At 42.9% G+C, this 60,000-nt stretch overlaps 4 protein-coding genes across 7 annotated transcripts; 2 read left to right on the top strand and 2 right to left on the bottom strand.

Annotated features, from left to right (window-relative positions):
• Positions 1-9,341: 9,341 nt before the first annotated feature.
• On the bottom strand, positions 9,342-11,565 carry LOC134062348 (dnaJ homolog subfamily B member 9-like). Its single transcript, XM_062518328.1, has 3 exons — positions 11,508-11,565; positions 10,842-11,073; positions 9,342-10,329 (listed from the first exon to the last, which is right to left on the bottom strand). The coding sequence occupies exons 2-3, from the start codon at positions 11,056-11,058 to the stop codon at positions 9,851-9,853; spliced, it is 696 nt and encodes a 231-aa protein (XP_062374312.1). The 5' UTR covers positions 11,059-11,073; positions 11,508-11,565; the 3' UTR covers positions 9,342-9,850.
• A 152-nt stretch (positions 11,566-11,717) lies between these two features.
• Positions 11,718-19,491, top strand: LOC134062346 (THAP domain-containing protein 5-like). Its single transcript, XM_062518327.1, has 3 exons — positions 11,718-11,861; positions 12,216-12,402; positions 17,188-19,491. Exons 1-3 carry the CDS (start codon positions 11,779-11,781, stop codon positions 18,166-18,168), a joined length of 1,251 nt encoding a protein of 416 aa, XP_062374311.1. The 5' UTR covers positions 11,718-11,778; the 3' UTR covers positions 18,169-19,491.
• A 3,212-nt stretch (positions 19,492-22,703) lies between these two features.
• On the bottom strand, positions 22,704-23,891 carry LOC134061693 (arg8-vasotocin receptor-like). The gene is made up of 2 exons (XM_062517453.1): positions 23,039-23,891; positions 22,704-22,783 (listed from the first exon to the last, which is right to left on the bottom strand). Exons 1-2 carry the CDS (start codon positions 23,889-23,891, stop codon positions 22,704-22,706), a joined length of 933 nt encoding a protein of 310 aa, XP_062373437.1.
• Positions 23,892-29,844: 5,953 nt separating this feature from the next.
• On the top strand, positions 29,845-55,059 carry LOC134062345 (calcium-independent phospholipase A2-gamma-like). 4 transcript variants are annotated; one of them, XM_062518323.1, is made up of 10 exons: positions 29,845-30,057; positions 31,810-33,035; positions 33,238-33,387; positions 33,748-33,899; positions 34,572-34,666; positions 34,955-35,126; positions 35,455-35,512; positions 36,703-36,897; positions 51,157-51,352; positions 53,538-55,059. In XM_062518323.1, exons 2-10 carry the CDS (start codon positions 32,079-32,081, stop codon positions 53,810-53,812), a joined length of 2,250 nt encoding a protein of 749 aa, XP_062374307.1. In that variant the 5' UTR covers positions 29,845-30,057; positions 31,810-32,078; the 3' UTR covers positions 53,813-55,059. The 4 variants fall into 4 exon arrangements, with proteins under 4 accessions (XP_062374307.1, XP_062374308.1, XP_062374310.1 ...); XM_062518324.1 differs by having other exon boundaries at positions 29,845-30,097; XM_062518325.1 differs by lacking the exon at positions 29,845-30,057 and adding an exon at positions 30,962-31,150.
• The last annotated feature ends 4,941 nt before the right edge of the window (positions 55,060-60,000 follow it).

Raw genomic sequence — 60,000 nt, 5'->3', positions numbered from 1 at the left:
CAATGAATCTGGAACCAGAAAATAGTTGATACATTTTCAATGCCTTCAGAAAGTATATTGTATTCTTGCAAAGTAGAGAAACACACTCCAAGATTTTAGATTGCATTACCAGATTCCTGCACTCAAATCAATAAAGTTATATCTTCTGAAGGCTTACCACTGTAAAAGAAAGAAATTCAATGAATGGCCATGCAAAACAAAGTAGTCTCTTGCTTTATGGTATTGTAAGATGATACAGGACTCTTTTCAATGGCATATTTTCCAATGGACTAACATTAAAGCGTAATACTTGTGCTAAACTTAAAATGAGCACAAAGCCTACTTATCAACACATCCCTTTTCTAAACAATATGGAAAAATATATAATTACTGATGGTGAACAGAACTAAATACAAAATAGGAAAAGACTAAATAAATAAATAAATATACAAATATTTTATCCATCAGACAAAAGACAAACTGCATCAAAGAAGCTCAGCATTTGAACATGCAGGGAACTTTGCCCCTCATTTTAGCAGGTGCCTACTGCCTTCAAAGGGAAAATTAAATCTATAGCACATCCTGATACTCCCGTAGCTGAGAATTGAATATTATTGCACTACCGTTCTTTCAAAGTGTAGTATAAGTATATAGATTTTTTTGATCCTGTGAGGGAAATCTCTGCATTTATCCGAATTGCTGAATTAGTGAACACACACAGCACACAGTGAATACACAGTGAGGTGAAGCACACACTAACCAGGAGCAGTGAGCTGCCTGCTCAACAGTGGCGCTCGGGGAGCTGTGAGGGGTTAGGTGCCTTGCTCAAGGGCACTTCAGCCATGGACTGGTCGGAGAATGAACTGGCAACCCTCCGGTTACAAGCTCGAAGAACTAACCAGCTGCCCCAAGTCAAAGTAAATTTTTAGGTTAACTGTGTGTGAAATTATTAATTTATGGAGAAATGCTGTTTGACTTATACTGTAAATGACGCATTGTAATTTGTCACATTAAGAGTATTTGTATTATCTTTGTATGTTCTCATAATGTTCCTTTGCCAGCTCTTGTTTACAAGCCTTGTTTGTTTAAGTCACATTGTTGATAGCACAATAGGCCCATTAACGATAATATGCACAATATTAAGTTGTTATGAGTAGCCTTCATGTTAAATGCTTGGATAACGTGATTGACGACTCACCAATTCCATTCTTACAGATTGGTGAGAGGGCTCTGTAACTTAGGCTGCAATCAATGTGATATGGAATATGTCATAATATAAAATAGTGTACTACTTTGCCTCATGTAGAAGATAGATAGATAGAAGTATCTATCTATCTATCGATCTATCTATCTATCTATCTTCTACATGAGGCAAAGTAGTACACTATTTATATTATGACATATTCCACATCACATTGATTGCAGCCTATGTTACAGAGCCCTCTCACCAATCTGTAAAAACGGTCACTATGGGAACCGGACAACCACGCAACCTCCCCGGTCTTTGTTGCCTTCATGATTGCCTTTTAATTTTTTTTTTTATATTAAAAAGGACACACACAAACAAGCCAGTTGGAATCTGCTACTCATTTGTCTCTCACCTGCGTGCAGAACAGATGTGCTAACCTGTGTTAATTGGAGTAGGTTAGATCTGTATGGAGAGACTTTTGTCTCAATATTATTTAAATATACATAAAAGGATATTTATACATATACATACATTTATAAATATAAAAAAAACAAAATACAAATATAAAAATGTGACATACAAATAAATAAACTAATTTATATAAATAAACCTTTTGTAAATATATTTTCGAGATTTGAAAATAAATATGCTTGACTTTGTATGTGAAATCTTCATTTGTGGATCTCCATTTTGCTTTTCTCTCGATTACGTCATTTTGAGACATTCCTCCCGCACACCAAGATCCACAAATAAACTGACCTGACTCTCGTCAGATCCTTGTAGTTCGCTGGGCTTCACACAAGGATCTGGGACTTCTCGATACGAGATGTATTTCTGAAGGCGGGGCCTTGTAAAAAAAATGATTGGGTCATTATTTTTTGCTCCCTGGAAGGAGTTTGCATTGCCCTCGAGCCCAGACCCTTGTGTGGAGCTCAGCGAAACGCCTCTGGTGGAGCATGGCGGAACTACAAGGGTCTGGCGAGAGTCATGCTACAAATAAATACCTCTGAATTTGAATGCGAATACACCATCCACTGAACAACCAACAGATGGTCACTCACATGAGCAACTGTATTTGCTTAACCCTTAGATGCATAAGTGGGGTCAAAAATGACCCCAGAGGTTGTTTTCTTGCAGTATCTTCTTCATTTTATTTTTTTTTAATTTAACCTTCTATGTATTCCTCAAATAGGTTGTCTTTGACATGAGGCCATTTGGATTTGTGTCTAACTGTTATATTTTTAAAGTAATTTAATGTTTTGTATCAGTACCACCGATCCGCATAGGTGGGGTCAAAAATGACCCCAAGCATTTTCTATGGAATTTCAAAAGTTAACCCAAGGATCTTTTGATTTTTATCAACTGTGGCAGTCAGGTATACATTTACTGTTGATTATCACATCTCATGTCAGCAGTTTCACCATCCTGAAGGCTATTTTTACACAACAACATAAATCTAAGTATCATCATATAATGTGGCGGCCAAGCGTTCATAGCGACGTCGCTTTTTGATCCTTCGATGTCCGCTCTTCCTATAATTGTGAAGCAGAATTCACCAAGCGATATTTACAGAGGGATTTGTTGATGTAGCGTTCTTGGCCTGATTTGTATGACTCTTTATGCCTAAAAATAGGGCAAAAATCCATTTTTTTAAGCCAATTGGCAGTACCTTCTGATTTACTGGATAACAAAAGAAGATATTCATAATCACCTCTGTAAATGTTTTTTTTATTTGATATATTAACACTACAAAAAAAAAAAATTCAACCTGGCTTTTTCCAATGGTCAGATTCTTTGCATCAAAACATATATGCAAATTAGCGCATATTTAATTAGACACGACCTAATTAGCATATTTAAACATAAATACAGAAAACTTGCAATACGTTTTTTTCTCCTATTTATGTGAGTATTCAACTGGTAAAGTTTCATGAAGATATCTCTAAGTTAAAAAATGTACCCTATTCACCTATGTTGAGATAATTTTAGGATGTTTACCTTTTTTTGCCTATCTAAAAGCTGTTTTGTAATAAAATGTTAATTAAAGTGATGCATCAATATGTCCAACATGAAATAAAAACATTTTAGACAAATATATAATAAAAATCATCATCTTTAACCAAAATGAGAGACATTATTTGAGATTACAGCAAAAAACGCATGCATTCTAATTGGGGTCATTTTTGACCCCACTCATGGAAGAGTGTAGGTATTGGTAGCCTATGCATCTAAGGGTTAAAAATATTTAGTGTAAGACTCTTGTGAAAGAAGGATATGCAGTTTTCAAGTGAAATTCCCAAATTCATATTGAAACTACATGAAAGGCCACGAACTACAGTACAACGTGACGACAAAACTGACAAGCCCGTTAGCAATACCAAGTCCAGTTGCCCACCTCTTATTCTTGTTTTTCTTGCAGTGCATTTGGTGTGAATTCCCATATAGGCCTGGCCTGGCTAACGCCTACCACTTCTCAAATGAGACGTGGTCTGGCAACCAGACGTTCATTTTCTCGTATTTGAAAAAATGCCCAGATCCGTTCATTGGGCGCCACGGATGTCTATCAAATGCGCATAGCTCACCCAACTCGTTCGTATGCAACGCTAAGGGCTGCCATTGACATCAGTGTAAATCCTTTGGCGTCGAATGTAGACGCAAGAAGGCAACGGAAACTTCTCGGATGTTCTGTGATTGGTTCGCCAACATCAGGCGAACATTTGGGCGTTAGTTTCCAGACTGGCTTAGCAGCGGGATTTAAATCACTGCGCAAGGCAGTATGGGAACACCCAGGCTAATATAGGCCTATGATTGCTGTGAAATCCAAACACCTTTTAAGTGAATTACCGTGTGTGCTTCTATTTTTTATACTGGATCACTGTCTCTGGATAATCCATCAAAGAATCTGAGTGCCTTATAACCTTAAAATAACTAATTATTTGGATGCAAGTCCCATCCTGTCTGCTAACTGTCTGGACCTAAGCCCAGTTAGTTGTATTCCACCTGCCACACCTATAATAATATTAAAGGATTGTAAAAATCCCATCCAAAACAGGAGTCATCCACCTAACAAGTACCGATCTGTCTGTGGCTTGTGGCTTCTAGTCTAGTACCTATTACACATGTCTTTGGCAAGTAGCTACAGACACAAGTAAAGAACAGTCAGCCTCAGCCAGTTCTAACACAACCAGATATATAGGCCAGCTTCAAAAGTTATCAACCCCCAACCCTAGCGAATATAGCCTATAGATGTGAATGTTATTGACATGCAATTCTTTCCCCAAAAACTATATGGTAAACTCTCTAGACATCCAAAATGGTGGTGGGTGATTGTATTGGGAGCACTGGGGTATCAGGTAGGACTGTAAAAGGGAAAAAAAAGTTTACATTTTGACCCACAGACTTCAGGTAGGAGGGCCTCTAGCAGGATTTCGCTTAAGGCCCCATGGAGATCTGAACGGGCACTGTGCCCTGCTGCTATAGGCAGTGCAATTTAGCCGGGGTGCGGCTGCCAGTTGGCTACATCGGTGCCGAACATCTGCTGCTTTGCCTATACACTTGCCATGCTATACGTTTTGCCTGCGGGTTTCTCCGTTGTGCCCAGCTGCTCTTTCCCACGGTGACGGGACCCATGATTACCGGAACCTGCGGCTAGCTCAATTTAGCAGGTGGCTAGCTTGTTACAGGTTGCTTGCCCAAGTCGTTGGAGTTGTTGGTTGTTGGATTTCTTACAGCCTACCTGTCCTTGTTGTGAATAAGGTAAGGTAAGGTAAGGTAAGGAAACTTGTATTGTACCCAAGGGTAGATTTGGTTGCAGATAGATAATGTTAGTTATAGATCAGTGGGAACGAGCCTGGAGGACTGAGGATCGAGGAGAGAGGTTGAGAAGGGGCCCAGGGTTGTCCAATTTGGGTTCATGGCCACCTTTGGCCCACATTCCGGTTTATTTGGTCTGCCTCGTTAGCATGGATGTAGTGGTAAAATAAAGAGGTGGGTATAAACTATATTCTGTGATCACAAATTTATTTTTGAAGGCATTCAGAGCATGTTTTGTGGTGGTGGAGGTTTAGTTGCAGGGGCCTGTACTACGAAGCGGGGTTACTGGCTTAGCTGGGTAACTTCGAGAGTAAGTTGATCACGTGTGGCGTAACTTCCCGGTTAACCCGTACTACGAAAGGTGGATAGGTTTTAGCCGAGGTATGCTGCCATGGCAATTTACGCTACATCTCAAACCTGCTCCGAGCAGGTTATGTTCTTGGTTAACCCGAGGTTTGCGGTTAACCACACCCTTTATAGGCAAAGTACCATCCCACAATGTCGACGTAGGCTACCTGGAAGATCCATTATTGGAGCGCAAATTGTAAGCGGCTCTCTTCGCAAGGCGAGGGTTTAAAGACCGCCAGAATCTTTCTCTATAGAATATTCTCTATGAAAGATAGCCTATACATTCTCAGCCAAGGGAATTCGTTGCATTTGTCAGCTGATCGAGGCAAAGTGGAGGCTATAAGCATAGGCACTATGCTATAACATATTTTCATAATTAAGAAATATTAATGCAAGCTATAACTAGGCCTATATAGCCTATAAACCTTCTGAGTGTTTTTGAGTTTAATTTTCACCTGCTGCCAGCGGCACTGCCGTTGCATCTAAAATGTTCACAGGATAGGATTACACTAAATCAGTCAATGGGGCTAAACATTCAATTATCCTTATTAATCTACATGGCATGAATTGTGTTGCATCTGTAGGACTCTTATAAATTCAAAATGTATTTATTTCAACACATTTCACACATTCCGCAATATATTAATCCTCCGTAACACACAGGCTATTTAAGGAACATGAGATAAAACTTTACTTTCATATATCCGATCTGCAATACGTTGCCAACAGCATTGTCTTGCTTTGTTTGCTGCCGACGTATTTGATTTGTGTCGTAGAGTGGGTTTCAATTCCTCGCAACTTTTTATAATCATTGCGCATTCCTTATCGGTAAAATAACGTGATCGCGTGGTGGCTTTGCGCTGCAACCCGCCCATTTTATGTGAACGCGCACCAACTCCGATGAGGTTAACCCTAGTTCAACAAACCAACTTCTTACTCCGCGTCGTAGTACCGATTAACACCAATGAAGATAACCAGGTTTTGTCAACCCCGGTTTAGCAAAGTAACCCTGGGTTACATTTGGGTAGGTTGAGCTCCCTTCGTAGTACAGGCCCCAGGTAAAGAATGTGTGTTTGAGTGTAGAGTGTATTGATGGACTGTCACCACATTATTAGTTATTTTCAAATGCATACTTCTCCCCTTGAGATGTCATGGCCTGTTGATCTCTGCTGGTATGAGCTCCACAGCGCCCCCCCCCCATTACCCAGTGTAAAACTGTGGCCAGACAATGAACTGAAGAAATTCCCAGCAGCTGACAAGCAGGCCTATCGTGGAGTCTAAATGCAAGTAAACACAGTTCATCCACCCCTGAAATCTCCTCCTCTTTTTAGATTGTATCCACGTCTCAAAACAGTTTACTCACCAATTGCAACTTTTAACATTCAAAACTCTCACTGTAGCCTAATTATCCACATTCATACAGTATACACTCATCAACACTCCAGGGACCATTGAATGCCACTGGTATTGTTATAAACATTGGACAGTAACCTCCACCACCACCAAACATGTTCTGAATGCCTTCAAAAATACATTTGTGATCACAGAATATAGTAATAATAATATAATATAATATAATAACATAATATAGGGCCCCAGCGGTGGCGCGACTGGCTGGGGCACCTGCACCGTACGCCGGCGACCCGGGTTCGATTCAGCCCTGTGGTCCTTTCCGGATCCCACCCCTGCTCTCTCCCATTCACTTCCTGTCGATTCTCCACTGTCTCTATCATTAAAGGCATAAAAAGCCCCAAAAATATACTTAAAAAAAAATAACATAATATAGGCAGGCCAAATAAACCGGAATGTGGCCCAAAGGTGGCAATGAACCCAATATTGGACAACCCTGGGCCCCTTCTCAACCTCTCTCCTCGATCCTCAGTCCCGATCCTCAGTCCGGCCTCAGTCCCACTGATCTATAACTAACATTGAATAGATTATCCCATTGTTGCCGCTCTTTATCTAGATCAGTGGAAACGAGGACAGAGGAAGTAAGGGAGGATACATAAAAAGACGAATGAGAGGCACCCATAGTCTAAGTGGAAGGTCCCTACAGCAAGTACGATGGGGAAGTGTGTACATTCATACCTGGCCTGAGCACGTTCCAGGTGAGAACAGCACCTGAAGGCCACAGCATGCCCGTGTGTTGCTTAAAATTCCACAAATATCACAGAGCTTTAGTTGTTCTGCTCGTCATTGGATACACACCCATGGCAGTATGGAAAATACAGTTATAACATCACCTGTTATGGTTAGGTCATTGCATTCACTATTTGAGATCAAGATCAAGTGGTTGAGAATGGGGCCACAGGGTTAAATTACATACCGGTACATGGGAGCAAACATATGGCTAAAATTTAATTGGACATGTATGGGACATGGGATAGAGAACTGTAACATCATTTTTTACACTTAGACAGATGAAAAGGTTTTAGCTGCAGTCAGAGTGCAACTGAATTATTTTTCACATCTGAATAACCTAGCCATATCCCTAAACGGAATTATTCTGGCGCCATCTTGTAATTATATTATAATTAAATTACTATAATTATATCATATCAATTATAATCTAGGTGTGAAACCATGTCTCTAAACAGCTATATTGTAGAGCTACTGTTCTCGTAACTTGCATCAGCCGTCGTTATCAGGGATGAGGTGCTTACGTCAGGTCTGCTCTCCAGTCCTCTTGTCTCATCTTATCACCTGTGCTGTAACCTGTGGCCTACTTCGTCTGACTCGTATCTACTGTATGTAAAGCATATGTTACATCAGCACACCTGCGCCAAGGAGTATCAATGGAGTGTCATGATGTAACATTACGACATACACTAGACTTCCTTTACAAAAAAAGAGCTCTTATAGCTGGAAAGGAAGGGGTGGTGGGGGCTACATACTGTATCACTAACTATGGATTAGAAATGGGATGCCATTGATGCTCCTGTAGGTTTAATGGTGGGCTTTTGTAGTTATACTGTATTTTGTCTAAACAGACAGCACTGCTTATTACAGCAACACAAAACACAAAGAGACGGTGAATGAAATGCCAAACTTGTTTAATCTTGCATTTCAGATAAATCCCTTCCTTACGTTCTAAACCAAAAAAAAAAAAAAAAAAAAAATCGTATTGTGGAATTTTAAAATCACCAAATGATGGAAGCACAAAAGGTGCAAGGTTCACATAGTTCAAAACAGGCAGCAAACAATAACAGGCAATAACATAATAACAGAACAAAACAAGAACACAAGAACATAATGAGAACACATCGTCAAAGTGCTAGCGACAAATATTGCACATGATTGTCGAGCTGAGGCCAGCTCTGGTGAGCTTGGTATGAGGTAACAGTTGGTGATGTTGTAGGGTCGAGTTGAAACACAAGCTCAAGGAGGAAACCATGGCATGGTTGTAAAATTGAACCCGAGCGCTCACTTGCTAAACATAATTAGTAACGATTACAAAAGATGATGTTTCTTCTATTGCTTTGTACCGTGCGTTTCAATGGACGTTGAATGTCTAAAGAGATTTAAGAGGAGGTGAAAACTATTCTGGAATATTTGGGATTGCCTAGTCACCAAAACAACAAGTTAAAGGCTCACCAGAAAAACTACATTTGATGAGATCAAATAGAAACTGGTTTGATGACATTCAACTGCGAAATAAATGTGTCTTGCTAAATTAAGATGGGCTCGTTTTTTTTAGTACTCCAAATTTGAAAATATTCACCGGCCTATAAAAAAAATGCTATGAAAGCATGTGATAAGTTATTGCACAGCACTGGAATTTCACTTCAATGGAGGCAAAAGAGGAGGATGCATTTTGTGTGCGTGTTTGGGATGACATTCAGCGACATTAATGCGGAGACAAATGCTACTTTTTCCCCCTTGAGGATCAACACTGGTGGTGTACATGGCCATAAAGTGCAAGCACGTGCCATGCTGCTATTATGCCTCTTCCTTGTGCAAGTTTTAAAGGCCTCCCAAACCTTTGGCAAAATAATGAGTTAAAAAAAAAAAAAAAAAAAGCCAAGAACACATCAATCAAACTCTAATATGGTGCTGAACTGGATGCAATTATTCTGTGAATAGCACAAAGTTGCTGTTACAGTCCATTTCCAATTGCTGTTTGGTTCTAAAGCAAATTACCTGAATGCAAAGTTCTGGCGTACAGAAGACAATGCAATTCTCTCATGTGGTGACATCCAACATTGGCTCGACATACATTTGTCCTCAACGAACAGTAATATTTTAATCTGAAAACTGAATAATTAAATTACGATACAAACAGAGATAGCTTTATGAAGGCTTAGAGCTGGCACACACTCTCACACTCACTCTCACACACTCACACACTCACACACACACTCACACACACACACACACACACACACACACACACTCACACACACTCACACACACTCGTGTGCCATTACATAAGGTACAAGATGGCAAAAGATCCCAGACCAGACCTGACAGGGTCAGAACCTTCAGAACTAGAACCGGAACCTTTAACAGTCACAAGAGGCCTTAGGAGCAGTCTGTGTAGGTGGTCACCATGTTACCTCTCCTCTGAGTTACAGTTCTGCAGTGCTGCTTTGTGGACCGGTGGAACCCGCCATCAGCCCTGGGCATGTCGAACGAGAACATCCTCTCCATGTTCTCAAAGACATCGTCAAAGAGTCCTCCTCCATCTCCTCCTCCAGCACCTCCGAAGGAGTTCTGGAAGTGACGCCTGTGCCGGTTCTGCTGGGCCTCCCTCTGCTGGCTCTGGAAGTGCTTCTCGAAATGGTTCTCGAAGTGGTTCCTCTTCTGGTGGGAGTGCTGATGTTGATGAAAGTGCTGGTGCTGGCCGAACACGTCAAAGTCTCTGAACAAGTCGTCGAAGTCGAACGGCTGGTGGGCGTGCTGGCCGCGTCCTCCTCTGCCCCTCGTGCCCTCAAACGTCGCTTGCCGCCCCATCAGATTGTACTCCTGCCTCCGCTGCTCATCAGATAGCGTTTCATATGCTGAGGAGAGACGAGAGAGAGAGCAATGGCCAAAAAAGGTGTTAGTTGTTTAGATTTCTCCAAAACGTTCTATAGACTCAAGAGTCCAGATAAAAAGTGCATGCATTAACGCATACAAGCATACTAAAGTGACCAGATGTCAGAGACCAGAACCGGGGACCAATCCCAAAAATGTGAAGAAAAAAAAAAAACAGGGACATTTCAGTTTGACTATCAATCTGTATCAAGTTTTATCTTCAAAAAACGGGGACAAAGGTAGTTTTTTTCTGTATCTTCACGGGGACAGGGAATCAAAAAAGTGGACTGTCCCCTGAAACCGGGGACGTTTGGTCACCCTAAAGCATACACTTCATATTTTCACACATAGGCTAAAATGTAAATGTTCACAGTGATTGGAATAAGAGGCTTATGCATTCTCCAAAGTCAGCATCACTGTAGCCTACTATAGGCTAGGTTTATTGAGATTTAGACCAAATCTGTAATGCTGATAACAAGTCGTGTCACTGACGCACCTTCTGCTATTTCTCTGAACTTTGCTTCGGCGTTGGGACTCTTGTTCCTGTCTGGGTGGAACTTCATGGCGAGCTTGTGGAATGCCTTTTTTATCTGCCGCTCAGTAGCGTCCTTTGGCACACCCAGAATGTCATAGTAGTCCTCTTCAGCAAGGATCAACTCTGTGATCATCAAGATGCACACCGCAAGTGTGAACACCGTCTGGGCCGTTGCCATGGCTGTGAACAAAACCTGTAAAAAAAAAAAAAAAAAACGGAAGTTATATGAGCAATTTAAGTAACAATTGTCAGCTGTCAACAAACGTCAGCAAAAGCAGCTACCTAGGCTACAGTAGGCCTACCAGATGTGACCTGCGTTCACTCAAAAAAATCACCCTGTAGCCTATAGCCTACTGTAGGCTACCCCACTGAATAACCTTCAAAACGAGGTCCCTGCTAAATACTTTTTAAACACTCAGTTGGTAAAAAGTGAATTCTAACATGCCATCCAGGCCTACAGTAAAGAAGAACATGCTATCACAAAAACAACCACCTATCACGACGTTTACAGGCAAGAAAAGTATCTGTTTAGGTCTAAACAAGTAATTCTATGATTAATTTAAAGTTGCTGTAGAATAGCCTTCAGTGTTTTACAAATTAAAAGTGAAACAAATGCTGATAACTTACCGAGCGTTCAGGGCAATTCCTCGCAACCAGCAAGTGCGAAAAACAGCTGATCGTCTTCTGTTACCCCTATCTTACTTAACCCCACGAATCTCAACGCTATTGGCCAACTCCTGGTAGAAATGACTAAACGCATTTTGATTGGTCCAGGTTGCAAACACATGTAGAGGTTTAATACGTCACATCCCGTTTCGTCATCCGGAACGTCGCTTTCGTTTCAGCCAGCACAATGTTCCTGGCTTTGTTTACAAAAAAAATAGCTAAGTAGCTCAAAATGCCCCGGTATTGTGCAGTGAAACTCTGCAAAAACCGTGGAGGGGTACTTTCAAAAGACAACAAAAGGATTAGCTTTTATCCGTAAGTTTGCATTGTGCAGCTCCTCATACATTTTGTGAAACTGGTTTCAACTCTAATGCAATGCAAGGTGGCTGCAATCCTCAAGTGTCATTTCTGTAACCGTTAACGATTGCACTCAAATTATGCGTAATTTAATCACATAGTGTTCATGTTAAACATTAATCTCACGTTGCATGTAGTATACCTCGCCGAATGTGCCTTTGCGTTGGGTGCGTTGAGAGCAATGACTCATTTAGCAAATTGCCAACTTCTTCTGTGTCTCCATAGCTTCTCCCTCCTCCGCTGCTGCGGCTGCTGCTGCTGCTGTCAGTCATAGATTGTTTAACGTTTTAGCGTACTTGTGTCCTCCCAAAGGTTCCCATTACAAGATCAGGCCAGGCTTCAGAAATGGGTTGATAACATGAAACGCCAGGAGTGGACACCCAGTCGGCACCAGTACTTGTGTAGTGAGCATTTCACAGAAGACTCGTTTGATCTTCGCTGGGGAATTCGGTACCTCAAGCACACAGCAATCCCGACAATCTTCCCTTATATATGTGATGTAAGTTGTCATCCTTATTTAAATGTATTTTATGAGTTTATCTATGCAATGTAGAAACTACTTTCCAGCCATGCGTGCTGGTTTGAGCATCTATTGTTTCCTCCAATGGTAGCCAAATTGTTGAAAACAAGATAAAATATGGCTCTATTTGTGATTTCAGGTGAGCAATAATCTACTACTAATCAACCCAATGAGCATGTTTGATAGGTTTGAAAATGTTGTGTTTTGTTTGTTTGATTCATTCAGATGCAAAAAAAGTGTGTCTCTCCGGTCACATTGGTAATGACCAATAATGACACATTGCACTTAGCCTACTTACTTACGCCTGTTTCCCTGCCTGGAGCATAGGCCACCGATAACATTGCACAGTCTGATTATAATCTCAATTATAAATAGATTGATGGATACAGATAGACAGATTATGTTATTCATTCCCATACTGAAAGTATGATGTTACAGCAGCAATTCATGGTATTAACATAGGCATAGCACACACTAGCACACACATACACACAAATACACACAAACAAGTCATGAATAAGTGAAACAAATGTCTGTACAATTGAATGTAAACTGTGCATGGTCTCTTAGAATATGACTATCCTCTCCCTGCACTTTGAGGAGGCACTGTCAATTGTTATAGCAGTGGACAGGAATTATTTTAAGATATTGAATCCCACAAGTGGGAAATTTACTTGTCACAACAGCCCGATAGCACAATGAATAAAAGTAAAAGTAAAAAAGACCAATTTACTGGAACAGTCCTTATTACAGCGATATTGAAGCAGCCTCCAGCAGAAAACACCCTGTAGTCTGCCAGTAGCTCATGTAGAGGATGTCTGATAGTGTCCATAATGGTAGTTATTTCATTCTTTACTATTATTTAATTCGACATTCTTCTCTCAACAAGTAACTGTAGGGGCTCAGTGTGGTGTATTTCCAAATACAAAATCAGTTATTTTAGTCAAGTAGTTCAGTTTTTTTGGTGTTATTGGCTCTGATGCTGCTGGCCCAAGAAAATTGCGCTAGAAAACAGCAGGCTGGTAAAACATATTGAATATTCTGCTGCACACATCGGGGGCAGCCGTGGTGTACTGGTTAGCGCATCGGGCTTGTAACCGGAGGGTTGCCGGTTCGATCCCCGACCAGTCCACCACGGCTGAAGTGCCCTTGAGCAAGGCACCTAACCCCTCACTGCTCCCCGAGCGCCGCTGGTTGGGCAGGCAGCTCACTGCTCTGTGTGGTGTGATTCACCTCACTGTGTGTTCACTGTGTGCTGTGTGTTCACTAATTCGGTTAAATTGGGTTAAATGCAGAGAACTGAATTTCCCTCACGGGATCAAAAAAGTATATATTCTATTCTATTCTATTCACATTAAACATAAGCTTTCTCAAGAAGTCTAGCATGTGCTGTCCCTTCCTGTACACAGCATCGATGTTGCACTTCCATGAGTGGTGGGGGAAAAAATCGATTCTGTTCAGTATCGCAGTATTTTGTGCATGCAATTATGTCGATACTAGCTCAAAGCATAGCAATACTTAATGATATAATTTAATTATCTATTTTACTTTAATATGAGTCGAGTTTACTCAGTAATTACTCAGATAACATTATGCCTACAAGGTGGCAGTTGTTGTGGCGTTTTGTTGTGCATCTAAAGGCAATTTAAAATATAAAAGGCTTCACAATGCACAGCGCTCCGTCGTCTTTTACACTTTTCCGAAAGTTTGGGTGTATTTCAGCTTTCGAAAAAAAGCAAATAGTAAGGACCTTAATATGCATCATGCCATGACAAAGTGATTTGAACAGTGTTATGTACCTTTGAATAATATGGGAGACGTGAATTGCAATCTATCGCAGAATCGAATTGCAATACTTGATGTATCGCAATGTATATTAAGAATCGTAATAATATCGTATCGTGACCCACATATCGCAATAATATTGAATCGTCACTTTTATTTGCCAATTCCAACCCCTAACTTCCAGTCCAGTTTGTTATCAGGCTGTACAACCTGGTATCTACAGTGGAGGAGGGTGCAAGAGGCAATTGTTTCTCACATCATGCTACAAAGCTGTGTGCATCAGTTCTCTATACTCGGTCTCCTCCCCTACCGTAACACACACTGTAAAAAATAAATGTGATATGTCAGGATTTTACTGTGTTTTTTTACAGATTTTGTCTGGAATAAATTATTTTTGGAAATGCCATTTATTTTACAAAAATAGACTGTGATTTCACATGTCAAATTTGAAACAACAAGAAATCACTGTAACAGTGAAAAACACTATATTCATGTTCTTTTACAAAAAAACCCATCAGAAATGCATATATTTCTAATTGAAAAACGTTAAAAAAAATCTTTCGTAATTTCATATGGTTTGAAACATTGAAACTATGTTGAAGCCTAATGTTTAAGTGATATTGAAAGTGTCCCCTCTGTTTTACGTTGAATCAACATTAGATTTTCAACTATACTGACACATGTGATCTTGTGAAGTGCTGTCCCAATCTCAAATACCTATCTGAGCCCATAGACCTCTGAAGTTCGCCTTAATAGGATCCAATGCTGCCAAATTTGCCCATATTTGGAGTTCCGGGTGTTAATTGAAGCTAACTGCCTATGGCAAGTTGCATAGACCTCTGAAGTTCGCCTACAAAAAGGATCCAAAGCTGCCATCTTTGCCCATATAAGGAGATCCGGGAGTTAATTGAAGCTAACTGCCTATGGCAAGTTGCATGGTAAGTTAGCTCTGGGGTAGCAAAGATCAAAGTGTGCCGTCTTCACCTACCGAAGATCACAGTATCCACTAGACGGCAGTGGACAAAACTGTGTAGTGAAAAACGTCTGCATTTCCAATGTCATCATCCCCGCCAGAGTTCAACAGGTGCGATAATTGAAAATCCCCATGTTATTTTCCCATAGAAGAAATCTGATACCGGATCTCCTTATTTGGGCAAAGATGGTGGCTTTTTTGTAGGCGAACTTCAGAGGTCTATGAGGCCTCACACACTTAGCACCTGAGATCAATTAAGTCTTTAGTCCTTAGTCCTTAAGGCCCGATCACATTATAGACGGCATGCGCTGCGCTCACCGCTAGGTTGCTCTTGGTTGAGATAACGTTCTACGATTTTTGTTGTTGTTACCGCTCCTATTTCTATGGTTACTGCTGGGCTCCGCGCAAAAGTCCATTCACTTACAGCGCGCCGCGGTCAAAGTTGAACATGTTTCAACTTTGACCGCGGCAAGCGCAACAGCGGCAAAGCGGCAAAATGCCGCCGGCAGAGCCGCTTTTGTGCTCTCAACCCATTGAAATGAATGGGTTTCATAGCGCATGCCGCCTGTAATCTGATCGGGCCTTTAGGGCTCACATTGGCTGAATCCCAGTAGCCTACAGCAGTTAGGGATTATGGGTAAGTGTTAGTTTCTTGTTTATAATGTTTAATTTTTCCTCATTACTCTTTATTGTGGCTTTTTGGGATGTGCACTGTATGTCATAGAACAACTGATTGAACATTCCACAGAAAATGACTGTGTAAGGGATTTGTCAGGATAACCACTATAGAGAGGACCATGACTAAAATACATGGACATTTTGGAGTATATGTATGTTTCTTCTTGGGTGCAATGCGAAATTGAATACTTTTTCAATAGCATTCCTCTACCCCCTTGGCAGTGTCACAAAGTTGGGCACTCAATGCTTACTTGCATTATGTGTCTGCAGAGGCACTGCTGGAGAAACCCGGGCCCTACAATAATGTTAGTATTATTGCGGAAGGGTTTCTAACATATGGTGTTATTGGGGAGGGAGCTCTAAATATGCATTTGATGGGATTAAATGGAAATTAAAATTAAAATTAACAGTAAATTATTGCAATAGTAAACCCAATATCATGTTTTTCCACATTTTTGCGACATGTTTTGAACGATGAATCACATTATTTTGTGTGTCATATACTGTTATATCACATAAAATATACATGTAAATTATAATACAACCAATATCCATGAAAACCAACTAATAACAGCACATTTCTGTAAATGTAAGCATTATTATCCGTAATACAACATTTATTAACCATATTTGTAGGTAATTTCATTGTTTTGAAATGTGAAAATGTTTCTAATTAAACATTAAAAACATGAAAATGAGGCAATATCCTTTTAAAATTACAACTACAAACTGTATGTTAATTATGGAAAATAACCGTATTTTTACGAGAAAGTAATTTTCTGTTACTTCACAGTATTTTTTTGGTACCGCACAGTATTTTTTTGGCGCCCCAGCTGCCGGAAATTTACTGTTTTTTGAAGAGGTTTTTTTTTACAGTGCACCCCACAACTATCGAGCCATTAGAGTATTTCTGCAGATGACTGGTTGCATATTTGTGCTGGAAGTAACAACAGGGGTGTCATTATGCTTATGGTTATGATTATGGTACTTGGCACTGACACTGGTACTTGGCATTGTAAAGCACTTGGAGCTTTGCCTATAAAATCCGCTATACAAATAAAACTGCTTTGTCTTGCCATGCTTTGGCAGACATTTTTTTCGAAAGCGATTTGCAGTATATAAAGACAACATTAAGTAAATTATTACCTTAGTTAATTATTGTTTCAAATAAAATTGAAAATATATATATACATGAAGCATAGTAGTAATAGTGATAATAGCAACAATATCCACAACAATATAATATTTTCAAATTAGTCTGAGCAGTGGGGTCAGAGTAAATATGTCTGTTTATGTCATGTGCTTGTGTTTCTGTGTCTGTTCCGTAGGATGAAAACAGTAGAATTCAGAGCAAGAAGAACTCCAGGGTCAAAGGAAGAGTATGCAGCACCAACGTCCAGCTCATCAGGTCCTTGTCCCCGCCAAAGAAGAAACCTCTCATCCTCAACGACTTCCACATCAACAACAACAACAACAACAACGACAACAACCACAGCAACACCGATGACGATGAGAGCGGCAGCATCGTCACCGGCCAGACGACGGAAGTGAGCGCGGCAGACGGACAAGTCTTCTCCGTGCTCCTCGTGGGACACCTGAAGCTGGAGACGACTCTTTGTCCGCAGGAGGAAGGGAAGTTGCCGGTCGGGCCCCACCTCACAAACACTGGCGTCCCCTCACCTGCGCGTGTGTCTGTCTGCGAGCACCCAGGTGTGCTGCCGGCGAACTCGAACGGCCAGGTGAAGAGCGAGACGGAGGCGCCCTTCTGCGTTCGCTCGCCCGTGACGGCGTCGTTGCCCTGCGATACGGTCGCTCCCTTCCCAGACTCCGCTTCCGGAGCGGCTGGCCAGGGGGCGGCCGATTTGCTACAAACTGGACTCGATCAGAGCGTCGCGATCGGCCCAATGATGTGTCTGAAGGCGGACCAGGACGAGCAAGCGGGAGCTGGAGTAGTCGTTTTCTCGGAAGCGCACACAGAGACAGAGGGCGAGGGGGGACCGGACAAGGACGAGGCCGCGGAAGCACAGGCGGAGGGCGAGGCGGAGGTCGAGGGCGAGGTCGATGGCGACGGCGAGCACGCCAGCCTGTGCGAACACTCGTACTCGCGGCAGGACCTGGACCAGGAGCAGCTGTGGGGGCGCATCGCCGCGCTCCACGCCAAGATCACCGAGCTGGATCAGCGCGAGGAGGAGACGCTGGCCAAGATCCAGGCGGCCGAGGACACGGCGGCCCGGCTCCGCAAGCAGAACGTTGTGTGCGAGGAGAAGCAGAAAGCGCTGGAGGAGTATTTCGCCGCCTTCCTGCGGTAGTCCGAACGCTGTCATTTTTTTTGTATGTTTTGTTTTGTCTTGTGCAGAGTTCAGAGTTTGAATGTGATTTTTTTTTTTATTCTTTTTTTTTAATCTTTTATCTTGTTGGCTCACCTGTCACCAGCTCCCCCGGGCTATGGCTTTGGTACTATTAGCCGTTTACAGACAACATGCACTTAAAGTCCAGTTTCAGAGGTATCTATTGGTATCTAATCATTGTGTTCTGGTTTTGAGGTTGAAAAATTCTCCACATTGACATGGAACGGAAACATAGCACAGAACAGACATCATAAAATATTGTCTACGTATACAAAAAACAAAACAAAAACATTTTGTAATGCAAAATACCAAAACATGTACTGTATTTGCAGCCGAGGCAGACCAATTATTTATTTACTATTGCTATTTATCTTGTATAGACAGTTTAGAATGTTTTCTACTGCAGCTACTTCTAGCAATTATGTTACTTCATAATGAGGTCTGGCAACGTAAACAAGACATACAGAGCACACCCACAACCCCCCCCCCCCAGAACAAAATGAAATATATCATGATTCATTTGTGTTTGTGAAGTACTGTTTACAGTTAGAGAGAAGCACCCCCAGTTCAGATTCATTCAGGTATTAAACAACACTAAATTTATGGGAAAATGCAAGAATCCAACTCTACCTTTTCACTGTAAGATATGATGAGGGTAGCATCAGAAAGCACAGGCACACTCTGACAGAAATAGCTCTCGCTAGAGGACTTGATACTTGATATTTTAAGACAATCTTTCAGTCCTACACTAAAGAACACAAGCCTTAATTGTCCAATGGGTGGTCATTCTATGAGAATGAGTAAACCCAACTCAAATAAGAAAACATGAATTGTATAGCTGAAAGATGCTTTTTTTTAAATTCCTGAATCCCTTGAAATGTTCCTTAAAGTGGCCTAACCACAGTGACCAACAATGACAATCTAATTCACCATGACTCTCTATGTGAATGTATTTCGCAATCAGACTGATGATCTCTAAAAGCCCAAATGAGCTAAATAAATACATATCCTACCTGATCATTGTAAAAGTGAATAATCAGCTTTTACCACAAACAATTGCAATGAGTGCTTTATTAGCATGTTTTAATCTTGGGTTTTGTTTGATATCAGTGTAGATAATCCATGTTAATAGCATTTGGCACTTCCGAGCACAGCGTTTTGTGACACTGTAAAACGTGATTACTGAAACACATCCTCACATTTCTGGTCTGCCTTGTGACAAGCCCATCCGGCCAACCATGCCCTCTGGCAGAACTCTGCTCTGACCCATGTGTGTGTCATTTTAGCCATGTCATATTTTAAAGAAAAGATAATAAATCTGATATATTTTGATACATATCGTGCGTCTGTCTGGGATTTTGTATGGATGATTAATTTATTGCACGTGCATCATGTTATAAAGAAGCTCGTAAATGATGCTGTGATGGTTTTTTTTTACTTTTTCTTCCTGGCACCCCGGATTTGGCATGTATACGGCAGGCCTGAGGTCGTTGCCGGGATGCTGCTCTCCTAGTCTCCCTGAATGAGAGTTTGTTTAATCCTATTTCGCCGCCATATCTTGTGCTGCAGCTGCCCCAGGCTTAGGGCTTTGGACTGTGGTGGTACAAGTCAGCTCAGACTCGGGGAGAAAAGGGGTTTTCAGTGTCATTAAGGGGCTGGCTTCTGCTGGTTTTACAGTTCCTTTCGTATGCAAGAATTATCTGTCTCACAGTGCTGCGAGTGTGTGTTGTACTGTGTGACGGTGTGTGCATCTCTCTCTCTCTCTTGCGCTCTCATTCTCTCCTCCTCTGTCCAACTGGATAAGATAATTTGGGACAGCTATGGTTTACAACAAGAAATAAGAGCACAGTGCTCTGAATGGAAAACCACTTATCAACTGGTGTGTGTGTGTGTGTGTGTGTGTGCGCGTGTGATGAAAGGTCAAATTCTCCTCTGGTAAACCGCCAGAGCTGTTTGAGGCTAATTACATAGCTGGCTCATTATTGTGTTTTTCTTGGACCACGAGAAGAAAACAGAATTTAATGTCTTGGAATTTAAAAGCTTGCTTAAACAGCGGCTAATTGCTAAATGGACTTCTGGCTCAGAGGAGAGAGACCGAAAACAAGGGCAAGTGTATGGTGCCGGGGACGGAGAGTGAATTGAGGAGGCGTTAGCTTACAGAAGCAGAGTTATAGTCAGACAGGCTGTACTCTAGTGGTGATTGCCTTGCCAGCTCTGCCTTTCATTCATTTGCATTCTGGACTGTGTGGAACTCGCCGCCTAAGTTGAGTCATCCCTGCCCCACTGGTAGTCTGTGCTGGTGATGATGTTTGGGGGGATGTTGGGCTCTGGTCGTCAAAGAATCTCAGTTTGTATTCATCTTTGAAATCAGCACCTTAATGCTCCGTTTCACAGTTCACAGACTGACATGTATATTATGACATGCATATTGATTGTGTCAATTGTGACTGTTCTTTCTTGCTTTTAGTGCTACGTCCATGTTTTAAGTTTTAATTTTGTGGAATGCATCAGGTTAGAAAGATAAAGATAAGCAAGGCAATGCAGGGAGAGGCAGAAAGCCCAACAGGCTTATTTGGAACCTCCACAATTAACAACAACATTTCGTAGCATATGTTAAAAATCATATTCATAATATGACTAGACCTTACGTGAGTGATAGCAAACCAATATTCACAAAAATTACAAAACAGCAGTTAAATTATATTTGAAACATCTTGTATAGCTTGTATGAGGAACATTTTTGTCAGATGAGATGGAAAATGCTGTTGGCACCTCCAAATCTTGTGCTTTTGGAAGATGAAGAGCAGCAGAACTCAAAATTGACTAAGAATGAATCTGTGAAGTAGAAATAGCTTCGACTGCCCTTATGGTTCATATGCTTGAGTAAAAGGGTGAACAAAAAATGAATGGTCCACAAACCATTCCGCGATCTCTATGGAAACCTCACCCATTCTATGTGGGCACACAGAACATAATAGCATGAAGTACCTTCCCCTGAAAAGCCAAATCAACAAGCTTCAATTTTGCTGCTACGCTACTTGAAGGTAATGACTGTGATTACTGTGCAGGCTAGTAGCCGAAGAAAATGTAAATCTTCACCATCTTAGGGGAAATGCAGCTGGGATGAACATTTGTGGATATTGGTCACCTCTTTTTGGAGATGAGATTAACCGTTAAATACAGCATTGGATGTCTAGGCCTACTGTTGCATTTGCAGAGATTGTGGAGTTCTAGAACCTCCAGCTCCATCTTTAGTTACATCTCCACCATCACTCAAGGACCTAATGCAGTAGCACAGGTGTCAGGACATGGCCTTTAATGGGGTAGGGGGAGATACATTTTTCTCATTATCTCATAATAGCCTGGTCTCTTTTGCAATAATAGGGTCGGCACATTTGGATTTGAATCACCCGAGGAACTGGCCTCCTTGTAGAGAGAGCACAGCTGTGAGGATGCATTACTGATCAAGTGGGGCTTATGCAGAAACCCCAACCCTGGAATGTCACAACAAATTTATAAAATTAATAGTGTTGCATTATGGAAGCGTATGTACGTTCATAATTGTATTTATAATGTTTTTGAGCCTTTGAAGTATGTGTTGTGTGATGCTTGGAAATTGTGTTTATACTCAATTGAGAGTTTTCAATAAGACGTATGTAAGAATCATTTAAACTTGTTTTGATCTCTGGTAATAGATTTTAAACTTTTATTTACAGTCCAAAGTATACAGCTCTACAGTGGCATTAACAATGGTAATAGTAACACCAATAACTGCTTAATACCAAAACCTTTTTTACAAGCATGTTAAAAAGATATGGTTAAAAAGGCCATAATCAGAATGAAGTATAGAACAAACAGACAGGTTACCTCTACTGTACTCCATTCTAACATACAAGGTGCACACAATAATCAATCATAATAATAATACTAATATATATTTAAAGTCTATTTATTTTACAGCACATTTCTGTCAAGAGCCTTATGTTCTTGACCAAAAGACATGAAGACACATTAAATATGTAATATATAATATAATAATATAAGTGCATATATACAATATGATGTATGTACTGTAATATAAATATAAATGTGTTCAAAAATGCAAAACTCAAGTCACACTCCACTGCTGGGTTTATTTTCCGCTTCACTGCACCCCTCTGCTTCTGTGATGCTGAAGGTTTCTGAAGAGCAGAGGACAGACACGTCCAAGCCAGAGAAGCTTACATGTGCATGGTGTTTACCACAGTACCTCACACATTAAGATTGACAGAATACATGAATCACAGTCATCACATACATTAACATGCTTAAAACATGGCATCAAGCTGGGGCAGAACATACAGTATGTCCTTATGTGAGTATTAGAACCGCAGCACCCTGTTTGACCACCATGAAGACCATGATTGCAATCAGTTCAAACCTGAATATCAAGTAGAAGTACTCTCCTGCATAACATTCCGAGGGACCTCCGAGCCCCTAATATTGTCCCAGTCTATTTAGCTGTAGTACTGGTAGATCCAAGGGTTGGTGCAGCTGTTGAGGCTGGCCAGCAGCATGATAATGACAAATACTGGACCTGTAATTGCAAAAGAGACAATACAGATCAATTTATGTCAATTAATGGTGGGTATACATACGGGATGGGGGAAATTAGATAGCCTGTTGACAAATAAATCAATATTATCAAGAATCAAGATGATCAAGAATTTATATTTCACAAGAGTACAATTTAAGATTTGAATTGTGATTGTGAAATTGCAGGTCTATAGCCTACTACGTGCAGTGTTTTTGAAGCTACAGTGAAAGCATCAGGTATAGTCTCAGTACCAACCATGAGTGGGTGCGCTTGGGCTCCAAGCTGACCACAACTGGACCACGAAGAATGGTGTCCAGCATATCGAGTATGCTAGGATGATAACAAATGTCATTTTGATGGTCTTCAGCATTGCGCTGGAAACCCCTCTGGGATAGGAGCGTCCATCCCCAGTCGCACCCTGTAAGGTCTTCCTCTTCATGTTGAAATAAATTCCCGTGCATATCCTTAATTGACAGTACAATAGGATAATCGCAGGCAAAAGAAACACCGACAGAGTGATCCAGGTGATGTATATTCTTTGTCCCCATGGCTCAATGAAGGTTGCCCAACAGTCGTATAAGTTTTCATCCAGCCTTTCAAGGGAGAATATGAAGAGTTGCGGAGTGCTGAATATCAGTGAAATTAACCACGCTGCTCCGATTGCCACATACCTTCGAAACGAGCCTTTGAAAAACGACACCATGGGTTTACACACGGCGTGGTACCTATCTATCGTCATAGCAACTATCATATATGTCGAAGCGAACATACCTACAACTTGGAGATATTTAACAATTCTGCATAAAGAGTCGGAGCCTTTAAATCCGTGCGTAATCTCCATGGATAGCTGGGGAAGAACTTGGAAAAAGGCGACCATCAGGTCAGCGAGACAAAGGTGGAAAAGAAACAGTTGTGTCCTGGTGTTTCTTTTGCGCTTCTTCCAAAGCATGAATAGCAGAAAGAAATTTCCACAAGCTGCAAGCACAAAAATCGCTCCCAAAATCCCAGCTTTTACAAGCGCAAAACGCCCTCCGCTTTCATCCGCTTCTCCAAACTGTTCCGGTGAGGACGAATTGCGGTTGAAAGTGAGATTAAATGTATTAGACATTATCACGGCAGAGAAACGCTGCTTCTTGCTTGTGTTTGTTATGTCCTAGTACAGTAAGCTATCTTTGTGATGAGGTGGATAACATTCCAACTCCGTGGTGGGGACTTGCGATTGCGCACATACACATCGGTGAAATCCTTGACTTCACTCACCGCAGACACATGTTTGGGTGTGTTACTACTGTAGATTGCTCTGACACTTTGGGGGTTTAACCGCTCTGCTAATGTGATATCTTTCCATGTTTCCATGCAATTTATTCAGTTTCCATCCAATATCTCAATGAAATCTCTAGACCATTCCTATTTCCTATTTGTAAGCATCACTGATATCTCTTATCACAACCAATTTTTTTTTTTTTTTGTATTATTCCAATATTTTAGACTGCTTGGAAGTCTCATAATAACATACAATATCAAAGTAGATATTAACCCTTATGTTGTCCTTGGGGTCAATTTGACCCCAAGCAGTGTTTAACATCATAAAATATATGGTTCACTTTTTCTGTTTTGCTTCAAGTTTCATGACTTTTCCTTATTTGAAGGGTACAACAGAGTAAACATGAAATTTGCACAAAAATATGTTTCCAATGTCCTGTAAAAAAAATAGTTACGTTGGTGGTATTGGGGTCAATTTGACCCCATTTTTATGAAACATGATGAAAATGAATATTTGACAAATTATGGATATTATTATTGTAATAGTATGAGAACATGTAGCTATTATCATTATTTCATATACAAGTACATATTACATATAAGTTATTTTGGCAGGTCTGAAAAAGTCCAAAAAGTCAGCCTTTGGGCTGTTGACACTGGATTGGCCATATTGCCAGTCAGGGTTCCAGGGTTCATAAAGGGGTGTGGGGGGGTGGGATTGTTTTGTAGGGCTTTTGATAGTGGTTATTACACTCTTGTTAAGTACCTACCACAAAAAAAAATTGGGTAAAAAAAATAATTTTAATCATTTTTGAGAGTTTTTTGTAGCTGGGGTCAAATTGACCCCAAGGACAACGAACGTCGTAAGATTTTAGGACAACATGAGGGTTAACAACAAATAACCATAAGTAGTCTATGATCATGTCTGCTCTATTAATGTTAAACTAATCACACTGCACATTCACTGATCGCAAAGTGGCACTGTAAAAACATAACGATTTGTAACATCTATTAGAGTCCAACATCTCTGTCCATATCCACCATCTTTACGTCTGACACAATCCAACATCTCTACTCAACATTCCTATAAACACTCTAAAAAGTCCAACATCTCTACTTTTGTTGCAATCCAATATCTATACATACAGTCAAACTAACATCTTTACTTTCGAGTCACAATTCATCATTACAGCCCAACCTCTCTGTTTATGTGATAGTCCAACACCAACCACCTCTCACTCTCCATGGGTGCTTAGGCAGTCAGAGGTACACTGTGGCGATGGGCTCAATTAAGCATCAAAGGATCACATAAGCATAGGCCCACATCTTATCTCAGTATGTAGTATGTGAACCATTCATCCGCGCTCAACTTCAGCTCACACACAGCTTGCTGATACGAGTTGAAAGGTTAGGTACATGGAAATCGAGAGGAGGAGGAGATCTCAGATGATATCACAATCTCATGTGTACCCATACTGTATGTGCACAGGTGTCATCTGCAGATGCCAAGTTATGCAAGTTAAGATGGTCTCAATAAAACAGTCTTTTGACATTTTGAATTCCATCCATATGGTTCTAATACATAATCAGAGTATATCCATAAAGAATTCTCACAGATCAAATTTCACAGAGAATAGTAAAGATCGACACATCACACTATATGTGCTTCTTGCAGGCTTATGAGCATCTTTGAGTCTGCATGCGTGTGTATGTAAAGGCATTTTCACATTGACAGCCTTTGGTGCGTTTTAATTGAACTAGGTCTAATAACATCCTCCGTGTAGGTGTTTGTTTGACCTTTTTCCCTTTTTTCTAGTGTCAACACTCTGTGGTGACCTCCGTATCTAGGATACGCATGCTGTGGTACCCCCTCTGTGTTTGTTTATGTCTCCATATGCCAGAATGTTCTCATAGTGAGCTTCAAGTTTTCACTTTGATGTCTGGGTATGCAACATGGTGCAGCAGGCATTCTCATATTCGAGTGTGCACACTGCACAGTCTTTCTGCATGTATTATGGCAGCTGTGAACCTCTTGTTGCTTTACCACCAACACATTTCCATTTAACCTTCATCACATCGTCAATTTAATGGGTTGTAGGCACATACTGTACATCATACACACACACACACACACACACACACACACACACACACACACAGACACACACACACACACACACACACACACACACACACACACACACACACACACACACACACAGACACACAGACACACAGACACAGACACACACACACACACACACACACACACACACATACAGTATAACCCACTTGTGACATTTAATTAAAACTAAATGTGTATTTTTCTCTAATGCTCTAAAGGTTTTGAACTTGCATATGCCATGTCCATAGAGTCTTTTAGGTCATTTTGTATGGTCAGGTCTAAAGAAAAAAAGCAAACATGTTAATGCTAACCTTGAACGTACACCTTGACACAAAGCAGATGACGGAAGCACACAATGACAGATGATGCAGGTCCAATAAAAGCACTTCTGCTGCTGGAGACGTGTATGAAGGGATTGAGAAGCTATGAAAGGATACCTGAGTAGGATGGCAACCAGGCGGCAGCCTTTCATTACACATGGTAATACCCCGCAGTGGAGCACAGGGAGTACAGAGATGTGAGACAATGAGGCTTGCACGCTTGCATAACGCCATGCCATAAAGACGGCAAGTAACACCATCCACTGTAACGGTCTATAGGCTGGATGAACCATGCCTTGAATTTCCCCTTGGGGATCAAGAAAGTATCTACTGTATCTATCTATCTATCTATCTATCTATCTATCTATCTATCTATCTATCTATCTAACTTTATCTATACCTGACCTGCCGGCAAACTAATGTTCAATCCTTAAAGATTGATTTTATGGTGATAGCCAGACTAACGGTCTACCTCAATTGATTCTAAATTTATCCTTGACTCTCCTTATCTTTAGTTCTCACTCTTTCTGTGTTATGTTTTTTTTTTGGCTGTAAGTAAGTAAGTCTCATTTGTATATCATATTTTACCAAAGTGCTTCACAGGTTAAAAAAAAAAGAAAAGACAAAGATTAAAAGATAATTCAACCATCAACAACAGATTACACCCCCAGACAACAACCAGCAACAAAGAAAGACATAGCATCGTATAGAATACATGTGGCATCAATATCCACTTATTACACAGGAACTCTGTTTGTCTCTCTGCACCTGCAGTTCCAGTCTGATTGCAGATAGTCATGGGAATGTGCACAGCGTGTTCAAGCATATTTCATATGATAATATTCACTGCCTTTAGAATCTTCACACATGCAAAAGGTGGCCAAGGTCACACAGGTCCCTAGTGTACATGTCAACTGAGCAGCAGTGTGATAGAGAGAAGGTAAACTCAGGCATCAAAAAGGCTGCACGCAAGGCAAGGCAACGTCTTGACTGGTTCAATTGATGACACCATGCAGCACTTGAATCACAGCGCCTTGTTTCGATCAGTCAGCTTTTAGACTATTATCCATGAAAGGTCACACTTTTAACATCAAGTCACTTGGGGCCCTCAAAGGGCTGCCCGGTATGGAACCTTCACACAAATCTTTAAGTTTGAAAGAGCCTTCACAATAGCATAGCAGGGATTGAGGGGCAATTCACTCTGTCAATCACCTCAAAGGAGTCTGGCTGTGTTAAAAAAAAAAAAAAAAACAGAGTGTGATTTTAATCTACGGCAATTTTGTTCATTTAAAACATCTGAATAGGCCTGGAGGTTTTCACAAAAAAAATATTTCATGCCCGGCTGTCTGCTTTCAGACAAGTGCTATAAAGCATAATTGATTCGAAATGGCAATGCTAAATTTAGAGGCAGACTCACAATGCATGGAATCATACATTTTAATAATCCTTGATTGGTCTCAGACACAACATTTGCATTGATGAAAACAATAAATGACTCTCTGTCTTTCTCAACAGGGATTGTTTATCATGAACGTATCTCTTTCAATCCCACACACTGCCTCTAAGTAAACATATAGCTGTGAAGAATGGGACATGTGCACGTTGCTATGGAAATGACATGAGGGAAGCATAGGACTGGACCGTGACACCAATACTGATGCATAATCATTATGTTAACTCCGCTGGATGTGACAATTATTCACACATATGAACATTCCATTCCATCTCTAGCACGTCACAGGATACTTGCTGTTTCATGCTGGCATAAAGTGAGGATGTGAAGAAAGAAGCAAAATGAAGAGATAATCACACCATCTCAGTGTTTTTTATCATCTGTAAAATAAATGTAAAAAGAAAGCACATCTAATAGGGGTTCACATGTCTACTATATCATATAAAGCTACATGTTGTTCTATATGTAAGTGACATATAGCATAGTTTTGTTATCAATAAATGAAATCTCATGGACCCACTTGTGCAATCTGGAAAGGGAAATGAAAATGCGAGGCAAATTGTGTGGATCATGGAACGTGTTCATTGCCAAAGTTTCTGTCGCTGACAATTACTGGGGTTGGATCTTGAAAACTCCCCTTGGGGAATGAGACAAGATGAGAGGGTGGGAATGAAATGAACATGTTCCGTCCGTGTGGAGAGGTACACGGATGAACAGAGCCTTTGGCACCCAGGGCCCCTGGTGGGAGCTTATTGTGAAATGTGATTTGCCATTATAAGGTGAGTCATACTGTATTTCCACACCAGCCGTGCCAGTGTCAGAGCACAAACTCCCCAGGGCTTGTTGAAATGACCAAGGAATCTGTAAGAATAGAATATCTGTTTTGGTATAGCTTTTTTTAAGTACTGTCAAGTGGCTGGAGTCAGACTTAAACATGTGTCATAGGTTAAATTTTGATTAAATATAAGGTGTGGACTGAACATGTGTGGTCTACAGCAAAATATTTGTCTGGTGAATACCCTTCTTCAGGTTCCATGTATGCAGATTTGATTTAGGACTAGGATGGATCCTGTTTAATTGTCTAATTGTTTTAATTACCCTTCTTAATGCTTAACCATATAGGCATTTTATATCCTGTAACTGGAAATAGCGACGCTTCACTTGCCCAGTCACAATCATGGCCTTCATATGTAGTCTGCTGCCATCTAGTGTTCAAATTGGAACACAACCAAAACAAGATGCATTTGTTTTTTTTTTTCAGTATAGAATCTGAAAGGATGATTGATCCTGAAAGGATGATTGAATGAATCGGTCAGTTACATTGGTTGTCTGACTGATTTGACTAGAAGACTGACTGACTAGCTGCTTGCTGATACTAGAGTTAGTCATGCATGTTAGATGCAATTGAGATATTGTAAAGGGTTAAAAGCAAATAGCCTGGTAAACTCAGTGAACATAGCCTATACATGGGGAATTAGTTTGAAACTGACACTTAACAGATAAATGTATATTTTACAGATATTTATACACTTTATATTTTAGCCTAGCCTACAGATATTTAGTTAGGGATAGAGTTGAAGATCTGTGACAATGGCCTATTACAGTAAAGCTCAAAAGGTGAATGGAGTTTGTCATATCATACAGCCTCACGAGTAGAGGAGGACAGGATATCACAGACTGCAGTTTTTGGCCTCTTCTTCTTCATTTCTCCTTTATTGCTTGTGTCCAATAATTTAGCTCATCATAATGTCATCATGACCAAGGCTGGACAAGTAGCCTAAGATAATGATGCAACAGTTTTGGCATTGTTTGAGACTTGCTGCAGGGCTTGCCAATACAACGAATTTGTGGCCAACCTCGCATCACATGTCATTAATGGGGACTGGCGAAGTTGTAATAATAAGTCACTCTGGAGCACGCACAAACACAATCAGTAAACGTATGGGTTAAAGGTCGGCGTATCACATTGGGAAACCGGCGTATGTAAATTTGTGGTAGGAGAGATACAACAGGATACTTTGGCCGATACTTAACGTGGGCTACGTTGACTAGGCTAGCTAGCTGGCTTGGGATCCACCTGCATCCAGAGGTTTATGGAACAGCTACAGTAACAGTACGTTTTCTCTGATCACAGTTAAAGAGGATGAAGGCATGTATGTTTGGATTACACTTCATTCTTGACGCATTGGAATTGTTGTTGTAAGGTTAAATGATGTTAAAACAATGTTAACCGTCTGAAAAACTGTCGATGTAAATGGTACTAGCTAGCCTACTCCCATTTAGAGAGCAATCACTGTATGACGTTAGCATCATCAGTAACATAATGCCTTCAATGTAACCATCTTTGAAGAAGTGACAGTGAAATGACGTTAGCGAGTAATTACAGTAAGTCGAGTCATTACAATAATCAAGTCTTTAAAGCACAGAGATGTGGATAAATTAGCTAGCGACAGCTGGACCACTTTAGCTTTCATTAGGAGTGCCATGACGTTAACTATGGAAACGAGGTTGGTTAGCTAGCTAACGGTAGCTACCACCATTTCGGCTGCTTTGTGTCATGGAAACTATGACTTTATGTGACACGTTACCACACAGTTGCTTATCCAGCGATATTTATAAGGCAACCATTACTGCGGCAGTAATATGTTTCGCTTGCAAAACGTTGTTTATGATAGTAGGCTAGCCTATGTTCGTTGTGTCTATTATGGCTAACTTCGATAGCAGCGTTATAACAATAACAATCTTTGACAACAGTGAGATTGTGTCAAACACTTTAGTGTTGGTCTTCTGACAACATCTTAAATTCAATACAAAGTAACATATAGTATACAACTGTTCACATGCCGTCATATGGCAGGCCCATGGGTGTTAGCTTATGGGAGGAAAGGCTTGTTGACATGTCAGTGTTAGCTAGCAGGTACCACAACACCAACAATGATCAGTCAGTTAATGTTTGCTTTGGTGGTGTCAGGTCAGAACTTGACTGCGTCTTGGAGGAAAGTCTTGCTCTCGATTACGTCCTTTAGCCACTTCTCCCTGAACCTCGTTTTTCCTGGACGATGAGTCAATCTGTTTGATTCCACGAAGAAATAGACCTCCACCGGTAGTGTTTGTGGTTTGATTTTGGAGATCTCGATGACGAAGAAAACACAAGCTGTTCCCCTAGGGATTGGAGTTCTTCGAGTCGGGACGCTCCACTGTGCTCTGTAATTATATTGTTTATGATAATCCAACTCAGTCTCTTGAACAAATTCTAGACTGTACAGCCAGCTAGAGTCAATCTCCCATGTGGTAATATACTGCTCAATTTGTTTTTTCCCGATATCAATAGTGAAGTCTTTGCAGGTTACCCAATCAATGTTCTTCATCTTGTAGTCAGACTGAGCACCTTGGTCCACTGTCCTGCAGCCCACGATGGTCTGTGCTGTTTCAATGACATTTTTTACGAGTTCGTTTGCTCTCACAGCTACAGAATGGGATAAATTCTCCATAACGCTACGTTAGAATGAAACACGCAAATGATCAATATATGACTTTTGAGGTAAACGTTTCAGGTAGCAGATATTGCAGACTTTGTCGGTTAGCGTTAGAACTAGCACCTGGAGAAGTTATGAGCAGCAGTGCTGTCAGTTGCTATGGTGACCGTAAACAGGTCATTCGGGTCCGAGTTCTGGTGACCGCGCACTACAGGGCCGCACATGACAGTTCAAGTTTTTAATGTGTGGTGCAAAGCTGTCATATTTTATAATCAATCAATCAATCAATCAAGTCACTTTTATTTAGCTAATTTTTGTATGCACAGAGTGCAAGACATTTTGGGTGTGTTCAGCTAGAGATGTAATGTATGTTTTTTCTTTATTTTCAGACGTCCAGTCATGGTAGAATCATGTCAAGATCCTGTTGAAAATAAGGCTGAAAACAGGTCCCTGTAAGACAGTGGATCATTTTTTCAATGGAATGCAGAAAAATAAATAGTAATTCAGCTACTTCAAAGAAGAATCATACCTTTCCATCTGTGAAAAGATGCAAATCCAGCACTCAAACCCATAGCTGCGTATCAGTGATGGACATCTGAGGCGAGACAAACGGTCTCATTTTAAGTGTCCCAGTGCAGGTCCTTGGAGTAGCCGCCGCATGTCCCGAATCAGGAGCACGCTAGACACCGTCTCCAAAGCAGTCAGCGGAACGGTGAGTGGAACCGACCTCCTCTCCAAGATCACAAGGCTGAAGCCCAGCACCACCGCTACTGCCGCTGGTACCGTGGAGGTCCATGTGCCCGGCCCCGGTGACCAGGAGGCAACGACGGTCGCCATGACCGCCGCAACGGCGGTGCGATCGTCCGTCGCCATGGAGGTGCCCGAGCGAGAGAAGAGGCACGAGGAGGAGGAAGTTCTGGAGCAGGCGGAAACGCCACACGTCCAGGCGAGAGAGAAGCCGAAGATCAGCCTGTCCTCTCAGGCCGGCTCGGCATCGTCGTCATCGGTGGCCAAGCAGACATTCCAACGCTTCCAGCCGTCTGCGTTCTCCGCCAACATGGACGAGACCTACAGCCACCTCTCGCAGCACGTCAACACCTACTTTGGCACCGATGCCCCTCCGGACACAGCAGAGAACCAGCGGGCCCAGCAGAGGAAAAGCCCAGAACCTTCAGCTCCCTCTGAGCCGGGGCCCCACCTAAACCCGTCTCTGAACCAGGACCATATACCGGTCCTGATGCCTGTGGCGGGGAAGATGCCTGTGGCAGGGAAAACGCCTGTGCAAACCTCCCCCGAGTCGCCCTCTATTGAGCATGGCACCACCCCAGTTACCCCCAAGCCTGAGGATGTTGCCCCAGCGTCCCCACCCTCCCCCAGAAGGGGCATCAGCCACTACCTCTCCTACCCCAGACCCAGCGTGCAGAGCTTTGTGGGCAGCTACATTGCTCCGCTGGTCCCCAAGTTCCGGTCGGCGGACCCCCAGAGTGCCTCGGGTGAAAAGGACAAGCAGCCGGCCGCCTCGGCCCAGATTGCGTCGCCGGAAGGGAAGGAGAAGAGCAAGGAGGAGAAGGAGGAGGAGGACAAGGCCCAAAGACTGCTGTCTCAGAGGGAGAGGGTAGGTCGTCCTCAAATCCGCCATATCCTGTACTCCTCAATATAAAAGAAACAAAACCATAGTAACACCATAGTAACTGCCCCCCTGTATTAACCTCATAGCTGAAGAAATTGAGCAAAATCAATGTAGAGGCCGTGGCTAATAGTCAGGAAATTTCGGTATATATACCTGATGTATATGCTTGTGTTGTGTTGTACTGTAGATCATAGCGCGTGCGAGTGTGGACAACAGGACGAGGGCTCTGGTGCAGGCCTTGCAGAAAGTGACCGACGTTAAAATCACCGTGAGCCGAGTGGAAGACCTCAGCTACCATCTACTGGAGTTCCCAGAGACCAGAGGGGTGGCTGTCAAGGTACAGTAGGAGAGTGTGTGGGTGTCGGTGTGAGAGATGTGTATGTGTGAGTGAAAGACCAGTGGCACAGGAATTGGCCATTAAAGACCGACACATTTCTGAACTGCATTTCTTTGTGAATAACAATGATGGAAGCATCAGTGCATCAGGGCTCCTGTACACACGGACTCCGCAAGAAACAAGTAAACTGTTGTGCTGGGGCCTAACTCTGCCTGTGCCTCTCTTTCTCTCCCTCTCTCCCTATCTCACCCCCTCCCTCTCTCACACCCTCTCTCCCTCTCTCTCTGCCTCTCTCCTTCTCTTCCTCTCACACTCACCCCCTCTCTCTCCCTCTTCCTCTCTCTCCTTCTCCCTCTGCAGGAGCGAGTGATCCCGTGTTTGCTGAAGCTCAGGCAGGCGCGGGACCCAAGACTGCATGCAGCGGTGAGGCAGGCACTGGCCGTGGTGGGCTTCACTGACCCGGTCAAAGGTCGCGGCATCAGGGTGCTGTCTATCGACGGAGGAGGAACCAGGTGTCATGAAAAGCTTTTACATTTCCATGTAGTCCATGTGCTTCAGAATTCTTGCGCAGGTCTATCAATCGCAAAAATAGTAACGACGATGAAAACAATGCAGAACACAACAACAAGATGCAGTTGATAAAGATTGATTAATTTAGCTCTCTTTTAGCACTCATTAAGTTCGACCCTTTTATCCAAAGCAAAATGCATTCAAGCTACATACAATGCAGAGGAGGTCTAGGGTAGCAATAAATGCTATAACAATAAATTCTATCACCAGAGTGCAGTAGTACAGTGGAATTGCTCTGTGTTGTTATGTACAGTTGTATTTAGGTTTGTGTGTACAACCATGCTTGTAAAGGAATCAGTCATGGATGCTCTTTTTCCAAATCAATTATTTCCATGCTGAAGGGATATGTGTTCAATGAGGGCTTGTGTTACTGGAAACCGAATGGTTACAATAGGGGCATCTACCTATGTAACATAAGGGCATCTAACAAAAGCCTCAAATGAATCTTTTCGTTGATGTGTTTTGATGAATAGATAAATGCAAACATAATTCAATTATCACCTTATGTTTTCTTAAAGTTCATCAAGGTCATGTTTTTAAAATCCTAGGATTCTTTTCATAGCTGTACACATGCATGTTGATCTTTTCACACTAACCCACTGGATGTCTTTCAGGGGTTTGGTGGCTCTGCAGACTTTGCGCAAGTTGGAGATCCTGACGGGCAAACCCATCTATCAGCTGTTTGACTACATCTGTGGAGTCAGTACAGGTAGAGCACTATGCACCGCTAAAAACCCATCTGCAAAAAAAGAGTGTGTGTGTTGTACAGTATATGTCCGGAGGAGAACAGACTTATTTATTCTATTTTTTCTTTTATCCTATATTATATATGTATACTGTATAACTATCCCCCTGGATAGTTACCATGCTCATTTTGCCACATGGTCTTTTTTTTTTTGTTAGCTTAGCATTTGTTGTTTATCTGACGCGATATTTGTTCCTGTAGAGCCCTGTTCAAGTGACCTCTAATGGTTAACCTTTGACCTCTGTATTCTAGGCGCCATCTTGGCTTTCATGGTCGGAGTGTTCCAGATCCCCCTGGACGAGTGTGAGGAGATGTACAGGAAGCTGGGTTCCGACGTCTTCAAGCAGAACCTCATTGTGGGAACTGTGAAGATGGGATGGAGCCACGCATACTACGACAGCGAGATTTGGGAGAACATCCTGAAGTGAGTAGTTTCTGTACTCTTTCTCTCCCTCCATCCCTCTCTCACCCCCTCTCTCCCTCTCTCTCACCTTCCCTTCCTCTCTCTCCATCTCTTCTTCTCTGCCACTCTCCTTCTCTCCCTCACTCACTACCTCTCCCTCTCTCTCACCCTCTCCTCCCCTCTCTCATTCTGCCTCTCTCACCCCCACATCCTGAGTGTGTGTGTGTGTGTGAGAGAGAGTATTTCGTATATCTGCTTGTATTTGCGCTGTCTAAGCTTTGCTTGTGGAGGAGGTACCCTAGCCTCTGTGGTGATTGCATGTGTGTTTTTTTATTTGTTTGTTCTTCAGAGAGAGAACGGGTGAGAGTCTCATGATTGACACAGCCCAGAATCCGAATTGTCCTAAGGTAAATGGCCAATTTCATAAGTGCTAAATCCATAACATACACCAGTAGTGTGACTCTTTTTTTTACAGCCAAAGTAGTTCTTGAAAGAAGTATTTATTTATAGTTATCTGAGTAAAATATGTTTTTGAGAAACAATGGTGTATTGTGTAGTGTACTGTCCAATGAAATAGGGTAGCTGTTCTTTGAAATCACCTTTGCAATCTCCCCCATACGTTCTCCAGAGTCAAGTTCAAGTTCAATGTATTTCTTTGTCAAATGGGCAATTTCATTGCAGTCAGGATCACATGCCACACAACAACAGACACAACACGCTACAATACACACAGATGTGCACAAAATAATAATTTAGTTGTGATAGATACTGTAGGTCTGCCTAAACACCTTAAAGCAACACTAAAGAGTTTTTCGTACATAAGAGAGTCATCCTCCAGTTCAGAGGGTGACGATAATGCACATACCTTGCTTGCCGCGTAATAACAAGCAGAAAAAGTTGCTCGGGAACGCACACCTGAGTCCAGTGGAGTGTCGCACGGAGTAATGATTGGCTGTAGGTACCCGTCCACCAACATGTACGCGCATGAGAGCTCGTGCACAACACGGATTTTCGTGCACGGAGCTGGTTCTAAATGCTACATGAGGCGCCATACTTGAAAATGGCGCTTGCTAACTTGCCGAAGCTAATCTACACGGCCTTGACCCCCTGGGTTCATCAACTCGTAACAGGGTGAACGGCACTTCTGCTTTCACTTCGCGGCCCTCTATCAGCTATAACCGCACTGTGTAACTTATCGAGGTGGGGTAGTGTATCTGTAGTTCGATGAAATGAGACATCAGAAACTACAAATTTGAATTGCTTCGATGTCACAATACATCAAACTTTCATAAAATCATGCAACATATTCTACCTGGTCTGTTATTTGCTGGATAAACAGATAGTGTGTGTGTGTGTGACAGAGGAAAAGTGCTTTAGTGTTGCTTTAAAAGAGGAGTCTGTAAAACCACAAAGATATGTTTTCAGTAAATAAGTAAATAAGAGGAGGAAGTGAAGATGAGGGGGAGGGGGGTGGCCACTAAATGGACAAGTCTATATTTTCCTGTTGTGTGCATTCAGTACTTGGATACTTGGATTCAAAAAGTGATGAAGGAATTTTTGTACCTCTGTTTTAAAAGTACACCATGTCGTCCCCTAGGTGTCAGCAGTGAGCACGCTGGTGAACCGTGGCCTGCCTCTGAAGGCCTACGTGTTCAGGAACTACAACATGCTGCCAGGGACACGCTCCCACTACCTGGGCGGCTGCCATCACAAAATGTGGCAAGCCATACGCGCCTCCTCCGCCGCCCCGGGCTTCTTCCAGGAGTGCATGCTGGGAAACGACCTGCACCAGGTGAGTGGGACCACCGAGTGGGATTGTGTGTGTGTGTGTGTTGGTTGGTCGGTTGTTGTGGATGTGTGTTGGCGGGTGGGGGGGGATCTCGAAACAGGTAATCGAGTCTGCATAGCTGTGTTGAAGAAAAAGGCTAGTATTTGGCAAACAGTTTAATCCAAAGCGGTCTTTATAATCTGGATCTGGTTCTCCTGTGTTGGAAACGGGGAGGCTAACTGCTCCCCCACCACCAGGGGGAGCAAGTTTTGGCAGAGGGTGCCATATCGTGGTATCTTGATCACCTCCCCACCCAATCAAACTGCCCAGGCCAACCAAACCCATCTAATCTCACATCACCATCTCCACCCCATCATCCAACCACCCAAACTCTCCAGGATCCCCTAAATGCCCATCACCATCCTCACCCCCACCCAAGCACAAAGGGTTGAAAGCAAAGGATTTGCTTTTGTTTATGTAAAGCACATCGAATGACCTCTGTGTATGAAATGCACTACTGTATATGAATAGACTTGACTTGACTTGACTGAGGAGGTTAGGCAGCAGCACATTTGAAAACCCTTGTCTGTTTAGGTCCGCCCACTAATGGTGGCAAGTTAAAGAGCCTCCATCAGGTAAGCAACTCCTTTTGGTGGAGGGCCTTTCAGTCCTGGGCCTGGACTCTCTCTCTCTCTCTCTCTGCACATTCTCTGTTACCCCTTTTCCACCGACGCTGTTCTGGTGCTGGTTCGGAGCCAGTGACAAGTCTCGAACCAGTTCTTTGTTTTTCCACACAAAATAACCTGGCTCTGGGCCAGGACAACAGGTTCCAAATCAGCACCAACTTTGAGCTGGTCTAGAAATAAGAACCAGTTACGTCAGGTGTTGGGAGCGGGATTTCAATGGTGTTTCGAAAAAAAGCCACTAACGCAGCTAGTTAGCTAGCAGCAAAAAAAGCAGCGTAGCCATAACCATAACAACGGGTGCTAATCAAGAGTTAATGTTAACTAACATGCTAGTTTTTCTAGCGACTGCAATAAATACACATGCAACATTTAGGGCAACAGCTTCTTTTGGTTCCTGTCCTCCCATCGGCTGGTGCCTATGATCTCATCTGTATTCGGATAGATTGCTTGGAAGCAATTAGTCTCAAACAGGAACACCTAGTAGCTGAGATCAATAGTAGTTAGCTAAAAGTGCCTTTCCTGGAAAAGGCTCAGCAAGGCCATTCTGAAGGAGTCCCAGTAAGCCAAGCGGTCCCTGTTGTGCTCTATTGCAGTGACTTTTAACGCAGTACAAAGTGTTTATTAAAGCAGCACAATGCATTTATTTACCTTAGAATAATGACTTATAATACGGAGAGTGAAGTCTTTGCCTGTAAGGCTTCATATTTTACTATGTGACGTTGATTGGGCAGGATCATGACCCTTTTAGTCAGTTTATGACTGTTTACGGATTATAACTGAGTACCATCTCAGCGCTAAATGGCATTGAATATTGACGCTAAGGGACATAGTCATCAATTCTGTTGTTGTGTTGTCTTAAATAGTTTCAGGAGAGGAGGACTACGGGGATGATGACTTTTTGTAGTCCTTCACACTGCAAATATCAAAGAGCTCCCCCTCCAAGACTCTGTCCTTAATCGTTCTACCAGCTGTGTGTGGAAGTGGGAGGGGTGCCTTCATTACCTCTGCCAACGAGGTTATGTTTTCATCTGGGTTTGTTTTTTTGTCTGTCTGTCTGTCTGTCTGTCTGTCTGTCTGTCTGTCTGTCTGTCTGTCTGTCTGTCAGTTAGCAAGACAACTCAAAAAGTGATGGATGGGAGTCATCCGAATCACTGTCGGGATCCCGGAGCCGTTTATGTTTTATGCTTAGTGGTATAATGGCATGGTACGGCCACGTGGTGGCGATCTGAATAGTTTAGGGTCAAATGTATGGCAACCTAGGAAAAACAATACCGGCGGAGGTCTACGCTCTCTGAGTGCTTTTCTAGTTTTCTCATGATTATACCGTGAAAGGGAATTCCTGATGTGGACCACCTGTGAGGGCTTTTTTAGTAACGAGCGCTCATTCGTCCTCATCATACGGCAAAATTTCAAGCTAGTGCGGAATATGGAATATGCAGGTGCTTGTTTTTAGCTGAAAGTTTCCACCTCATGTACATGGGCCAGCTATTTTGGCCGTGCTGCTATGCAGTCAGATGACTGGCTCCTAATGGTCTGATCGATGATCGTGGCAAGTTGTCCACTGATGATTAATGTTCTTCTCCACATGCTAATTTGTTGTCTGACGGAAATTGCCCAAAAAAATTCCCTGCATATAGCATCACCTTTAGAAAACATCAGAAGGGAATTGAAGCTAATTATAGTCCCTTTCAGAGAGGTGTGTGTGTGTGTGTGTGTGTGTGTGTGTGTGTGTGTGTGTGTACAGAAATAGCCCTAAACATCAAGCATCTTTTTCTTTTTGGAGGAACTGCGTCGTCAGCTCTTACGTGGACGAATGGTCTTGCTCCTCTTCAGGGAGTATCATGGAACTAACAGATTAGCTCCAATATGTCTGCTGACACGCCACCTCGACTTGTTTGTTGATGTTGTTTACGCAGAGACTGATTCAAGGGCATCTCTGCAGAGGACCCACTAGGTCTAAAAGAGGTCTGGGCCTGACCCTGGGTACTTCTGTTCTAAAACCATCCTCCTGATGTGCAAAGTAATGCTGTGCTACATGCTAAATAGCTTCTGACTGATGCCTCTGTCACAGGGTTTGCTTTGATCATTGAAACACTCAGAGAGTCTAGTCATATGCAGAAGTGAGGCCAGACACTGAAGTGTATACCAGGTCCTGAGGAAGCATGCTCTCTCCGATTAGATTAATGACTCGCTGTGAGGTCATTCTCAAAGAGTAGCATAAACAGCTGTCCAAAATAAAAACATCACTCACTCACTCACTCACTCATAGCGACTTATTGAGGCTAGCCTGGCACACTCACTTATAACGGTGTGCTGTGGCTAAGCTGGCACAACTTTATGCTAGCGTTAGCATTAGCATTAATCAACCCTCACCAAGTCAGGTCATATTTATTTACATAGCATACTTAAACGCAGTGTAATTGACCCAAGGCACTCACAGAAAAAATACAAATAAAATAGAATATGTTCAGTAATAAAAAAAACAAAAATACAGTATAAATGACAAAAATAAGAAAATAAAGATACAAAATAAATAAATAAATAAATGAATATCAACAGCCACTTCTCTGACTCACCCAGCCCACCCGAGATACTCTCGAGGGGGAGCCAGTCGTTTGAAGGCAATCCGAAGCCAAGCCCAGCCAAAGCCACAATGTCCTCTCGCTGGGGGAAAAAAATAAATAAATAAAAAAAAAGATTAATCACCCCGGCCCCTCACTGTCCCCCTGGTGCTGTCGGAGGACGCGTCATACGCCAGCGTCCGTTCCTGCGGCTCGCCGCCGGCCTCACACAGGCTCGTCCACAAAGTGGCCCTTGTCCGCGCTCAAGAGCTTGAGACAGAAGTCCAGTAGACTTGATGAATGAGTTACATTCAGCGCTGCGCAGATGGGACTTCTGGAAAGTTCCACGCGGCTGATTTATGAGTATGACCGTTGCACCGCACATTTGACAGGTACACAATCGCAGCCACTTTTTTTTTTTGTATAGCTGTCCCCAACACCGCCAGCACTACCCCTCACGCCCCTGCAGCTTCCACAGCCAGCAGCTGCTCCACAGACTCCAGAAAGCTGTTACTTGTTGTGGAAAAGATGGATGGTGACATTTATCTTAATCTACGACTATTTTTTTTTTTTCACTTTTTGACACGGTGGGAAAGAATTACTCTGGTGAATTCCTACTGTAACATGCGCTGAAATTCCTTGTGTTATAGAACCTTTCATAGGACAATATGGAAGGTGCAAGCTAATTTTGGCAGAGGCAGATGTTCAACCCCTTGTGAATACCTTGCAGTTAAAGAGTTGAGGAAATCATTCCAAACTGTTCCATTTCGTTCCATTCTCTTTCTGCAACCCCTAAGCTCAGAGCCCTATAGAGAGAGAGTGCCATCAATGCATTTGTCGCTACTCTCCATTTATATAGTTCTGGTTAAGTTGGTACATGACGGGAATGTTGGAATTGAACATTACAGTATAAAGGATATCTGGGTTGATTGAATTCAACGGCAACGTTTCTGCGACGTATTCTCCATGTTTGCTTCCTGCCCTCCATCTCAAATCTATGTATTTTATACAGACTATGGGATTCTAGAACTTTACATTGTTTCGGAACAGAATCTTCTGTTCGAATGTTCCAAACCTCCTGAATGGGTAAAAACAATCTAAGTTTCAAATTTGTTTGTGCGATGCTAAACGCCTGAAGCTACTGCCCAGATGATCTCGGATGCAACACAGTTTGGACACAAGCTGAGGACACTGGAGGAGTGGGCAGGCAGGGTCAGCACAGGGATATTTAAGGCAAAGTTACGCTCGAGGGACTAACGCCCATCCAGTGTGCTCTTTAAAAAACTGCGGCCTATATTCTTTACGTGGTGATCTGAATATAGCAGAAGACAGACGCCTATTTTAGCACATCGTGTTTTATTTATTTGTGGAAAAAAAAAGAAATGTGGAAATGTTGTGATATTGGTGTGTACACTATCAAAGCAAGCACAACACACTGTTGGTGTATGAATTAGTTTGACATGGCTGTTGAGGTCTGGAGGCCTCTGGAGACATCACTTGTGGGGGTCTGGGAGATTAGCTGTAATGTTTCGAGTTAAACTGTGTGTGTGTGTCTGTGTGTGTGTCTGTGTGTGTGTCTGTGTGTGTGTCTGTGAGAGAGAGAGAGAGATCCACAAGCAGTCTGGTTGTTGTATTTTTCCCCCATTCTCCTCTCCCTGCCTTCATGTCTCCAGTATCATGCTGTTAGCCTTGAGGGCAACTTAACCCTGCTTATGCATAGCCAATGCACTTCAAGTACTCTCTCTCTCTCGCTCTTCATCTGGGCTCAGCTAAGGGCTTGATAGCTAGGAGCTGTGACCATGTGTAACTTTCCTGTGTGTGTGTGTGTGTGTGTGTGTGTGTGTGTGTGTTGTCTGAGCTGGCCAGTGGAGTCTGATTAAAATACAAATGCCGTTGGCACGGAGACCTGTTGAGTGCCGGGGCCTCTCCACTCCGAGCTGCGTTCCACGCTCAGTTCTTCAACATTAATGAGGAGTTCCAGAATCTTCTCTCCGCACTGTAGTGTAGTGTAGAGTAGAGTAGTGAAGCCTTTCAGCTCTGGAGTGGCACTTCACCCCTGTGACACGCAACACACAAAGCGCTTGGCTTTAATTTTGAATTGGCTTTAAATTGTAGAGGTGGATATGGGCTGATTTTATATTCGCTCTCTTTCTCTCTCTTTCTTTTTGTCTCTCTCTACCTCTATCTATCTCTCTCTCCGTTTCTCTCTTTCTTTCTTTTGGGTCATTCCACGCCAAATCAACCAGAGCCCACGCACTTGCGTCTCAAAAAAATCTGAAAAAAATACCATGTGTGCCTATGTTACCCAGGAGACACTCTGTAAAATGTTTTTGTGCTAAGATCAATACTTTTCAAGTAACAGCCAGTTTTACAGGGGGGGGGGGGGGGGGTGTCAAATTTGTTCTACCTCTTTTTTTTTGTCAAAGTTCACAAGCTCATTGCTCAAGAACTAGAATCTGTAGGAGGCTCAAATTGTGCAGGCTGGTGCATAAATAGGAATACTATGCAGTAAAATCACCACGAGTAGTCTGGATGATCCTGCATGGTCATAGCAGTCCCTCAAAGTTGATCAAAATTTTATTGGAGTTCTTGGCTGGGCTCTGTTTAGGCTTACAGAAGACATATTTTTACTCAACATAGGCTCTTGATTTTTTTTCTCTTTTTGAAATCAGTAGAAACACTCTCCGAAAAAGCAATGAAGAGAAAAGAAAATCCATCAGGGACTGAACAGCAGACCTCACAAGTTTGAAAAATAATTTTGGATCTCATATTCAGAGCATCTTAACACCTTGTGGGAATATACAAAGATTTTTTTTATATTTTTTTCATTAATCTGCATTACCTCTTCTTTCTAAAAACACCAATTTGACTTGTCTTATGCGAATCTTTCTTTTTCATTTTCCACCCTAAACATGGACAAAATGCACCATTGAGATCAATATGTTTTGTCCCCACCCGGCAATTTCAGTGATTCAGTGATTTTAGTGGCACCTAGTGGTTACTCTATACAAAACAAATCTCTCAATAGATCTCTATGGTGCATTTTGCCCTTGTTCAGGGTGGGAAATGAAAAAGAAAGATTTGCATAAGACAAGTCAAATTGGTGTTTTTAAAAAGAAGAGGTAATGCAGATTATAGAAAAAAATATAAAAAAAATATTTGTATATTCCCACAAGGTGTTAAGGTGCTCTGAATATGAGATCCAAATGTATTTTTCAAACTTGTGAGGTCTGCTGTTCAGTCCCTGATGAACTTTCTTTTCTCTTCATTGCTTTTTCGGAGAGTGTTTCTACTTATCTCAATAAGAAAAAAAACCCAAGAGTCTATGTTGAGTAAATATGTGTCTTCTGAAGGCCTAAACAGAACCCAGCCAAAAACTCCAATAAAATTTTGATCAACTTTGAGGGACTGCTATGACCATGCAGGATTATCCAGACTACTCGTGGTGATTTTACTACATACTATTCCTATTTATGCACCAGCCTGCAAAATTTGAGCCTCCTACAGATTCTAGTTCTTGAGCAATGAGCTTGTGAACTTTGACAAAAAAAAGAGGTAGAACAAATTTGACACCCCCCTCCCCCTGTAAAACTGTCTGTTACTTGAAAAGTATTGATCTTAGCACAAAAACATTTTACAGAGTGTCTCCTGGGTAACATAGGCACACATGGTATTTTTTTCAGATTTTTTTGAGACGCAAGTGCGTGGGCTCTGGTTGATTTGGCGTGGAATGACCCTTTTCTCTCTCTTTCTGTCTCTTTCTTTATTTCTTTTCTCTCTCTCTCTCTGTCTTTCATTTTTCTTTCTTTCTTTTTCTCTCTCTGTCTTACTTCTGGATTCACCTCTTGTTCTCTCTCTTGAAACACATACCACTTTTGTTTTTTAAATATTTATAACTTGGATGCTGTGCTCCAATTTGTATGCACGTCCTTTTAGTCTCCATGATGAAACAGTTCTGAATTTAAGCTTTTTAAATGTGCTCATTGGTGTGTTGTGTCACGGCCGCCCTGGTGTGTAGGCCCAACAAAGACAGACTGACACACACACACACACACACACACACTTTGTGTTGCAGAAAGGGAGCTTGCTACCCTATCATCCGACCCGTTCCATATCATAGAGATGCACAGACACACAAGACACACAAGACACACAAGACACACAAGACACACAGACACACAGACACACAGACACACAGACACACAGACACACAGACACACAGACACACAGACACACAGACACACAGACACACAGACACACAGACACACACACGTTGTGACATGGAGAAGGCGCTTGCTGTCGTGTGCTGTGCGTCATGTCACAGTAACAGGAATAGTCATGTGAATGACTGAGTGTGTGCTGCTGTGTTACTGCCTCAGGTGAAATCTGGAGGCATCCACCCACAGTCACACACTGGGCTCAACAAGAAGACCGCCCCCACTGACAGTTACCACAACATCTCAATTTATAGCAGCCTTTGTGTGTGTGTGGGTGTGTGTATATGTACTGTATGTGTGCACGCTTGTTTGTATTAGCTTTTGTGTATGTGTGTGTGTGTGTGTGTGTTTGTGTGTGTGTGTGTGTGTGTGTGTGTGCCACTGTACTGTATATGCTTGTGTGTGTAAAGGTGTGTGTGTGTGTGTGCTTTTATGGCACAACATACTAATGGTGTGTGTGTGTGTGTGTGTGTGTGTGTGTGTGTGTGTGTGTGTGTGTGTGTGTGTGTGTGTGTGTGTGTGTGTGTGTGTGTGTGTGTGTGTGTGTGTGTGTGTGTGTGTGTGTGTGTGTGTGTGTGTGTGTGTGTGTGTGTGTGTGTGTGTGTGTTTGAGAGTCGATTCTGATGACCTAGTTAATTTTTGTTAGGAGGAGAGTAGCTAGCGTGCTGTGATTCAGCAGTGTGGAATAATCTGAGGAGCAGTCACAAGCTCTCTGTGTGTTCCTGCCCACGGTCCACACCTGCTCATCATGCCTTGCTTTTACACACACACACACACACACACACACACACACACACACAATACACTAACACACGCGCCTCCGACCAGGGTTCACACGTCCTCATCATGCCTCGCTTTTACCCACACACACACACACACACACACACACACACACACACACACACACACACACACACACACACTCTCACACACTCCCCTGCCCAGGGTTCACACCTGCTAATCATGCCTCGGTTGAACTTGGCACATGGAGCCCCTAGGCATTGAATGCACACTTAATTAACAATCTGCATATTAGAGATGCGCGGATGAGCTTTAACGTCACCCAAACCCACTTCTAAAAATAAATCCTCCACCCGCCACCCACCCGAACCAATGATTTCCTCCCATTTAGATATCCTCAACCGGCACGACCCGATCATGATGCTACTGTAAGCAAATTCTCAGTGAGTTATTAAGTCTGATGACATGCACTTACAACATTTAACCTATTTGAAGAAAAATAGGCTAAATGACACCCCAAAATAGACAAAACACTGCGGAGATCACTCTATTCAAAGTTACATTGGAATGCCACGGTTTCAGCACTTTCGCCAACTTCACACAACAAATTGGGAGCAATTTCAGGCCTACGTTCATTAGAGGATTTTTGAGCCAGATCGTTGTTTGCATTTGATCCACGTCAAAATAAATCGCTATTTACAGAACACTTACAAGGCTCAAAATAAACGTAGACCTCAGTGGTAGCATGTGTAGAATCTCGACAGACAAATCAAAAAGCATTGTAAAAGTGTAAAGAGAGGTTAGCAAAACCAGGCTTTATCTGAAGGAGACGTTCCCTGACTTTGTTACGGCGTGAAATCAGTGGCCGAGTTCGGTCTTGCAACGCTGCATAGATCTGGCTGAAGTATCAGTCGTCTACCCACGACCCACCCACAGTTAACTAGAACGTTTTTGTTGTTGTTGTTGTTGTTGTTGTTGCTTGTGTGCGACATTACCTTGTGTATACACACACACACACACACGTACACGCATAAACACACCACTACACACACACCCACACGCATACATGTACACACATTTAGAGACAGGCCGTTACAAAACACAAGCCTGCATGTCTGCTCTGATGCAGACTTCCTTTTCATCCCCTCTCCCACCCTCACAGGCTGCCTGAGGCGGACACTCTGCTAATTTGGATAAAGTATTGCAATTAGCCCGGAGAATTCAGCAAGCTCTGGTTTCAGTTTGTCTCAAAACATCCAATATGAATATGAATATGAATATGAATATGCCTTTTGTGCTGGGGGAAAGCTCTCCATTTGAAAAGGCTTGTCTGTATACATACAGTACATACTGTGTGTGTGTGTGTGTGTGTGTGTGTGTGTGTGTTTGTATTTGTGAATGGATGTTTACTTTGTGTGTGTGTGGGTGTGTGTTTGTATTCTTTTGAATCCTACAGTAACTGCATCCTAAGCTAGCTCGCTCGCTCTCCTGCTCAGGCAAGTGATTTTACACCAGAGCAGCTGTCTGAGTGCTGAATCTCTGGTGGATGCAGCAGTGTCCTATGCACTATGTTACTCATGGGCCCTCTCGGAATCTCTGAATGTTTAACGCTCTGTAAAGCGCCATGAGAGCTCTAAAGTTTTGGCGCTCTATACGTGAAATTTAATTGAAATTGAAATTGAATTTACTCACCTCATTCATAATATTTCTAATTCTCTCCTCCTTATGAAGAAGCCTTGGGCAGGGCAAAACCAAACAAAGCAGAAACTCAAGGGCCACTTGTAACTATGTTACTTGCACCTCATAATATTCCTAATTCTTTCCTCTTTATGAATAAACTCACTTACAAACTGAGAAGAGATTGTTGCAACGCAATGCGACGAAACACACCGCAAGAAACACACTCAAGGGCCTTTCTAGAGTGAAGAGACTGGCAGTATTAACTACTAACAGTTAGCATCATTATTTGTATTAAGTCGATTAATCTGTCGATTGTTTTCTCAATTGAATTGATTGATTGTTTAATTGTTATGGTGTCAGAAAATGGTGGCAAAGATGCCCAGTGTTCCCAAAGCCCAAGATTTTGTTCTCAAATGCCTTGATTTGTCCACACAACAAATATGCATAGGTTACAGTCCTAGAAGAGTAAATAAGTATTTAAGTTCAAGAAGCAGTAATCAAAAATTGATTAGCAATGTATTTAATATTGAATTGGACAGTTTCAATACAAGACAGAAGGGGCCCTCCAGCAGACTAGAGACGGGTATGTGTCATGTCTGTCACGTCCTGAAGCGTGTGACTTGTCATGACTATGACTGAAGCCGTCGCTCTGGGTCTCTCTGGCCTTGCCTGCCTTGGCTCCGACACGGCTGTGCTGTAAGAGTCAGCATGCTAATGAGGGGTAAATAATTCAGTCTGTCATTTCGCCTTGAAACTCCCTCACTCCCTTCCTCCCTCCATTCCTCCCTTCCTTCACCCCTCCTCCCTCCTTTGCTCTCTCTCCATTCCTTCCTATCTCCATCCGTCCCTCCAGTCCTCTCTCCTTTACTCCATCCTTCTCTGCCTCCCTCTATCCCTCCCTCCCTTGCTCTTTCCATCCCTCTCTCTGTCCTTTACTCATCTTCCTCCCTCCCTTACTCCATCCCTCTCTCCCTCCCTCCATCCCTCTCTCTCATCATCCCTCCATCTCTCCCTCTGCCTCCCTCCATCCCTCTCTCTTCCTCCATCCACCCCTCTCTCTCTCATCATCCCTCCCTTACTCCATCCCTCTCTCCCTCTCTCTCCCTCCCTCCCTCCACCCTTCCCTCCCTCCATCTCTCCCTCCGTTGCTCCTTCTCCCCCTTCCCTCGTCTGAAGCCCTGTAAAGAGCTGGTGTGATTCACTGGGGAAACTAGGAGCTGATGTTACAGCACTTATTGCAGCAGGGCTCATCGACTTGTTCTTAGAGTTATGTTTACGTTTATGGTTTCTTAGTAGACACTTTAGTCCAAAGCAACTTACAATGACATCAGTAAGCATCTGCTGTAGGAGTTGTAGGTTTTAAAGGTACGGTCTGTAATTCTTGCAAAAATGTTGGGAACACATCCATACAGAGAAGCGGTGCTTTTATGCTTTCTTCACTTATTGTTCAACCTTGACCAAGACATCAGTCTCTGACCAAGAAAACCCTTAAGCACTGAATATTCCTGTCATCACTGACTGCACTGTAAGACATTGAATATGAACGGTTGATCAGGAGATGTCCATGTGGATGTTGACATTCATTTTTTGGCCTTTGCTGCTGCTGATTATGAGGGTAATGGTGTTTTGCGGTCTGGTTTGGGCCATAAACATAACCGATGATGATGATGATGAGGGTGATAGTGATGATTATAATCATGATGATGATTATGATGACGGTAGGTTCTGTGGTCTGTAGTGGGTCCATGAATACGATTACAATGGCGTGGGTGATGAACAGAACCAGTGACGATGATGATGATGATGATGATGATGATGACGACCATGCATGCGATCATTACCATGGCGCCATGGTGTTTATTACCAATGGTGTTCTGGCAAACTGAAGATGGAGATCAAGTCAGAGACGGTGGAAGACAGTGCTCTCCTGATGGCCATCCGTAGTGATGATGATGATGATGATGATGATGATGATGATGTGGATGCTGATGGTCTGGTTGGTGGTGGGGGGGTGGGGGGGGGGGGCATTACAGCTGCAGATTGACTGGAGACCTGGAGGTCACGGCCTCATTAGTAGGTGGACTCCCCCCACCCCCCCCCCCCCCCACACACACACACACACACACACACACACACAGGGACGGGGCAGGTGCTGATGGGGGATGATGAAAGGGGGATGGGGAGGAGGAAGAGGAGGAGGAGGAATAGGAAATTAAAAGAGAATAAGAGAGCTGAGAGAGGAAGAGATGAGTAGAGAAGAGAGAGACATAGGAGGAAAAAAAGAAGAGAATAAGAGGAAAGGGAGTAAAGAGAAAAGAAGGGATGGTAGAAGACCAGCAGAGAGAAGAGACGACGGATAGGAGTAGGAGGAGTGGAGGAAGATGAGGGGGGGAGAGGGGTGGAGGGGCAGAGGGGAGAGGGGTGAAGGAGGGAGGATAGGGATGGAGGGGAATGAGAGGAGAGGGGTGGAGGGGGAGAGGGGAGAGGGGTGGAGGAGAGAGTATAGGGGTAGAGGAGAGAGTAGAGGGGTGGAGGGATACTGGGCCTCCTGGGATACTGCAATCTCCCCGGACCCTTATCCCCAAAACCCCCAATAGCCCCAATCCCTCTGCCTCTAATGAGCTGAGAGTGTGTGTTTGATCCCACCGCAGCAGACTCCCACCACCACCACCACCACCACCATCACCACCACTATCAGGCCCTCCAGGTCTCACCACGTGCCGGCAGGCTTTTATACCCCTTCATGTTGGTCTGTCTGTCTCTTTTTTCTTCTTTCTTTTTTTCTTTCGACTGCTCTGTTGCTATGTACTTACTGTACCTCAACCTGTCTAAGACTTTCTCTCTCTCTCTCTCTCTCTCTCTCTGTTTCTCTATAATTCTATCAGACCCTTTCTCACTCTCCTCCTCTTATCTCAGTCTGTCTGCCCCCTCATCCCTCTCTCAGGGTATATATTATGGAGCTCAGACTCCTCACCCCAGGGTTGCCTTTCAGTAATTGGCAGACCTCAAAGCTGCCGGCGTCCCGATCACACCGACCAACACTGGGGGACCCTACATGGGAAATGCTTCCTTTGGTGTGTGTGTGTGTGTGTGTGTGTGTGTGTGTGTGTGTGTGTGTGTGTGTGTGTGTGTGTGTGTGTGTGTGTGTGTGTGTGTGTGTGTGTGTGTGTGTGTGTGTGTGTGTGTGTGTGTGTGTGTGTGTGTGTGTGTGTGTGTGTGTGTGTGTGTGTGTGTGTGTGTGTGTGTGCGACCGACATTTTGGAAGTGTTCAGATTTTGTAATATAGCCTGTTTGATTTTGATATGCACAAGGATACTATAGCGATTAGCCGTGATCAAAAATGGTCATCCACAGCCAGCAGTTTTCTTTGTATTTGAGAGCATGTCCTTGTATTATATGCATGCTTTTGTATTCTAGCATTTGTGAAAAAATATATGTATATTGTTCATTGTTATTAATATGCATTATGCAGCCATGTTTTTGTTTTGGATTTGTGTGTTCCAACATCCATATATTTGGAGTCCATCTGCCTCTGACATCAGATGAAATAGAATTCAGAGGCTTCTCCGAAGTGGGGGGGGGGGGGAATAACATAAGCAGCTGCAACAAAAGGAAGAATCAGAGGCATGTAGCCCCAACAACATGGGTCATGAATTAGTCATCTTCGTCAGGGGTGTCTCTACATGAAAATCACATTCCAGACAAAAAAAGAAAAGAGAAATTGGTGTCATGCAGTGCAGTTGGTATGCTTAAGCACCATTCAAGAGTTCACTATCCAAAATTGGCCAGTTAGAATAAATGTGGGATGGCTTTAGGTCACTAGTCAGAGCGTGCTTCTCGCAAACACGCCGGCTCTGCACTGGCATCACTGTTTGTGACAGAAACCAATAAGAAAGTCCTCGCTCCAGTCGTTTCCCACGCAACCTAGACGCAAATGAAAAACTGTAAAATAGACTAATCTACTAGCAAGCCAGTTGCTTGAAACGAGAGAGCAAACCATTTGTTGTGAGCGAAGTTAGGCCCATGCTGTTGCTTTTGTGATCGAGAACTGCTGCAGTAGCACCGCCAGGTGTGCCTTGATTAAGTTAATCAGGTTACTGGGAAGTGTAGGCGTGGCAAAGTTTCGTCACGTTCCTCTCAAGCGTCCGTTCGCAGCGTCATGCAGCGTCTTCAGATGGTGTTTATGAGCGTTGAAAGTGAAATGTTTGTGGCTGACGCGCTGGAAATTACTGGATTTCGTTGTTAGAATTGCTTTAAAAAGCTTAAAATGTTTACCATGTTGCAAGTCGCTTTGGTTCAAAAAGCATCAGCCAAATGGAATGTCATGCAATGCAAGGCAAGGCAATGTAATGTAATGTAATGTAATGTAATGTAATGTAATGTAATGTAATATTTCAGGACGGCGGGCTCCTGATCAACAACCCCACGGCGCTGGCGATCCACGAGTGTAAGAACCTGTGGCCCAACACGCCCCTGCAGTGTGTGGTGTCACTGGGCACCGGGCGCTACGAGACGGGCAGCAAGAACAGTGCCACCTACACCAGCCTCAAGGCCAAGATCACCAACGTCATCAGCAGTGCCACAGACACCGAGGGTGAGTGTGTGTGTCTGTGTGTGTTTGTATGTTTTATGTTTGTGTGTGTGTGTGTGTGTGTGTCGGTGTCTGTGTGTTGGGTCTCCTTTGTTTGTTTGTTTGTGTGTATCTCTCTGTGTGTGTGTGTGTGTGTGTGTGTGTGTTGGGTCTCCTTTGTTTGTGTGTGTGTTTATTTATAATATGACAAGTGGGAAAGGATATTGACAAGGCTGTAATTCGGCCGCAGGGGTGAGTGTTTTTTCTTTTACTTTTGTTATATTTATTTTACAGGGTCAGTGCTTAGTAGCTACATGACCGAGATGGCTTATACTGTATATCGCCCAGAGGGTAATTTGCATCTATAGTTCCTGGGCAGGAGTCGAATGTTGAAAACATACAGTGAACTCTCTCCTGTCCCTTAGCATGTGACTTGTTCCAGTTTCACTTTGTGAGAATTGTACCATGCCATGCCACTGTTCAGCGTCTGGAAGGATATTTTTAGGAAGAGAGATTTGACCTGTATTTCTGTGCACTCATAATTGTATAAATATACACCTTGCATTTCATACAATTTACATTTGTAGTGACTGCAGATGTAAATTAACCTAAGGCTAACTCGGGTATAATGCATCAAATGGTAACATATGTATAAAATGGTACATGGTCCCTAACAAATAAAATAAAAAATTTAAAATTAAATAATTTTCTTTAAATTCAAACATTTACTCTGTGAACAAATGTTTCTGCCATTGTGTGCATAGATAAGTTACATTATATTAACTTAAAACAGACTTTTGTCTATTTACAAACATGCAAATGGTTAACAATAAGCAGGATGCAATTTAACTCACGAAAACAAATATAAAACCAAACCAAAATCAAATGATATCAGACATGAAGCCAGAATCAACCGCCAAGCTTGAAGCTGCCTCCTGTCACATCATGGCCCTACGCCCTCATTTGAATCATATTTTATCATGTCAGTGAACTGTAAAGGTCTTTAATGCTAAAACTTTGCATCTTTTTACATTTGTCTTTGTTCTTGATTTTCTTTACCCGGAGTATCTATCTTATCCACTTTTCTAATGATCTTGTTATGTCTTTGAAGTGGCTAACATGACCTTTAACACCTTAATGCCAGCCTTACCATTATTGTCTTCCTGTGTACCGTAATGTGCTGGATCCCTGATAGTGTGTATGCTAATAACTCACTGGCTCAGCATGGGGCTCTACAGAGGCCTAGACAACAGAGAAGCCCATGCACGCGCGCGCACACACACACACACACACACACACACACACACACACACACACACACTTGCGCAAGCGCGCGCACACACACACACACACACACATACATGCACAATTTTACACCATTTTCCACTTTGGTGCTTTTCCTTTTATCTGATGGCTTTGGCATACAGGAGGTCAAACAGAAATAAAATAACCACTGAGGTTATTTTTGAACCTGACCTTCCAACCAACTCCACAACAAACCAAGCCACCATCAAATACCTGAAAAGCCACGCACGCCTAAATGCATTTCATCAGCATATTGAATCATGCCATTGTTGCCAATACACAGATTAAGCAAATCCACAGCTTTACTTTTGCATTATTGGTGAAATGTATTTACAGAGCATTGGCACACAAAGACTTAAACTCTTAACAGATGTCACCAGTCACATCTGGATCCTGTCTCTCCGGCGAGGATTAAAAATTCACGTAATCGCAGCTATTTTTAAAAGTTCTGATTATCGGCCTGACCTCAGGGTCACCTCTACGGTCCGATAGCATCAGTAGCCGTTAGGTGCCAAAAGCCCATCACTGCCCCATTCACTGCCCCATGCAACACCGTATTGTCATGGAGACTGTTGCTGTTTGACTGGGAGTTGCTTGTTCTGAATGTGAGTGCACAGTTCTCAGGTTGTTGTGAAATGATGTCTCCATATAGTACAGAATCCTATAGAGTCATATTCATTTAGCTGTTGAAGTGTGCGCTTGAAATGTTTTCTAAACTGTATAGATGAAGTCAAAAGTCAGAACAGCGGAGTTGAAATAGTGGAACACTTGATGAACCCTGTTGTCTGTGTGTGTGTGTGTGTGTGTGTGTGTGTGTCTGTGTGTGTGTATGTGTGTCTGTGTCTGTGTGTGTGTGTCTGTGTCTGTGTGTGTGTGTGTGTCTCTCGTCCTCCTCCTCCACCAGAGGTCCACACCATGCTGGACGCCCTGTTGCCGGTGGACACCTACTTCCGCTTCAACCCGTACATGAGCGAGGACATCCCATTGGACGAGAGCCGGCGCGAGAAGCTCAACTTCCTGCTGGAGGAGGGCCGGCGCTACCTGGAGCGCAACGACGTCAAGCTGCGCAAGGCGGCCGGCGTGCTCACGCAGGAGAAGGGCGTGGTCCAGCGCGCCGCCGAGTGGCTGCAGCTCAAGGCCGACATGTACGACGGCCTGCCTTTCCTCTCCAAGCTCTAGCGCCCTCTGGAGCGCGGGAGGTGGTAGTGCGGCAAACACACAAAAAAAAGAGGGCCTCAAGTTCAGGGGTGCTCGTTGACCAGGAGTCGGAGGGCATGCGTAGTGTAACACTAACGCTGTTACGCAGCTTTTTCGTGATTTTTTTTTTTTTTTTTTACGTTTCTGGCGATTTGAAGCGGGCTTTCCTCCCGTCGATCCTCCACACCTCTCCTGGTGACCTATCTCGAGCGCTGTCCTTACCGCTCGTCCCAAGGTCAGACGAGATTTCTTTTTTTTTTTTTTTTGTAATTCCACGCAGGCCTTCGTCAGAGAGGGCTCTTTAACTGATTGCCATTGGGATCATTGGCGGAGCTGGCCATCCCAAGACTACAACACATCGCTGTAGTGAGGTGGGCTCACCTTTTTAACACCCATCCTGACTCGTCTGAACAGCTCTCCTGCTGATGCCCCCATGCTGAGCAGTAGTGCAACGGTGCAGAAAGGACTCTCTCGACTCGACTGACGCTCAAATGCATCATGGTGTGTTATTGTGAAAGCATGTTACGCAGCAGTGTCGCATCATATCTTAATTACTGTTGGTCAGGATCATTTCAGATTATGCACAGGTCCTTCGTGTCTCGTGTGTGTGTGTGAGTGTGTGTTTGTCTTGCACTTTCACTGACATGTACTGTAGTTTCACATAACGAAAAGCCCTTATCAAGTAACTGTTTCAAATAGTGAGACAAATAATTTCACTGGTTTTGGAAAGGCAAGATGTCCACTTGATTTATTAAATAGTTATTATTTTATTTTATTTTATTTTATTTTATTTTATTTTATTTTAAGTTTTAGTTTCTTTAGGAACAGAGAACCACAACATTACCTTGAAAAGTCTTCTATTCCAGCCACTTGACTTTTATTCTGCTGGAGGACACCCCTTTAAGCACTAAAAACGTATGCTGTAGAGCATTGCTCTTCCTATGTATATACTGTAGTATGTACTAAATGATAGTGAAGCTAGGGATGCTGATCACACTACATTAGCTTTTACGGCAAGTTATTCTGTTTTTGAACTAATTTGCATTTGAATGCTTTGTTTGTGTTCATGAATCATCCAACTTGAAGCTCTGTAAAAAAAAAAAAAAGAAAGAAGAATCAGATCATCTGACACTCTGCTGTACAGGAAACTCAACAAACCCCTGTCAGTAGATCACAGGTTTATTCATTCAGAGCAAATCAAATAAAAACAAACCTGTCTCGGATTCTAAGCAGGTAGTCATCTGTGTGTTCTTTTTTTATGGTCCATGGCTTAACACCTCTCTGGTCATTGACTCCATTGCAATGTAAAGAATTCTGATTGGTTGTCTGAATGCTGTCGAACCAGTTTTATATACCTGCACAGCAATGCTCAGTCATATAAAAAGAGAGAGAGAGAAGAGGGGAAGAGAGGGGCAATGAGTGAAAGAGACTGAGAGAGAAAGGGAAGAAGACAGACAGAGAGAGAAAAAAAGAGAGCGAGAAGCCTTCCAGGAATGTAGATAGACAGGCTGCGATTAATTGCTTTTTCCAATTGGGGCATCGATCCCCCCCCCCCCCCCCCCACCCCCCCTGCTCTCAGTCATTGGATCTCATGGCACGACTTTGGTTGACATTCATATTTGTCTCCTCAAATGCTGGATCCACTCCAGATGACTTCAAACAAAGGACAGCACTGTGTGAGTGTATTATGCGTATGTGTGTCTCCATCGGGAGGATTTTATGAGGCCAACTTTCTCGCACCCTTTCCCCCTCCCACCACACCACCACACCACCACCACCACCACCACCACCACCATCCTCTCTCTGGCACAGTGGGGTTGAGGAGCAGAGAGCCAGGGGGCGGAATGGAGGAATGAATGGGGCGGAAATGTTTACTTTGCAGTGACACATATTTGAAGCTCGTCACGACTCACAACACCTCACTGTGAGGGGAAAAAAACAAAACACTCTTCTCTCGAGTGAGCGAGCGAGGAATCGGTGTGCAGCCGTCAAAAGTGACTTAGGGTAGGGTGTCCTGTGTTACTCTCTCGAGAAAAGGTACAACCGTGTGGTGATTCCAGCAGGTCCCTGTGAAGGGGTATTTTTGAGTGGGGAACTTTGACTTTGTTCTTAGATCCAAGGGGTCAGTGTGTTGGGGTGGGGGGGGAAATAGCGTCCATGTTTACACTGCAAGGTCATACAGTACTGAACAAACACCATATTCACCCTCAAATGTGCTTTACACCCACCATGTGTTCGGTATAAGCACAGAGCCCTGTGTGAGAGTATGTGTGTGTGTGAGAGAGTGTGTGTGTGTGTATGTGTGTGGCATAGTACTGATCATAATAGACTGAGCCGTGGTTGAGTGTTGTTGGTACTGGGAGACACTAATTCCCTAGCGTGTGAATGAGTGAGTGAATATATGTGTGTGTGTGTGTGTGTGTGTGTAAGTGAGTGACGGAGTATTGATCATAACAGACGTAGCCGTGTTTGAGTGTGGTGTGGTGTGGTGTGGTGTGGTGCTGGTGCTGGGAGGCGCTGAGGGAGGAGGCTGTGGAGTGTGAAGGTTAATGGCCGTCTGGCTGAGGTGCCACTGATGCCTGATCCAGACGGAACCTTTCCACCGTTGTCTGGGTGACGGAACCTTCTGAGTGATTCAGATAGTCAGGCTTCTCAAGGAAAGACAGAATAAGCGAGGGAGAGAGAGAGAGAGAGAGTGTGTGTGTGAGGGTGGTGGTGGTGGGGGGGGGGGTGCTGTTGCCTAGCAGCTGTTCTGCCTGCCCTTCCGTCTGGCCCTTGTTTACAGTGAGCAGACCCTGGTACAGAAATAATTCTACTCACCTAAAGTAATCATTTATTAATTCAACTTTTATTTGGTTCTGTAGCTGTTTTAAGGCCCTCCTCTGTTGGTTTGTTCATGTGTGCTGAAGGAGAGAGTACCATCATTTCCCAACTGTTAGCCGCAGCTTATACATTGACTTTGCAAAATGTCTTCAGCTATGAGGTTAATCCGCGGGGACCGTATGGTTTTGTTTCTTTTAACTTGCATAAAAACACTGTCCTTCAGCTTATCCACTGTCCTTCAGCTTATACACATGTGAAATAGCTGTGGTCCAGTTCAGGTCACCTTTTCCCCCAGTAGGCCTGAGTTTGTGTCTGGCACGGAGACGTAAATATCCTGTGTGCCTTATGCTGATGTCACTGCGGCTGGGTCTCCCAGGACAGTAACTCAACATAATCACTTTAGTCACAGCTTGTACCCTGTTGTTATTATCTTGCCCAAGTGAGCGAGCCTTTTCAGATAAACACCCAGACAGTCCAACACGTGCTGCTATCAGGCTGCCCATACGCACAGGGCTGGCACCTTCTGTTGTTACAGCATCCCCACCCCAACATAGCGTGCGTGTGTGTGTGTGTGTGTGTGTGTGTGTGTGTGTGTGTGTGTGTGTGTGTGTGTGTGTGTGTGTGTGTGTGTGCGCCCCATGTGACCGTAGTGGGGAGGATGCGTCCGCGCTGATTAAAGGAAATAAATGAATGTGTCCCCTGAGGGCGAGTATGGTGGCTCAGGAGGGACAATTATTCAGTGGAGGGATTCCCCAGGAAAATGGATGGGCTCTCATAATCCTCCTGTATATATGATGAGAACAGCCTTGGGGCGTCCAGAAGTGACCATGGATCAAATGAACACACACACACACACACACACACACACACACACACACACACACACACAGAACAGATCAGCCGTGCTCTCTCTCTCTCTCTCTTGAGCTGAATATGGTGTGGGGTGTGCAAAATTATTATCACCCAGAACTCTCTCTCTTTCTCTCTCTCTGTCTGCCTCTCTCTCTTTTTCTCTCTCTCCCTTTCTCTCTCTTTCTCTCTCTCAGTTTGCCTCTCTCTCTCTCTTTATCCTTTGTGTCTCTTTCTCTCCACTCCTTCCTGTCTTTGTCAGGTTAAGTATACACTAATGTTCTACCTCTTCCCTGTCACCCCGGCCTGCCTTGACTCCAAACGACGAGAAGGTGTGTGTATTGTGTGCTGTATGTTTGGGTCAGGCCCAGGAAGGAAGTTAATGTGTGATAACTCACACAGCAGGGTTTTTTCAGTCCAAATGCTCCACCTAATTCAGGAAGCTTAGTATGTAAACAGTTCCCCGAGTCCTGGACAACCTCAGTGTGACCATGGGATGAGTGCATACTGTATATGACTAGAAAAGAAAAGCAGATCGTTTTAAGACTGCCTTCTTCCGGATCTGGGGCTCTGTAAAAAGTGCACTGGAACAATTTATTTTGTTTTGATTCTATATGAAATAAATTGGAAATGATTCGAGGGTAATTTATGTTTGAAATAAATCTTAATGTGTGTTGACCATAGACTGTAAAAAATAGGTGTTGACAGGCAAAATGTTTTCATTATATTTTGAGTTTCATGTAAACAGCATTAAATAAAATGGCATAGTGAGAGATGTATTTACGTATACAGTAGAGGTAATGTATGTATGAACTATGAGTTCATTTGTGTTACCATGTACAACCGCCACTGTAATCCTTTAAATTGGATTCAGCTCTGGCTGGCACTCAAAGCATTTCAGTCATTTAATTTATTCATTTAATTAATTAAATGTATTCTCTCTTGTTTTCTTTAATGTAGCTGTAATTCACAAACTGTTTAAGTCGGAAAGAAACAGGAACCAGTGAAATAGCTTTATCAGGTAAGTCTGGATAGTCTGGGCATGTGAACGCCAGCAGGCTCACATCACACATTCACAGTAGGTGGATTCATTCGACTTGATGTATCCGTCTTAAGACGCCTGCAAACGTGATTATTTCTGAGATTCTGATAAGTTTTCAACCATGACGTATGCACAATTCCGGTATGAAAACGTATCAGAATCTCAGAAATAATCACGTTTGTTGTCGTCTTAAGGCGGCCACATCAAGTCGAGTCCCCCTAATGGCAGTAGGTGCACTGGAAGAGCTTGACTGGTATCTGCAGGAGGGATGCCATTCCTATCTATAATCTATAATCTATAAACAGCTCCAGACACTTGGCTATGAACAAAGACCTCTAACATAAACACTACTGTGTGTCCTAGGTTTCCCCCCTCTCATCCACGTTTCCTTGTGTGCACTACTTTTTTCTGTTCTTGCCTTGTTCCAGGGTCCGTGTGCAAGAGAAAAAAGGTAAAGCTCTCCTGTCTAAAGATGCCAAGATTTCAGCACTGATGCTGAAGTATGTGAAAGCTATCGCATTGTGACTTCCACCAAGGAGATTATGTTTTCATCAGGGTTTGTTTGTTTGTTTGTTTGTTTGTATGTATGTTTGTCCGACTGTCTGTCTGTTTGTCTGTTTGCCTGTTAGCAAGATAACTCAAAAAGTTATTTTGGATGGATTTCGATTAAATTTTCAGGAAAGGTCTGAAATGAACCAAGGAAGAAACCATTACATTTTGGGAGTGATACTTATCACCGTTTGGATCCAAGAGGCAGTTATGTTTTTGCTTGACGGAGGTTTGCACTCTTTGAGTGCTTTTCTAGTTTATGTTTTTGTTTGTTTACAGTTCTCAGCGGGCACTTTTGCCCAAAACAACTTTAATTACATCAATAAACATTAGTATTCAAATGGGCAGTGTGATATTGTGTGCTAGAATAAGAGGCATCCACTGAGTTCTACAAACAAAGGCATTGTAAACGGTGCAGACGATCCACACACTGACTGGGTACCAGGACCTTTGGCTACACCGTCCATCTTCCTCTGTGTATGGAAGAGAGAAAGAGAGAGGGAGAGAAAGAGAGAGACAGAGAGAAAGAGAGAGATAGAGGGAGAATCTGCCCATTCGTCTGTCGTACCTGCTGCGTGCTGTTCTCACATGGTACCGTTACATTGACCAGACCGCCAGTTCAAAAGGCTCACGTGTTCCCCCTTGCACTCCCCCCGCCACACACACACACACACACACACACACACACACACACACACACACACACACACACACACACACACACACACACATATCACCATACTACAACCCCTCCTTCTCCACCTAGAGACATTCTAATCTACCCAAAGGCGCTGTACTGCTGTTAAAGAATGGCTTTCATTTAGTCTGAGCACATCAGTGATTTACTCGAACTCTCAGACCAAGGATAAAAGCTTTGTTTTATCGTTATTATTATAACCTATTCACA

This window comes from Sardina pilchardus, chromosome 17 (genome assembly GCF_963854185.1).
Source record: "Sardina pilchardus chromosome 17, fSarPil1.1, whole genome shotgun sequence".
NCBI lineage: Eukaryota > Metazoa > Chordata > Actinopteri > Clupeiformes > Clupeidae > Sardina > Sardina pilchardus.
Note: the sequence above shows the minus strand (reverse complement) of the source record. Positions and strands in the feature narration are given on the sequence as shown.

Coding starts and splice junctions, on each gene's coding strand:
- LOC134062348 (XM_062518328.1), bottom strand. CDS start 11,058: ATGGCAACGGCCCAGACGGTGTTCACACTTGCGGTGTGCATCTTGATG. Junction 10,330..10,841: donor GTTCAGAGAAATAGCAGAAG/GTGCGTCAGTGA, acceptor GTCTCTCCTCAG/CATATGAAACGCTATCTGAT.
- LOC134062346 (XM_062518327.1), top strand. CDS start 11,779: ATGCCCCGGTATTGTGCAGTGAAACTCTGCAAAAACCGTGGAGGGGTA. Junction 11,862..12,215: donor AAAAGGATTAGCTTTTATCC/GTAAGTTTGCAT, acceptor GTCCTCCCAAAG/GTTCCCATTACAAGATCAGG. Junction 12,403..17,187: donor TCTTCCCTTATATATGTGAT/GTAAGTTGTCAT, acceptor TCTGTTCCGTAG/GATGAAAACAGTAGAATTCA.
- LOC134062345 (XM_062518323.1), top strand. CDS start 32,079: ATGTCCCGAATCAGGAGCACGCTAGACACCGTCTCCAAAGCAGTCAGC. Junction 33,388..33,747: donor CCAGAGGGGTGGCTGTCAAG/GTACAGTAGGAG, acceptor CTCCCTCTGCAG/GAGCGAGTGATCCCGTGTTT. Junction 34,667..34,954: donor CATCTGTGGAGTCAGTACAG/GTAGAGCACTAT, acceptor TCTGTATTCTAG/GCGCCATCTTGGCTTTCATG.
- LOC134061693 (XM_062517453.1), bottom strand. CDS start 23,891: ATGTCTAATACATTTAATCTCACTTTCAACCGCAATTCGTCCTCACCG. Junction 22,784..23,038: donor CCCAAGCGCACCCACTCATG/GTTGGTACTGAG, acceptor TTGCAATTACAG/GTCCAGTATTTGTCATTATC.